A 72,089-nucleotide genomic window follows, 5' to 3' on the forward strand; every position below is an offset into this window, starting at 1 on the left:
GATTCCAGAAGGACTTCAGTGTTGGCCCAAGGCCCCAGCCTCTGGTGTTCCTGCTAGGTAAAAGCATGAAGACATTTCTGTGAGGTCCAACAGACAGTGCAGACAGCAGAAGGGTACGTTTCTGCCTTTCTGGCCATGAAAGGCAAGCACTAGTATGAAAAGAAATGAAGAACTGGATTTAAACACAAAACAAAGTGAAGACCTTTCTTTTCACCCAGCTTAACAAATTTTAGAGCCATTTATAGTTGAACTTCATTTCAGGCATTCAAAACGAAAATGGGAAAAGTGACGCTGAGAAGAAAACCGGCTGCAATGAATACGTCTGCTGGTATCACCTTAAAAGATTACTTGTTTTGCAGTACAGTACGTCTTGAGTGTCATTGAGAATATTTACAAAGCACTTTTAAATATATTATTTCAACTGGATCACACCCACAGTACACCATGGCTGGAAGGAATAATTTAGTCTACCTTCAGGTAACAAATAAAGATTTAAGACAAAGATTTCATAATTGGTTGAAGCAGAGAAAAGACCAGAGCCGGGTGTGACAAACAGCTCTCTCTGTAAGATTCCGAGAGGACTCAGGACCTTTATCCTCCATAAGCAAAAATGGAAAGTTAAAAAACAGTTACTTTCTTGTGATTTGAATTATGTCTGCTGGGAACCTTACATTTAAACAAGCCTCTAGGTAAAAATGTTTGGATAACCGAAAGGAATATGGGGGTGGGGGGTGGGGGGTTAGTAGAGGATAGGTGAAAGATAAACCATGTTTTACAGAATATTCCACCTGTCAAAGGTCTTACATCTGGGCTGATACATTGAGATGGTGTATCCCAGCAGCATATTTACTGATACTGAATTATGTCTGCTACCTTATAAATTCCCATTAGATTTCAGGGCAACATTAGCAGCAAGCATACAAAGACTTTTCTATTTGACTCCTCAATCATTCTCCTTCCCCACTCCTTCCCCAGCCTTGTCTTAAAAAAATTTCCCGGTCTATAATCTAGAGCTAAGCTTTGCTCTTTATCTACCAACTGTAAATGAATATTCATGTTATTACATATATACAGCTAGACCTCTATGATGGGATTTTATCTTTGATGTTTCTTTCAATTTTCACTGAATAAATGCAGTAACACAAATGAAACAAATGTTTGGAAACTCCAAATCTCTTGTTTTGTCTTAATTTTGTATAAAAACTAAATACTCTGTAACAAAAGTGTAGGAATATTCTTTGACTAAACAGTTCTCTTACTAATGTTTTTGGTGACAAGCACTCTGAGTCATATACAAAAGGTACAAAAGCTGCTTCTTATTTATTGGCAGTTGTTTACTCAGTTGTTTACTAGTGTCTTTTAAGGTTATATGTCTACTATTTATGTTATCTTTTTAAAAAATGTATTTATTCATCTTAGAGGGGCAGAAAGGAGGGAGGGAAAATCTAAGCAGAATCTGAGCAGGGCTTGATCTCTCAACCCTGAGACTACAACCTGAGCTGAAACCAAGAGTCAGATGCTTAAATGACTGAGCTACCCAGGGCCCCCATTTGTGTTGATCTTTAACATAAAGATCCTATTCAGTTATTGGCAAATGTTAGCCCCAGTTAGATCTACCTTAAATAAGGTCAGAGGACCTTATTTAAAAATACATGTTCTCAGGACCTGTCTCCAACATCTTTAATTTAATAGAGTTTAGCCATGGAATCTGTATACGTAAATTTTGTACTTTAGGTATCTACTATTATAACCTTCTGGATTAGCTTTAATTCCTAAGAACTTGAATCAAGCCAGGTATGTAAGCCTGACATAGTATCAGGAAAAAACTAGTCTGTCCTCACTTGTTCTAGAGTATGCTCTCCTAGCAGAAGTAATTCATACAAGTTATGAGAAAATGTTGGGGGAGGGGGGAAAGTAGTTTAAAAACTAAACAAAAATAAAAAACAAAGAGGAAGTTTGTTCCCCAGTGCCTCACCTAAATCTTTTACTTCCTGAGGGTTAAGCAAGACCAACTTTTAATTTCAGGCCTCAAATCAGCCTGGTGCGCTCTTGTGCTTAGACAGCCATAAAGCTATGAGGAGAGCTGTGGCTGGTCCAGGTCAGAGCTCTACTTGTACTATGAAGCCTGGAGAACACAAAAATGACCTGGCAGTACCTGGAAACTGAAATAACTTTGTTCTTAAAGTCAGTGTAAGATGTGAAGGAATTCACAAACAGAAAGAGTGAAGAAAATCAGTGCTCTTTTAGGTATGTTTAAATGAGCAGAGGACTGTGGTTTTTTCAACATCTGGAAGGGGAAAAAGATCAACCAAAGGGAGGTTTTTAATTGGAGGGAAAGACTAACTTTACCTTATATGTAAGTGCTAATACAGCGACCAGCTCTGCAACAGGATGCTCCAGAACCAGGCTAAACAAATGCATAGCATACATAGTCAGGCTAGGCAAGGAATTTCCAAAGAAAGTCACAGCTATGAATAGGAGAACACTGGCCAGGATATAAGACTATAAGGTGGGCAAATGAATTAGAAGAACCAGCAGTTATTTTTAAATGCTCTAAATAATGTGCATGTAATAAAACACAAACACGTAAGAGAGTAAGAAACAAGGCAAGAAGATACTTTTTTAAAAATTGGTCCATCTATTCTTAGAGTGCAGCACCTTATAAAAAAAAATAATCACTGGAAATAATAATAAAACGATACACTGAACTAGAGATTTAGAATTCAAACTATCAAGATGAAATGTCATCCCAAGATCCACTTTGAATAACTGTAAAAGTTCTTGAAATTTTTTTCTTTTTTTTTTTTTTAAGATTTTATTTATTTATTTGACAGAGAGAGTGAGAGAGGGAACATAAGCAGGGGGAGTGGGAGGGGAAGAAGCAGGCTTCTCGCCGGATGGATACAGGGTGCCTGATGCAATGCGGGGCTCAAGGCTCGATCCCAGGACCCTGAGACCATGACCTGAGCAAAAGGCAGACACTTAACCAACTGAGCCACTCAGGTGCCCCAAAAGTTCTTGGAATGTTCATGCCCGGAGGTGCAATCTGTTCCAAGTATGAATTTATAAGGTTGGGGAAGACTGGCCATTAAGGAGAATACTTTCCTCTTTACATAGAGCCTAATGAATGGCATTTTTTTTACAGCCCAAGGTTTTAATCAGGTGAAGATGTGACTGTCAACAAAATAAAGCTATTGCTTGCAGTCCTTCCTACTAGAGTATATTTACTGTTCTTTATTCATTAAAATTTAATTTTCCTGTATGTGCTGGTTTCTTAGATGGTCCAAAGCCTGGCCACATGAATACTAAAATGCGGTCCATCACAAACCTCCAGCATTCTCCACAGAAAAGATACAAGGCAACTTTTTGTTTCTTTGATTACAAGTATCAATCCTTTTTCTCCAGGCTAATACACATGATGTTTCATCCCCGCACTCTGGCTCTGCTATTAGAAAAGATCTTTATTTCAAAATAACAACAGTGATTTGCAAAGGCAATGATCAGAATCACCTTTTAAAAATTATAGATCACTAGCCCACCAGCCAAGAGTTAATCACTGAGATGGATCCTGATGATTCTGACTTAAGGCGTATTTGAAAACCACTGACTTGAACTCTGGTGCCTGTGTCCTCAAGGAACGTGCATTTAAATAAGTTACATGGAATGGTAGGGTAGGAGGTGATCTTCATGTAAATATAGAACAAAGGTAAAATGGTATAAAAGCAGAAAAGTGGAGAACTACCATTTTTCATTAACAGAAAAGCTAAAAAATGAACATATCAGACAGACATATTCAAATGAAAATACAAAGTGCATTTCAAAGTATAATTAACTTACTTAGATTATTTGTTATTTTGGATTATCAACAATATCATCCCATTAGCTCTGACTGTAGAAAGACTACAGTTAAAACAATATTCCACCAATGCTCATTTCCAGATGATCCTATATCACAGAATACAGTGAGGAAAAGATATATTCAAAATGCACAAGGACTATCAGCTTATGTGGGCATAAGTTAATCATCACCAATTGAAGCTGATCATTTTCTTTTAGATCCAGTTTTCCCAACCCTAAAAAAAAAAAACTGTTTAGATAATAACAGTTATATCATCTGTATAGTTATACTTTTCCAAAAAGAGTAAGAAAAAAATTCCAATAAAGGCACTGAACTGCTGTCACTTGCTTTTCTGAACCAGTTTTGATGATCACCAATCTTTTTGTTTTGTTTTAAACTAGTAAAAGATTACATCAAAAGATGACACAGAATCCAATCCAAAAAGACTGGACCCCAAAAGGCACTGCTCAAACTGCTTATCTGGAATGCTCAAAATGCATTCTTTTTATCTGCCTTCCCCCAAAGGCCCACTCAGTATTTAAGGACATTTGCTGTACATTATACAAAAGGACCTGCAGGCTGAGGTGAAAAAGCTCTCCACAAAACCAAAATGTAAACCTGGAAAATGGATTATGACTGCACATCACTTATACAGATAGGACATAAGACCCTCAGTCAGACCAAGCTTCAACAATACCATTACACCAAAACACTAGCCCTTCAGGGAACCCTCTACCTAAACCCCATTCTCAGACAAAGGCCAAAGCACATTCAGTGGGGACAAAAAGAAACAGAAGAAAATATTTCCAGAAAGGACTAGTTACAAACAGGAACAAACCTGGACTCTTTACTCACCATTTTAATACTGCTGCCAACTATAACAGATTAAAATCTGTACACATAACATTGTGGAAAAAGTCCCAAAATGCAAATAGTTTCGGCAAAAGAAGGTACTGACTAAGGATTACTAACAATTAACATTGCTACAATAAAAACAATGGCAAACAGGGATTTGGCACCACATTTACAAAGTAAAAGCATGCATTGTTAATACACTTTAGATGTTTCCCAACAGAAAAGGCCATAGAAGATGGAAAACAAGGGGCATCTTTTTTTACAGAACTCCCTATGACTGAGACAAACAAGCAAGAACCAAAGTGGTCAATTTAGTAGATCTGTAGCAGCAAAGTCACTGTTTCTGTTTGGAATTTAGCAATTCGCATTTCTAATCAACAGCTGCCCTGACTGTGTCTGTATCCAAGAAGTTAATTTTACATACTACATCAGCATTTACCTAATAATTTGGTAATCAGCATAAACCAGGTTAACCTTAAACCATAAGCTTAAACAAAAGTTAGAGAGCTAGAATCTTATTACAGAACTCTCCAGTGTAATTACCATTTAGAAACCATAATGGTACTTTGAACAGGAGAGTATCGTAAATTTCATCCAAAAAAGCTATAATCATAGCCCCAATAACCGTAAAGAATTAAGTAATTATGGAAATATTATGCTCTGACCATACCAAAAGTTAAAAACAAAGAGTTCCTACTAAGAGGAAAATTTTTAAGATGATCTGGCCACATCATGTGCATAGTTAAGACTGTGTTTTAATAAAGATTCTTTTGCAAACAAATAAAATTTAGTCACGTGATTCTCTCGATGGAAAAAAAACAAACCTTTAAAAATGAACTACTGGTGGTCTGTTAAGAAGGAAAAAAAGAATAAGCTACATATTAAAGTTCTGGAATGCAGCACCTCAACTTCACATCAGCCCTAAACATTTGAGATTATGAAATCCAAGTGATGTCTTGATGATCAAATCATACTTTACAGCTGTTCCAATTCCAATGTCTGACTTTAGCATCTCGTGTCAATTAAGAGTTCCCTAATACAGAAGATTGTGCTAAAGAGTGCTAAGATTCTGCATGCTGCTGCCATTCCCTGGTCCCGTTCATGCTTGTAGCTGCCCAATGAGACAGCAAAAGAAGTCTGGTCTCAACACTCCACACTGTAATAACTAGAAAAGAAGAACATCCTTAATTAGAAAAGTTTACACAGTCAAGAGACATCATTATAGCACTAGACTAAACTGTCTGAAGTTTTACCTTTTATTAACATCCACCTCTCTTCAGTAAAGTCCACATTCCTTTAAGTTGTTTTTAATGATGACATCTGTAACAGCATCAAAAACAAACTGCACATTCTTGGTGTCTGTGGCACAGGTGAAGTGGGTATAGATCTCCTTGGTATCTTTTCTTCTGTTCAGATCTTCAAACTGGCACTGAATATAAGCAGCTGCTTCTTCATATGTATTGGAACCTAAAGCAGACACCCAATATTCTCAGTTCAAATCATTACAGCTGTCTGAATGTAACTACGTCAGGCCATCACCACTTACTTATATGAAGACAGGGATTATGACCCAAAGGAATATAAGACAGATTTACTTCTGTAATCACTAGGTTTTTCTCTAATCACTAGATTTTTCTTGAGAGCAGACACCAAGTAAAACAAAATCATCACACAAAAAGATCTAGGGAAACAAAACTTTTTCTTTTTCCCCTTCCATTTAGATATTTCAGCTAAAAAACCTAGAATGCATAAAAGGAAACTAGAAAAGCAGGAAGATGAATTGCTAGAACACAACTGTTTAAAAGGTCAGAGAGCCCATGCTCCTTGGAATGATCTTGAAATAAAACAATTCAAAAGAGTTAATAATGCTTCTTTTCAAAAGCTTATCAATTTTAAAGGGCTTAGCTTCTGAGCCTTATGGCAATATGATGAAAGGTAGTAAACTAGTACATGTAAAAGGGAAAGAGGCCTGAATTATACACTTTAAAATGTGTTTTTATAAAAATAAATAAAATGTGTTTTTGTGACATATAAATCATATCTCAATGAAGTTGTCATTTTTTAAAAGGTGCAGGGTCTCAAAAGTAAACCTTACTTTCAACATTTGTAATTAACACTCTTAACCACAAGCTTCCTATACCATCTCATCTACCTGTGAACCTTCAGAATAGCCCTAGAAATTGACTACAGAACTAGGAAACCTTGACAAATTAAACACACAGGACTTTATTCCTGTGAACTAGAGACTGTTTTCAACAAATAACATCTATGAAGTTAAGTGACACTAAGCATGATAACAAATACCAAGTGCTAAGTGGTTAAAAAAAAAAACTAAACAAAGAAAAGCTTAAGAAAGAAAGGAATGTTATGTAAACAGAATACTTAGAATAATAAAGGAAGGGGCGCCCTGGTGGCTCAGTGGTTTAGCCTCTGCCTTCCGCTGGGGTCATGCTCCCAGCGTCCTGGGATCAAGCCCTGCATCGGGCTCTCTGCTCAGCAGGGAGCCTGCTTCCTTCTCTCTCTGCCTGCCTCTCTGCCTACTTGTGATCTCTGTCTGTCAAATAAATAAATAAAATCTTTAAAAAAAAAAAAAAAGAAGAAGAAGAAGAAGAAGAAGAAAGGAAGATAGCTTGGTAGGTGCCTGAAATAGGTTTTTTGAGATCTGAGAACTTCTGTAAATTCAAAGAGAGCTCTGAAAAGAGAATTGTGTCTGGTAGGAAGAGATAACTGATACTTGGGCAATGAGGACAGTGGGAATGAAGTCAATGGAAGGAAGGCAGGCTTGGAAGGTGTTCCCCCCAACCTCATCCCCAAAAAAGGATATAACATTGAGGGCTCTTTGCCATGTGGAAGATTCCCAGTTAGAACACTGTCAGCCCTTTTACTTAAGATTTCTCTCCACTTTAAAACCTGGCTACTTTCGGGGCACCTGGGTGGCTCAGTGGGTTAAGCCGCTGCCTTCGGCTCAGGTCATGATCTCAGGGTCCTGGGATTGAGCCCCACATTGGGTTCTCTACTCAGCAGGGAGCCTGCATCCCCCCCTCTCTCTGCCTGCCTCTCTGCTTGTGATCACGCTCTCTCTCTCTCTCTCTCTCTCTCTGTCAAATAAATAAATAAAACCTTTTGAAAAAAAAAAAAACCTGGCTACTTTCTATGAACTCACCTAACTCTCACCTCCCTCCCAATCCTGGCCACATTTCCAACTTCCCTGAGAAAACAAAGGCCAGGGGGCTTAAAATACATCTCAACTCTTGAGCCTACCACCTCACTTATAAGTCACCTATATCCCCACATATTTGTACCTATGGTCTTAGAGTGGTCTTCCTGGCAGTTTCAAATTTTAACTCCTCTACCAAGATTCTTTTAAGCTGAAGTGAAATTTATGTAACATACAGTAAGACATTTTAATGTGTACAATATAGTGGCACTGAGTATATTCACAATGTTATGCAACCAGCACCTTTCTCTAGTTTCAAAACTTTTTCATCAACTAGAAAAACACCCCAGTACTATTAAGTAATCATTCCTCATTCCCCTCATTCTAACCACCCCCTCTCCTGGTAACCACCAACCAACCTGCTTTCTGTCTCTATGGATTTGCCCATTTTGGGTATATCATATAAAAGTAATCACACAAATGTGACCTTTTGTGTTTGGCTTCTTTCACCTCACATACGTTTACGAGGTTCATACAAGCAGGAACATGCATCAGGACTTCATTCCTTTTTATAGCTGAGTGATATTCCATTTATGGAATTCCATCTACTTACAAATCTTGCTCCACTGATTATATCCACTTTTTACAACTTCTCTTTTGCTATAAAAACTTACCATTAAGCTGATGAACATTCTTCAATCTTTCCTTCCTCTGTAATCCAAGTTGCTTAAGAGCAGGCCACACTGGGCTCATTTCTCTACTTCCCACTCAGTAACTCACAGCCCTGGCTCTACGCTCACTGACAACTGCTTTCAGTAACACTCATGATCTCCCTGACTGCTAATTCCAGAGGCCATTTTCCAATGTGTATCTTACTTTATTTGCCTGCACACAACAATGCTGACAACCCCTCACTTCTAAATTTCTTAGTTTTTGATACTTTGGCTCTCTTGGTTTTTCTCTTTGCATCCAGCATAAACCTTTCTTTCTCTCCTGCCAACAGAGTCTGCTATTTCTCTCTCATTCTGCAACATTAGTCGTCGTCATCTCATCCATTTCCATGCTGTATTTATACAACATCTCAGATCAACACATGTAACCCTCAACATCCCACCAAGCACCAAGGCCACGTATATATTTGCCTATTAGATAACTTCACCTGGATGGTCCAAAGATGCTTCAAAATCAACATTTCTAAATATCAATTCAGATCACAGCACCAGCAGCCAATCAAAGCAGAACTCTGGTAGTACTCTTCCCACTTCCTTACCCTAGCTATACTCTTTCACTTTATTACAGAAAGCTTTACAGCATCTGCTCAGCTAACAAGAGTTCTCCTTCCCTGAAAATACCCAACTCTGACCTAAAGGTTATAGTGGTGCAACACTGGCATTCATGTTTGTGTCCCTGACTTTTTTTTTTAATATTTTATTTATTTATTTGATAGAGATCACAAGTAGGCAGAGCAGCAGGCAGAGAGAAAGAGGGAGAAGCAGACTCCTTGCCGAGCAGAGAGCCTGATGCAGGGCTTGATCCCGGGACCCTGGGATCATGACCTGAGCCGAAGGCAAAGGCCTTAACCCACTGAGCCACCCAGGCGCCTCTGTGTCCCTGACTTTGACTGACTGGGCTAAGGATTTTTGCTGGCCTTAACCTTGGCCAGAATCTCTCTCCTAGGAATTTAAACCTGGGGCCAACCAGTTTCAGCGTAGCCTGGTCTTTATTTCTTTTTAAGATTTTACTTCTAAGTAAGCTCTACACCCAATGTGGGGCTCAAACTTAACAACAAAGAGATCAAGAGTCACATGCTCAGGGCGCCTGAGTAGCTCAGTGGGTTAAAGCCTCTGCCTTCCGCTCAGGTCATGGTCCCAGGATCCTGGGATCGAGCCCCATGTTGGGCTCTCTGCTCAGCGGGGAGCCTGCTTCCCCCTCTCTCGCTCTGCCTGCCTCTCTGCCTACTTGTGATCTCTGTCAAATAAATAAATAAAATCTTTAAAAAAAAAAAAAAAAGAGTCACATGCTCTACATGACTACTGACTAAGCCAACCAGGTGCCCCTATCCTGGACTTTTAAATGCAGGAGAGATACTGTGGCAAGGCCATCTTGTATCACATAAACTGAATAGCATAGAAAGCTGTTAAGCAGAGAGAGAAGAATAGAGAAGATGCACAGAGAGAAGGAGAAAAAAGAGGAGACAGAAGTGCTTCCAAGGTCCTTGACAGCTTTCTATTTCCTAGTTCTAAACTCATTTCTTTTAAAGATTTTATTTATTTGACAGAGAGAGACAGAGAGAGAGGGAACAGAAGCAGGGGGAACAGGAAAGGGAGAAGCAGGGAGCCCGATGTGGGGCTCGATCCCAGGGTCTTGGGATCAAGACCCCACCCGTATCTTAAGATATGTCTGCATTCTTGCCCTTCCCTTCTAGGATATATGCCAGTATCTTCACACCCCTGCCAAAAGGTTTTTATTTGCATCCTAAGAGACTCCTTACTAATTCAACTCCCTTACTATCTTTATTGCCATTTATTGCATATCTTTCTAAAGCAGTTTCCACTACCTCATGTACCCCAATCAAAATCCTTCAATAGCTCCCCATTATCTCAGCATCAGATACAAGGCTCTCCATGAGCATCACCGCCCATCACACCAACAACTCCTTCCCACCACATTAAGCTCTGGTAATACCAAATTCTTCCTAGGTTTCAAAACATATCATGTAATTTTTTTTAACAATTTCATTTTTTTTTTAAAGATTTTATTTATTTATTTGACAGAGAGAGAGATCACAAGTAGGCAGAGAGGCAGGCAGAGAGAGAGGAAGAGAAGCAGGCTCCCTGCGGAGCAGAGAGCCCGATGCGGGGCTCGATCCCAGGACCCTGAGATCATGACCTGAGCCAAAAGCAGCGGCTTAATCCACTGAGCCACCCGGGCGCCCCTAACAATTTCATTTTTAAAAACAAAGAGGGGCCTAAACTCATGACCCTGAGATCAAGAACTGAGCTGAAATCAAGAGTCGGACACTCAACTAACTGAGCCACCCATGCACCCCTCATGTCATTTTTTTTTTAACCTCTGTATTTTCATATATGCTATTCCTTCTTCCTAAAATGCTTTTAATCCTGTTTGCCTGGTGGTTTCTAATTCGTCCTCTCATTATCTCACTACGAGTGTCATTTCCTCTAGAAAAAAGAGGACACTGAACCCACAGCAGTAACCCCTTCTTCTGCTAGTGGACACTTCCTACTATAATGAAATTCTTTGTGTCCCTCTCTCTACAACTTGTGTCTTAAGTGCAATGACTGCATCTTACTTTTCCTTGTACTTTTTTGAACATACATAGACCAAATTTTGATCTTTATCTTTCTCTCTTTTCCTCAAAAAATGAGGAGGACAGAAATATAAAATAAACACAGTAAACTCGATTATGTATGGGATAGCACTTTAGACTTAAGGGGCCTTAATCACATGCTTAACGTTAATACCACTACCAGTGAACACTCCCCATAAGGATATACATGCATTGTTCAAAATAAAAGGCAGGTGAACACTAAAGTGTTCATCTAGGATGTATACCTCCAACAAAGTCGTTCATGATCCCTTACCCGTGTATTCTGGATAACAGATAGTTAATGGACTCCTCTTTATTTTTTCCTCAAAAAGGTCTTTCTTGTTGAGGAAGAGAATGATTGAAGTGTCTGTAAACCATTTGTTGTTACAAATGCTGTCAAACAGTTTCATGCTTTCATGCATTCGGTTCTGAGGAGGGAAAAAAAGGGTGTCAATAGCAAAAAGTAAATGTGAATGAACTATTAATGAAAAAAAAGAAAAAACAGACCAACAAGTTTTAGAAGCACTGAATGGCATGGATGGAAATAAGCTAGACAGATACCACAAAAGCTAAGTCAGTCCTCATTTTCCTAATTCTTAGAGGCTGAGAGCTGGGAAGAAGACTGGCTAACAAGAGGACCTAACCCTGCCCACATACATAGTCAATATACTGTCCTATCTCTTAAGAATTAGAAGGGAATGGATCAATATTTTAAAAATCTAACTCACAGGGGAAAAAAATAAGGAGAGAGAGCAGGACGTCCGGCTTGCGAGCAGACACCTCCGTTTCACGTGCGACGAAAGAGCGATTTAAAAATGGGTGATGTTGAGAATGGCAAGAAGATTTTTGTTCAGAAGTGTGCCCAGTGCCATACTGTGGAAAAGGGAGGTAAGCACAAGACTGGGCCAAATCTCCATGGTTTATTTGGCCGAAAGACAGGTCAGGCCCCTGGATTTTCTTACACGGATGCCAACAAGAATAAAGGCATCACCTGGGGAGAGGAGACACTGATGGAGTATTTGGAGAATCCCAAGAAGTACATCCCTGGGACAAAAATGATCTTCGCTGACATTAAGAAGACAGGGGAAAGAGCAGACTTGATAGCTCATCTCAAAAAAGCTACTAAGGAGTAATAGTTGGCCATTGCCTTATTTATTGCAAAACAAAAATGTTTCATGACTTTTATGTGTTCAAATGATCTCATATACCAAAATTCAGATCATGAATGGCCGATAGAATATTTCTTTTGGACAGTCCTGATTTAAATAAGGTTGGCTTGTGGTTAAATGAATATGATCAGCTTTTTGAACTTTGATAGTAATTCTGGTTCAGCAAGTGCTGTCAGTTTTCCCCTTTTAAAAATATGATGGGCGGGGGGCGCCTGGGTGGCTCAGTGGGTTAAGCCTCTGCCTTTGGCTCAGATCATGGTCCCAGGGTCCTGGGATTGAGCCCCACATCGGGCTCTCTGCTCAGCAGGGAGCCTGCTTCCTCCTCTCTCTCTCTCTGCCTGCCTCTCTGCCTACTTGTGATCTCGGTCTGTCAAATAAATAAATAAAAATCTTTAAAATAAATAAATAAATAAAAATATGATCGGAATTGATTAGTAATGTTCAGCTTTTCACAGAGGTGGTAAATGTCATCTCTAAACTTATAGGAGACTGGTTTTATATTTAGATTTATATAACTGGTTATATTAATATATTTAAATACTGAGGAAATCCCTTCACTGTCTCAGAACCAGCAAGACTGAGCTGTGTTTCAGGTTGTGTTCATTAGCCTGTTAAAGGCAAGGGTTGAAGATAAGCTGGCAGTGTCCACTTTTTTTTTTCTTAACTATGCCAATTTAATTAAAATTCCCTGCATCTAAAATGTTGCCTTTTGCTTAATGAAAGGCATTTTAGTGTGGTTTATGTGTAATATTAAATAAAGAGTATTTAACACTTCTCATTTTATAGATCTAAGGTTAGATGCTTTTAAAATTCAGTGTGACAGGATATAGCAGCAGACATGGCTTGTGAATTATCTACTAAGTCAGACTAAGTTATAATTCAGGATTGTCTTCTAAACAGCTATTCAGAGACACAACTGTGGAAATATGATATATGTATGATTGGTAATGGTCCTTTTGCCAACTTGTTAGAAGGGTTAAAATAGAGGAGCTACATCATCAGCACAAATTTGTAAATTATGTGATAAGGCTTAAGATAATTAAAAACAAAATCACAAAAAAAAAAAGGAATCAAGATTTGGTTCAATGAGCAAATGTATACACAAATGGATACACAAAATCTTCCCCCGGCCACATGAACCAGGGTTTTTACCAGAAGATCCAACATACCATCTCCTCATCCTCAGCCAGAACAAGGTCATAATCACTGAGGGCCACACAGAAGATAATTGCTGTCACTCCCTCAAAACAGTGAATCCACTTTTTTCGTTCTGATCTTTGGCCACCTACATCAAACATCCTGAGTAAAGGGAAAGAATGCACAAACTCAGCAAGGTCACAAATTAACACCTCTCCCTAAACTGAAATGGTTAGGGAACTCCCACTATTGCATATTCAAAACCCCATTTACAATATAAAAGACAAACGAGAAGCAGATACAATGTAGTCAATCTAATCTGTGGTTAAAAGTAAAAGAAAACAACATATAAAAATAAAATCTGGGGTGCCTGGGTGGCTCAGTGGGTTAAAGCCTCTGCCTTCAGCCCAGGGTCCTGGGATCCAGCCCCACATCAGGCTCTCTGCCTAGCAGGGAGCCTGCTTCCTCCTCTCTCTCAGCCTGCCTCTCTGCCTACTTGTGCTCTCTGTCTAATAAATAAATAAAATCTTTAAATAAATAAATAAATAAAATCTAGGAATAATTAAAATTCTCGTTTTAAATAACTAGTTGCACCTCCTCTCTATCAAAGCTTGTATCAGGTGTGCCAAAAGTCAGCAGAATAAGCACAAAGAAGGATTAAAGGGTGGGGGGGGAGACAGGAAAAACGAAGAGCTGAATAATACAACTTAAGGTAATAACAAGAATACTAATATTTATTGTTTACCATGATGCCAGACAAGATCCTAAACACCGAAAATACACTAACTCATTTGATCCTTACAACACTCATGTAAGTACTATTATCTCCAGGACACAGATGAAGAAACTGAGGCACAGGTATGTGAAGTACCTAAAGGCACACTACTTACAAAGGGGGACTGGGGCTCTAAACCCAAGCACTCTAACTCCAGCACCCAGGCTCTTTGCCATAACACCACTCTACCCCTCAAAATGCTTTACCTCTTTAGTTAAAGAGAACAATGAAAAAATACAAATCTCCAACTTGCACTGTGCTTCCAAAAAGTTTGTTTTCCTTACTTTTTAACTTTCTTTTTTTTTTTTTTTTTAAATTATGGTATGGTTGAGATATGTTTTCCTTACTTTAAGGAAAAAATATTTTAGAGATTAATTATGGGGGAAAAGTAAATTATATTTCAGGGTAGGACTCTAAGAACCCAATTATCTAAAAACAAAACATAACCAGTATTTTCCAACTCTACGTCTTACTTGAACCTAATTCATAACAACAAAGCCTCAGCTGTTCACAAACTTTATGTTCCAATCCAGATTAGTTTTAGTCCACCACTCCTGTCTGGGGGGCTTCCTGGATATCCTGCCTCAATTGCTGTACTTCTGTCAACAGTCCTCATCTACCGCCTACAGTAGGAGGAACACGTGCAGTGCTTTGTCTCTTGCCGGTACCAGCATCTGAGGAGGCATGCATACAAATGAGTAGATACTCTGAAGATAGACGTGACGAGGACAAAATTTAAAAGGTGAACTTTGCCAAGAGGTTTATATGTCAGATCTAAAGTGACTCGAGGTCTATTTCCAAAGAATTTTTCCCTGGAGACTGAGAGAAATAAGACATAACCGAGTAATTTCTCAATGTATGCTTGAAAGAGAATAGTCATCTTATCTCTTTATGACCCAGCCTTTTCTTTTGGTTGACCTAGCAGGGTTTTTTCCAGCCTTTGGTCATGACACCTGGAATGATGGAGTCACAAGCTGGGTTTAATACAGGGTCCTATTATGTTTTAGGAAAGCAAGCATCATATATATCACTACAGAAGTCTTTCAAGGGGAGACAGACACGCTGGTACAACAATAATTTCAGTTCATCCCTCCGTTTTCTTTTACAAAGTCCATAAAACTGGTAGAATACTGTGACATCCCCGAGGTGGACTTTTAGCACATATTAACATTTACAATATATTCACTAACAGATCAACATTTTATAAACATTACCTCATAACCGAGAGGCAAGTAAGCAATTACACAATGCCTTGCATATAGCAGATGCTCAATAAATGTTTGAATGAATGGATAGTGGTTCTGCCTAGAGAGAAGAGGAAAAGGAAGAAGTGATAGTACTTCATAACAAGATATCTACATACCCACAATAAAGCCGGTGCAGCACTTTAACTACATCTGGCTGTTGATCCTGACATAAGAAGACCAGTAGGATTTACCCAACTAAAGATCAATCTATGAGAACATCAATAAGAATGCTTCCCACACTAAATAAAGCTCACCACATTTAATTATAAATGGATTACTAATCTTACGGTACACAAAAAGACATCTCATTCTTATGGTGCAAGGGTGATAAATCCATATGGCCTTTGATATTCTAGTTAAATAAATTCATCAGTGCTAAAGATAAGCAGCTCTTCTATTCTACAAATATTTAGCTGAACTGCTATTTTCCTGCACCATGTTTCTGACCTATTTTGGTATACTAAGATTCCAAGACCTCGAGTGGTATCTAGAAATACCTAAACTTTGTGTGGATTTCACAAATCCTGTGAAGCAACTATTTTCAGAGAGAAGAACACCGAGAAGCTCTCAGCTAGAAGTTACATTTGCGTGCAACAGTGCTGAGTGAAACAGACCACATATGAACATAAGGAGGCAGCTGGAACAAACATCATATATTGAAGGGGTAAGTTTACTCCTAATCTGAAAGGTCACAAAAGCAGAAAGCAGGAAACAAAAAGACAGTTCTAATATTTACAAAAGACCATTAACGCAGAGACAAACTGAAGTCTATTATTAGAATGACCTATGCTAATAAGAAAGTCCTTTGTATTGTGTACTAGAATTTTCTCTCTCTAAAACAACCACTTGTTATATCTCATCATATTTCCCCAAAATACCTCTATCACCATATCAATTTTCCATTCTTTACTACAGTAAGAGCTTAGCTGTACATGATACTGTGCACGAATCAGTCCAAGAGCCATGACAATATTAGCTCCATTCCAATAAACCTAAATGTGCTTCAGGAAGGAGCGACACACTGGTAAGTAAAGCATTTCTATTTTAATATCAAAATGGCAGAACAAAGCAACATCACTAAGTATCTATCCCTAGTATTGTTGTTACCCTTCTAAACAACAAACATTAAATACCTGTTTTGATGATTCCAACAAAAAAGCAGCTGAAAAGAATAAAATTAAAAATAAAATAAATTGATAACTATTGATATTTACAATTTAATTTTGAATTTAAATTCCTCCAAATGGACAAAAGTATTTGATGCTCTTTTGGACAAAGAAGAAAGGCTTGGGCCCCCATTCAGTTAAAACATTCAAATACTGACTAATGAATATGATGGTAGGTTTTTAAACCAAAGAATACTGCCTAGAGAAATTTTACCCTGATTAAGAGATACTAAAGGAAAGATATTTGTCTTTCACACATCTAGCAAAAAGGCTAATGACTTACTTGAAGTACAGGTCTTTGAAGGTGAAATGTGTTTCCACAATGCCTGTGGTCTTTACTCTTGTCCGCAGGACATCTTGCTGAGTTGGAATGTAGTTGGTTTGGGATATTCTATCCAAATCATTTAGGTAACTGAATAAAACACATATTTGTTACTATCTGGTGAAGTCAACCATATATACAGCAAATCAACAGACTAAACTAGTTCCTTGCCAAAAGTGGATTCTGAACCTGTCCCTAAAGTGGCAGAACAAAATCAGAGCAGAACAGAGCAGAACAAAATCACAGAAATGGTAATGAGAAAAAATATGAACCTAACATAGGACAATTAAAGTAGGTTCTATATATGCTACACAAAAGTGGTTTTAATTCTACCAAATTAAGCTGTGATGGCCAATTAAAAGCAAACAAATATGGAAATATTATTATAAAAAGATTTCTGGGGTGCCCGGCTGGCTTAGTCAGTAGAGCATGTGACTCTTCATCTCCAGGTTTTGAGTTCAAGCCCCATGGTGGGTGTAAAGATTACTTAAAAATAAAAAATCTTGGAGAAAAAAAGAAGATTCCTGAAACTTAATGCTAAATACTGAATCAACTATGTATTGTGCAGCACAAAAACCAAACCAAAAGCCCTCAGACATTTAAAGTTAATGGGTCATTTGTATGTTCTGATATTTGATAGGACATTCGACAATGTTGTTTGAATTACTAAAATTAAAATAAGAACTATGTTCATTAAGAATGAGTATTTCCTATTTTCATTCATAAAACAGAAAAGTTGTGCATTGGTACTTATTTATTTTTAAAAAGATTTTATTTATTTATTTGACAAACAGAGATCATAAGTAGGCATAGAGGATAGCAGAGAGAGAGGGGGAAGCAGGCTCCCTGCTAAGCAGAGAGCCCAATTCAGGACTTGATCCCAGGACCCTGAGATCATGATCTGAGCCGAAGGCAGATGCTTAACCCACTGAGCCATCCAGGCGCCCCAAGTTGTGGTTTTTTAAAATCTAAGTCAAAACAAATTGTAAACACTTCCAAAGAAATTTAATTTATTCAGTGAAAGAATTAAAAGATTGCTTCAAAGCTAAGTTAATTTTTTTTAAAGTTCAACTAATTTTTGGTAACTTCAGGACTCCTAAGGATTTTTTTGGTCCGAAAACTAAGAACAGGTTGCACTATTATAAGTGCAATCATTAACAAGCTTCTATAAAACTAAGTACCACCATTAATGTTAAGGAATCAGTCAAGCCTCGATCAAACATTATGGAAAAAACCTATATAAATCACATGTTCTCTGGTACAGTTACAGAATTCAGAGCTTAATGAATGTATGAAAAAAAGTAACAATACACCCTTCATGATTACTGGGAGAGTAACTGAAACTACCAACATATGCAACTAAAAAATATTTTAAAATGTGGGCAAGAATACTGAAATGTTTCTAAAGTTAATTTTTCATTCAAGAATAACTAAGTTTTTCAAATATAAATTAACTCCTTCCTATTACAACTTAAACTATAATGAAGGGGTAGGATATAGAATATTGTTGAAAATACCTTAACGCCTAAAAATGTCCCCAATTAGTACAGATATAGATACAGGGACTTACCGAGTCCCCAAAAGGCACATTAAAAAGTACATTCTGAATACAGGTCTTTATAAATAAACATGTTGTAAAAGAAGCAAAATAGGACAGCATGTAATAGCTTTGCTCAAGTATTAATTACAAATTCTCTCAAACTATGTAACACTTAAGAGAATTTCCTTGACAAACAGATGCTTTGACTTCCTTCCAAGACTCAACATTCTCTTTCTGTACAAAGTCTACTATTGTGATCTGGCAAAAGATCTGTTAGTGGTGACTGGTACCAAAGACATCCACAGTACAGCCCAGCCACAGAGCTGGGTGCATAAAAAAGGGTATCACAATTCTAATTTCCCTTATGAGCTGGAAATTAATGCAAAGTTCTTATGTAGAGGAAACAGCACTAGAGGAGATCCAGGATCCAACTCCAAAAGATTTCTCTCCTCTTTCACTCACTTATTATAAACTACCACGGAGCTACTTTTCATGGTGCCAATCCTCCCCTTTACATTCCAAGAGGCAACATTTTACTCCAAGTCATACAAATTGATCAAGGGCCATATAACCCTAAACTGAAACCATCTTTACAAGGGATGCTATAGAGTTCTAAGAGCATCTGTTACTTAAATGTTTTGTTTAGGACAGACCCTAAACTTTCTTAGGGCCACCCAATTATTTCCTGTTGTGGAAAATTTACTTACTATGAAGCAGAATCATTGAGCTGATACTCCCTGGATCTGCTGAAGCAAGCTTGCACCCCACCGTCTCGCCATAACCGTTTAATCACTCCTGCTAGTTCTGGAGTCATGACTCCTTCTTCAGCACTGCCAGCCAAAACAAATAATTGCCGGGCATCATCCTGAAGAAAGGAGTTAAGAAAGAGAGACAAATGATTCTCCACTTCTTAAAGACTTGACAAGAGTCTCTCCAAACACAAGCACATTATATGTTTCATTATTTTAATAGAAGTATTACAGAGACCTTTCCAGGCAGGGTAGTCCGAGAGAAGCACAATGAAGTTGTTCCCCCTACTCACTCCATTGTAGTTAGAAGTGCAGAGCTGAGCTGAGGAATAATTTCGGTCCCCCTACCACATACCACCATCTCTTAAAAAGATCTCTTCTGACTGGCCTACAGATTTCTATCCTACTTACTCATGATTTTTTAAAAAAAAGATTTTATTTATTTATTTGACACAGAGAGAAGAGGGGGCAGGCAGAGGAAGAGGGAGAAGCAGGCTCCCAACAGAGCAGGAAGCCTAACATGGGGCAATCCCAGAACCCTGGGATCACGACCTGAGCCAAAGGCAGATGCTTTTGGGGTGACTAAGCCACCCAGGCGCCCTTACTCATGATTTTTTGACAGAAAAAGTTTTTCTGACAGGCATATGTAACACATTCCCATTCTGTTAAAGGAAGCCTACAATAAAAAGAGAAATGAAAAAACTAGCCTGTAAGAGGTAAAATCTAAACACGTCAGAGGGAGTAAAATATTAATCGAGTTTAAGGAAAAAATATTCTCTTCTCCCCTCTTCAGTTCAGACAGAGGAACCGGAAGAAAAGAAGACTTATTTAAGAACCCTGGCAGCCTAGTGAGGGAAATAAATCCCTCAGGGAAAAATTCAGTTTCTAGATTCCCCAAGGAATAAAAATCCTGTAAATAAGGGGAGGGGGAAGACAGTAAGAGGAAAAGAAAGTTACAAAGAGATTTGATCAAAACTCATGAGTCAAAAAGCTCTGTAAGTGGCTACAGCTTTTAAATCTAAAACATGAGCTATAAAGAGGACAGAAAAGGGCTATGTAAACTCTGATAATTTTGCTTTATTCTACCCACCCTTACTTGTCAGGTAGTTTAAAAATAAACCCAGGTCCCAAAGAAGGAAAAGAAAAAGGAAAGGTAAAAGGGAACGGAAGGGGGAAGGGAAGGGGTAGTGCTCTTAAAAAGGGAGTCCTGAGAGCTCCCTTCCCCTTCTGCCATGTGAGGACACACAGTGAGAAGCCTACAACTGAACAAATATCCTAATTTATAAACAAGAACTTCATGGCATACTAAGTATTATAATTAATCAACACAACTTTTAAATATCTGACATGTACAAGAATTATCCTAGGACATGATATAATCCAACTGTATAGGTTATTGTCCAATGTAGTACAGGGATATGGTATTTTTGAATACCTAAAAATTGTCCTTAAAATTCTGACTTAGTGTTCATGTCCTTTTCTTTTTTTTTTTTTTTAAGATTTTGTTTATTTATTTGACAGACAGAGATCACAAGTAGCCAGAGAGGCAGGCAGAGAGAGAGGAGGAAGCAGGCTCCCTACTGAGCAGAGAGTCCGATGCGGGGCTCGATCCCAGGACCCTGAGACCATGACCTGAGCCAAAGGCAGAAGGTTTAACCCACTGAGCCATCCAGGCGCCCCAGTGTTCATGTCCTTTTCAAGTATATTTTAGGAGACTGAAATGTGCCTTTTATCTTTACACCACAGAAAGCAGAGCTATCTCTTTTAGGTTATTTCAATTTGCTAGCATTTATTACTATTAAATAAGACTGTGCTATAATAGACTGAATAAAAAGTGGCTGTCAAAGAAACCTACAGAAGATCCACACAATCCCATTTCCTTGACTCCTCTTTGTGGTGGTAACTGAGTATCTCCTAAAGCAGATGGCTAATACTTCTCGAATGAGCACACAGTACTTGGCTCCATCTTATCTTGTTGTTTACATTCATTTCCCTAAAAGATGAAACAAATTTTGCTTAACCCATCTACTAAAAGAAAGTAAGTGAAGAAGAAATGAGAAACACTTACTGCTCTGGCAGCTTCCCCAAAATCAATCTTTAGCCGTCCCATAGCTCTTATGATTGCAATGATGGACTGTATAGTATTGCTGTAGACAACTACTTTATATTGTTTACATTCTTCTTCTGAATAGCCATCCTCATGAATGATTCTTTAAAAAGAAAACCACAAATCATTACCATGGACCTAAAAAAAAAAGATACTATGGACTTTCATGCATTATGAGGAAATGCGGTTTTATAAAAAGCCATGTTCCAACTTACTTCATCTGTTTCACGATGGTACTTTTACCAGATTCTCCAGCACCTGAAAGAAAAGAAAACCAGACTTTGAATTCACTTGTAATCAAACACAAAGTATGAAATCAACATGAGTGATAATCATAGATTAATGGAAACCACAGGTCCTAGGGAAAACTTTAAGTGAGGCTTTCTAACAAGAAAAATTACTAAGCTTTCCCTATTAGAGTTTTTTACTTTAACATAATTTAGCAGCCAAATATAATTCACTAAAAGTAGCCCAGAACTTACTTGATTTTGTGTAAAGTAGGCATGCTCAAGGAGATATGGCAACATAAACACCTCTAGGAACTCATCTTCTACATGAAATATCATGATATAGAAACTGAACATAGGCAAAAGTGATGACTCATTTTTTGCCTATTCACTTTAATTAACTTCTCTGTCAATATCCATGGATCTGAGGAATGTTCCAAGAGCAATCCTCTCAGTCATGTGGCAAGAGTTCAAAATAGAAGCAGAGAAGGCACTGTCCCCACTGCTTTTTCACTGCACATGCTCTCAAGAACACATTTCCTGGTCTGTCAGCTGGAATCACTTTAATGATCACCAACTGTCAGGTCAGCCCTTGGAACAACTTGACATTTCACCTGCATTTCCCCAGTCAATTCACTCTCCATCTTCCAAGATGACTATTTCACACCACTTCCTCTCCCTCTCTCAAATCTTACAAAGTCCTTCTCGCTTCTGACTCTCACCTGATGACCCTGCCTCTCTTTTTTAGAAAAGTTAAAGCACTCAAAAACCAAATCCACCAATCTATCTGTTACCACCCCCCCCCCAATAATATTCTCTACCTTCAACAATGGATGAAGAGTCCCTGCCAATCTCTAAGACTAATCCCTCCAGTTGTGCCTTAAACCACCAGATTTTACCTACTCAAGGTCTTGGCTACTGTAACTATCACAAGTCACTCATATGTGAAGTTTTCTCTTCCCACTGGGGAACTCTCATCAGTATAGAAACTTGCTTGCTGCATTATCTTGCATTTTAAATCAACACACACCCCCACTCCAACCTTTCCTTGACTCCACACATATTCCTCTACCGCTCTATTTTTCTCTCCTCTTTGCAGAAAACTCCTCTGAGTTGTCTATACTCATGTTCTCCAATTCTGCACCTCCAATTCTCTCCTTAACCCACTCCAATCAGATATTCCTATCCACCACTCTCACTGAAACCACTTCTCATGGTCACCAACAAATTCCATTTTAACAAACCCATTGAGCAATTCCAGGTCCTCATCTTACTCGACCTCTTGAGAAGAATTTGTCCAATGATGACTTCTTCCCTTGAAATGTTGCCTTCAGTAGGCAGGCTTCCAGACCCCACAACTTCCTGGTCAGTACCCCTACCCTACCCCTCAGTCTCCTCTCTCCTGTCTCTGAATCTTAAAGGTTGTACTATTTGAGCACTCCTTCCTTGGGCCCTTTTCTCTACCTACATTCATTTCCTAGCTCATCTCATCTAATCTCCTGGTCTTAAACACCATTCATAAACTGATAATAATAGTATCTAGTGTGTACTGCATGCCAGATGCTGCTCTAAGCACTCTGCTTTTATTAATTCATTTAATCCTCACAATAACCTGGCGAGGCAAACACTTATTTCCATTTTATAGGTGAGGTAAATGAAGCAGAGAGATGACAAGTTAACTTGTCCACGATTAAAGTCAGTAAGTGGCAATGCTGAAATTTGTATTCACACAGTTTGGCTTCAAAGTTGTTGTATACTGCCTTGATGCTAATGATTTCCAAATTTATTCTCTCTCACCTTGGCTCCAGAGTCATACATCTAAATCACCTATCTGATAAATCACATTAGATTTCTAAGAGGCATCTCAAACTTAAAATTCCCCAAATTGAGCTACTATTTCCCTATGCTTACCCCCAAACATGAATTGTTCCTCCCTGTTTTCTCACCTCAGTAAATACCAGCACTCACCCAGTTGCTCAAGCCAAAAATGGTAGGTCACATGTAACTAATACACAAATGGAATGTGGCACCAGTACAAATATGTGTATCAAATATTAATGAAGCTTAATTTTTTTCTCAATACTGCATATACATTTTCTTTATTTATTTATTTTTGGTTAAGAATCCATGATATGGATTTTTATTTTTTTAGTGTTCCAAGATTCATTGTTTATGCACCACACCCAGTGCTCCTTGTAATACATGCCCTCCTTAATACCCACTACCAGGTCCTCCCAACTCCCCAGCTTAATTAAAAAAATAAAAATTAAAAAAGGTATAAATACACCGTAACAGTTTTTTCTTGTACCACATTGACCAACATGAATACATTGGAAACCACAAGCCTAGCTTCCTAAATGGTCCACCACTTGAGACCTTGACTTTCCTATAGCTAGTTTTCTACTCAGTAGCTGCACTGAACTTTGTTTAAAAATAAATAAATAAATAAATCAAATCATGTCACAACTCTGTCCCCAGGTTTGGACTACACAGGTCCACTTAACACATGACTTTTTCTTTTCTTTTTCTTTTTCAATAAACACAGTATTGTAATGTTTTCTTCATAAGTTTCTTTTCTCTAGCTTACTTTATTGTAAGAATGCAATATATGATACATATAAGAAACAAAATATATGCTAACTGACTATATTATGGTAGGCCTTCCAATCAACAACAGGTTACTAAATTTTGGGGAGTCAAAATGTTTTATGAAAATTTTTCAGTATGTGGGGTGTGGAGGTGTTGGCACCTCTAACTCCATGTTGTATCTCAACTGTACACTCAAAATAAAACTCATAGGGGCGCCTGGGTGGCTCAGTGGATTAAGCCGCTGCCTTCGGCTCGGGTCATGATCTCGGGGTCCTGGGATCGGGCCCCGCATCGGGCTCTCTGCTCAGCGGGAGCCTGCTTCCTCCTCTCTCTCTGCCTGCCTCTCTGCCTACTTGTGATCTCTCTCTCTGTCAAATAAATAAAATCTTTAAAAATAAAAAAATAAAAAAATAAACTCATAGGCAATAAGGTCAAACATGCTCTGGCCCCTGCGTATCGCTTTACCCTCAATTCCTATCATTCTCAACTTCATTCTCTCTGCTCCTGTCAGACCAGTTTTCTTGCCTTTCTTCCAACATACCAAACTGGTTCTCAATGAGCTAGATCCTAATTCATGCTGTTTGCCATTTACTATTCCCTCTGCCTGGAGTAACTTTTTTTTTAATAGAGGTTTCAATTTTTATTCTTTTTTTAAATTTTTTATAAACATATAATGTATTATTAGCCCCAGGGGTACAGGTCTGTGAATCATCTCCAGGTTTACACACTTCACAGCACTCACCATAGCACATACCCTCTCCAATGTCCATAACCGCGGCCCCCCCCTCCCCGCAATCCTCAGTTTGTTTTGTGACATTAAGAGTCTCGTGGTTTGTCTCCCTCCCAATCCCATCTTGTTTCATTTATTCCTTTCCTACTCCCCTAACCACCCCTTGAGTAACTTTTTGTAAGACTTTCTTCTTCCCTCAAAAGAGCCTTCCCTGACTAATTTAAATAGTCCCCACCCCACCATACTCTCTCCCCACTCTAGGTTATATTTTTTCAAAGCATTTATCACTTCTTCACACTACAATCTGTTCATTTTCTATCTCACTAAAATATAAACCGCATAATGGTTTATTCTTCCTTGTATTCCCAGGGCCTAGAACTGGGTGTGACATAAATTGACTAGGCAAGAAAGTATTGTTGAACAGATACATTACTAAAGCTTAATAAGCATGATCCTTTACCAAATATTTCTCAACACTACCAACCCAAACTGTTAGTTAAAATAAAATTCAAATAATTTAAAAATTCCAGGCATCTACATTTTTACAGACTCAAAAAGGAAATATTTATTTGACTTTATCTCTGCTCTTATCATCTAATAATAAATAGGGGTAGCACTAATTATTTATGTTAACTAACACAAAAAGAACTTTTTAATGATACTGCTAGAAAGAAGTGCTTTCTCCAGAGGTGCCTGGGGAGCTCAGTCGGTTGAGTAGCCAACTCTCAATTTCGGCTCAGGTCATGATCTCAGGGTCCTGGGACTGAGCCCTGTGTCCTGTTGGGCTCTGTGCTCAGTAAGGAATCTGCTTGAGGATTCTCTCTTCCCCACTTCTGCTTTCCTGCCTGCATGCCTACTCATTCTCTAATAAATCTTTTTTAAAAAGTGTTTCTGCCATGCACACCTACAAAAAAAAAAAAAAAATAGATTCAATTCTGAAGAGAAAACAAAAGCATACCAGCTATATTTGAAATACTAGTTTAAGACACAAAATTCCTAGATGATCCCATGTTAGCACCAGTTACTAAATTTACTATGAAAAGCAGAGGTCAATGAACTAATGTTCACATTCTTTTACATGTTGAAAACAGGATTTCTACCATTTATGTTGGACTGAATTAAATAATCAAGGGTCTATTACTCTCAGAATCAATTTCTAGGGGCGCCTGGGTGGCTCAGTGGGTTAAAGCCTCTGCCTACAGCTCAGGTCATGATCCCAGGGTCTTGGGATAGAGCCCGGAATTAGGCTCTCTGCTCAGCGGGGAGCCTGCTTCCCTTCCTCTCTCTCTGCCTACCTCTCTGCCTACTTGTGATCTCTGTCTGTCAAATAAATAAATAAAACCTTTAAAAAAATTTTAAAAAGAAACAATTTCTACCCATTTCATTAAGTTTATCCTATGAAGGTGCTGATTTCAAAGAAGTATGTTGCCCTGCCTCTCTCAAGTTTTTTCAAGGTTCCCTGATGTCCCTTTGTCCTTCTCTTTACTATCAAACTACATATATCTACCCAAGGTTTTACTAGGCATCCAGTTTCACCTCTTAAAGGCACCTCTTACTGAATACAAATATAAGATTTATCTTATTGGGCATTCCAGGGCATTTTATAGAAATAAAGAATGAAGGGGGGGGGGGGAGAACTGCTTTATACCAAGTCTTTGACCCATGCAGCTTCCAGATCAGCAAGAAGTGCTACTATCTTACCTTTCTTCCAAGTACGAAATCTAAGAATCATCTGGAACCCACTCACTCTTCTTGCCTTACATCGAGCTGTAATGAAATCTCTTTTCTTATGCATTTCTCAAATTAATCCTTTCTATTATTCTTCACATGGCTGAGCCTGACACTGCACCTACTGTATGTTACTGCTCTAATTTTTTGAAACTTCCAGCTCAAAGTCCCTCTTCTTATCATTTCTAAATGGCACTAATAATTCTCTAACATTTTCTATAACCCTTTATTATTAGGTCTGAACTCTTCATTTTTTTTTTTTTAAAGATTTTATTTATTTATGTGACAGAGAGATCACAAGTAGGCAGAGAGAGAGAGAGAGAGGAGGAAGCAGGCTCCCTACCGAGCAGAGAGCCCGATGCGGGGCTCGATCCCAGGACCCTGAGATCATGACCTGAGCTGAAGGCAGAGGCTTAATCCACTGAGCCACCCAGGCGCCCCTGAACTCTTCATTTTTTAAAGATTTTTTTTTTTTCTTTTTTTGACAGACAGAGATCACAAGTAGGCAGAGATGCAAGCAGAGAAAGGAGGAAGCTGGCTCCCTGCTGAGCAGAGAGCGGGATGCAGGGCTCAACCCCAGGACCCTGGGACCATGACCTGAGCCAAAGGCATAGACTTAACCCATTGAGCCACCCAGTCGCCCCTAAACTCTTCATTTTTACTTCAACCCTCTTGCTCCAAAACTTCAGTAATAAGTTCCCTCTCTAATAACATCTCGCTCTTGGGTTTTAAACTGCTTCTCACATCTCATCTCCCTCCCACAATACATATTATGTGATGTTTGGAACTTAATTTTTTTTTTTTTTTACATCTTTTAACCTATCTTCTTTCAAAATTCATCACAAATTTTAGGAGAAATTCATTTGTCCATCTTCAATCTACCAGGGTAGTAATATTATGGAAACAAAGAATGGAACTGGAATTCAAAGTAACTGCAAAGATACAAACTATGGCTTGGAGAGGCAGGAATTGATGATGACTTCAGGCAGGAGGGAAGGAAATGGGCAGGGGACAGGATTTACAGAGGAAAAGGTCTGGAAAAAGGCCTGTCCCAACAACAGGAGGGAATGGAATCAGTTCAACTTAGAAGACTCATCCTTGGGGCGCCTGGGTGGCTCAGCGGGTTAAAGCCTCTGCCTTCAGCTCAGGTCATGATCCCAGGGTCCTGGGATCGAGCCCCGCATCGGGCTCTCTGCTTAGCGGGGAGCCTGCTTCCTCCTCTCTCTCTCTCTGCCTGCCTCTCTCTGCCTACTTGTGATCTCTATCTGTCAAATAAATAAATCTTTAAAAAAAAAAAAAAAAAGAAGACTCATCCTTAAAACAACATATAAATAAATGACATCTTATATAAAGAGGAAGAAAGGAAAAATGGGGGGAGTTATAGACATTTTTGAGAGAAAAGGGGGAGAAATAGACACGTTAGATGGTCTTCTCAATAAAAGAGGGCAGGTAATCCTGCAGAGGATGAAAGGGTAAAATTAAGTTAGAAGATCTTCTTTTGGGGGGGGAAGATTTTATTTATTTATTTGACAGAGAGAGAGAGAGAGACAGCGAAAGAAGGAACACAAGCGAGGGAGTGGGAGAGGGAGAAGCAGGCTTCCCGCTGAGCAGGGAGCCTGATGTGCTGCTTAATCTCAGGACCCTGGGATCACAACCTGAGCTGAAGGCAGACACTTTACAACTGAGCCACCTAGGCACCCCTAGAAAAATCTTATTAACAATCAAATGGGGCACCTGGGTGGCTCAGCTGGTTAAGTATCTGCTTCTGGCTCAGGTCATAATCCCAGAACCCTGGTGTGGGGCACCAAGTCAGGTTCCTTGCTCGGCGGGGAGCCTGCTTCTTCCTCTCCCTCTGCCATTCCCCCTGCTTATGCTAGCTTGTTTGCTCTCTCTCCCTCTGTCAAATAAATATATAAAATCTTAAAAAAAAAATCAAATAGAATGAGTAAGAAGTATGTGTGCAGGTAAGTATGATCACCAAGAAGGTCTGATGAAAAATAATTCACCAGTACACAGTCTATTGTAAAATCATTATATTTACCTAAAAACATCTTAAATTTTATTTTTAAGGAGCTACTGGACAGCAGACACCAGCATGTGTTCTCCTTACTTCTTCCTGCAATATATACTACATTACAGGTATGAAAAACAAGAGATGGTGATAATGTCTTTGCAAAATTTTTATAGGCCATCATGAGTAAACACATTCAACTTAACATACACACTGATGTTATTTTTTTAAAAGATTTTACTTATCCATTTTTGTAGGAGAGAGAGAGAGTGAGCGTGCTTGATCAGCGAGAGGGGCAGAGGGAGAAGCAGACTCCCCACGGAGCTGGGAGCCTGACTGCAGGACTTGATCTCAGAACTCAGGAATCCTGAACTGAGCCGAAAGCAGAAGCTAACAGACTGAACCACCCAGGAGTCCCGTAACACTGATTTTAAAAACTGATGCCAGACGTGCCTGGGTGGCTCAGTCGGGTAAGCATCTGCCTTCAGCTCAGGTCATGATCCTGGAGTCCCAGGACGGAGCCCAGCATGGGGCTCCCTGCTCAGTGGGGAGTCTGCTTATCCTTCTCCTGTGCCCCACATCCCAGCTCTTGTTCTCTCCTCTCTCTCAAATAAATCTTTAATAAATAAAATACATAGAAATTAACACGAAAAGATGGCTGATACTCAGAAACATTGTCACCCAGTATCTTCTCTTTTTGCCTCTTCCACTTTGATTAAAAGAAAACTTAAAGCCAGTCCAAGGAACTACATTATGCTTTTACCCTCCCTGCCTTCAGGCACAATGAACTTACTTATCTGTAAAACAAGGGTCAATAGGAGATGCTTAGAACAGTACCTGCTGTTGTAAATATTCAATAAATGTTACCCAGCTATGAATAATAATAATAATAATAATAATAGCTGTTTTCACTGGAATACCACTCAGTAATGTTAAGTCCCCAAAAGTTTAACTTAATAAAACCTCTTTATAGATTTTGAGGTTGGTTCAAATTCCCAGCAGAAATGATATAACTACTTATCAGCTAGTTCACAATAATAAACCCTAGATGAAGTCTGGATTCACACGCTAAAAGAGCAATTTAGACCGTAAATGCCACAGCAAATTATGTCAAACCATTAATCATTTTCTCTACCCCACCATGAGGAACAAAAACAGTCTCTTCCTTAAATATATTTTCAGCCCTTAGCTACTCCTAACTACTTCTACCTCCTCTCCCACATTCTCACCCATCTGTACTCCTTACAGCTTTTCCTTGAATGTTCCTCAAAGGTTTCTGTACCACTATCATGAGTACTCGTGGTTATTCCCTCTTTCCTTTTAAATACTCCTTTGTTTCTGTGAAGAAATCCTGAAATTTCTAAAAGCACACATTATAACTAGGACATAGCCCTCTTTCTGGAGGTCTGCATAGCCCAAATATGGCACTATTTTTAGATAACACTTTAGCCAGTGCTAGACCAAGGCACTCTTCTTGGTCTCTCCACAGCCCACCCATGCACCCCACCCTTTACCAGATACATGGCAACATATGACGCAAACAGGCCTAAACAGCCTTCCTCCCACAGCAGGCTGAAAGTCTGATCAGCACATATATTTGATTTTTCTAACATCACTTAAAAAGATTTTCTTAGTCAATAATACCACACAGTAATAAATTCAATGAAGAATAGATTTTAGTCCTAACTCTACCATAACTAGCTGTGTGATCTTGAGCAAGTCACCTAACTTTACAATGCCTATCTCCTTATATATAAAACATGAAGGGTTTTGGCCTAGATGTGCCCTATGGTTTCTCTCTAACATTCTATGACTACAATTATTATAATGCTAAAAACAGATGAAATCTCTACTTCTGACACACAGAGGCTTCAAAGCAAACCACAGATCCACATCTTCATATTAACCCAACTATTCAAAATAGCTGCCATTATACAGTGATCAGCATGCTCTCCAATCATGCAATCCTGATCAAGAGGGCACAAAGAATACAAAGAATTAAAGAGTGCAGCAATGTAATTCTTTGTATTCTTTGTGCCCTCTTGATCAGGATTGTAAGGAAGAGCTGCCTGGCTGCCAACCTTCTATATTCCTACTTGAAGGCATTCTATAATTCATAGTCTTAAACTAACAGAATATTCAAGTTATACTGCTAGTCCTAAGAAAAAATGCGAGTATCTCTAACAAAAGATCACAGCAACACAGTCCATGCTATTTCCAATAATAAGCTTATCTATCGCTCCCACTGATTTCTTCTTATCTACAGGCCTAAGTAACTAAGGGAGTAAAAATTCAGATTAAAGTTAAAAAATGACAATTCATTCAAAATGCCCTTCAAAGTACCATACTTAATACAAAAACCAGTTGCTCCCTAATTCAGTAAAAGAAAAGGCTAGCAGAATTACAAATGGGAAAAACATTATGGAGCAAATTAATTTTTTTTTTAACCAAATATATCTCTTGTATGTGCCTGGAACTGCTGGACACAAATACAAATAAGTTAAGGAATGTGTGGTCTCATGGTGAAGTTAGATCTATCTGTGAAATCAGCAAGTTTCCACAGCCTAAAATATCAAAATATTCGTTGTACCTACGCCACTGTCCCTCTAAGCGCACCAAGCCTCTACTTATGAACATCCTTGAAACCTTATTCAACTCAAACTTCCAACTCCTTGCCAAAACCATCTCCATTCCCTCTTAAGGGAGATAGTACTCCTGATGGCTGACACAGACTTCCCTTTCTGCAGAAGTCCTAGAGATTAACTTCCAAAACTAAGTCCTAAACTGTCCTTCCCAGCCTCTTTATCTCTAGCCAGCTCTGACTACTCTAAAAAAAAATCATTTGACTATCTTTTCAGATCCTAATCTTGCATTTCATAAACTAATTGGTTTTCTTGATTTTTACTAAAATGATAATTAAACTCTTTCTAGTATGAACTGAAAACCCTTCCACATCTGTGTACTTCTTTCTCAAGGGCACCCTGACAAGGCTCAACCTGGCCCTTATTAGCTAGTGTCAAACACCACAACACTAGTACTTGGTCAAACTACTGTCATTACTTGGGTTTGTACCTGTTTATGACTCCATTAGTCCTAAACTCAAAAAAGCACACTCCTCGAAAGCACAAAACAATGCCTTCTTTTTGTTTCTATTACCCCCCCATATCTGGGACAGAGTAGGCACATAATAACTATGGGATGAAAGGCTTGAGTTTCCATGAGATTCCGTAGTTGCCTAATCACATTTTGTAAATGCCAGCTGCCATGAATGGAATTTTCAATGTGGGCAGTTAACAGAAACAGAAGATTTCCATTCCTCTGCTATCTTTATTCAGCGCCACACCCTTCCCGGCAAAGGTCTTCAACTCCCACCCCACAACTACACCTGACAATACAGTCGAACTCACTCACAAGCTTCTATTCTCCTTATTCCCCTCTAAACCTCTCAACCCCTGCCCCAGCTCCCTTGCACCCAACATCCAGTTCAGTGAAATAAACTGCTACAAATCTGTCCTGAACATCCTATATCCCAACACCTAAAAGAGTGCATGAAACATAGTACTCAAATACTTGTTCAGTGAATGCATAAATGAATGAATATATTAAAGGTAAAAGCAGTACATTGTGATTGGGACAGAGATAATAAGTCTCTACTGTGAAAAAGATTTTTTTCCTTTAGAGAGGGAGAGCGGAGGAGCAGGAAAGAGGAAGAGAGAATCTCAAGCAGGTTCCTAGCCCAGCATGGAATCCGATCTGGGACTGGATCTCACAGCCCTGATATTAGGACCTAAGCCAACATCAACAGCTTTACAGGCTGAGCCACCCAGGTGCCCCTGAAAAAGAGTTTTCTGGGAAGCAATCACATACCAACAGACAAAAAGACTTAAAGCACATATAAGAAGTTTTTGATAAAACTTAACTGATACAGGGGTGCCTGGGTGGCTCAGTTAGTTAAGCATTTTACTTCAGCTCAGGTCGTGATCTTGGTTCCTGGGATCAAGCTCTGTGTGGGCTCTGTGGTTAGCCAGGAGTCTGCTTCTCCCTCTGCCCCTCCCCCAGTAGTGCTCTTGCTCTTTCTTTCTCTCTCTCGCTCCCTAATAAACAAAATCTTAAAACAAAACACACCTTAACTGATATATTAAACATAACTTCAGAATATATGCCTGCCCATAACACCTGGAGAAATCTCTCCTTAGCTTCCTCAGTAGGCAATCCCCCACATAACTGAGTCACGTCTCTGTGACTAGATAGGGGTAAACACCTGACACAGAAACCACTCAGTCATAGGCTCACAGAGGGCCTACATCCTGTGTGTCCAAGCTTCAAAAGATGAGTAAAACCAATCAGATTATCTGAGGACTCTGCCCTAGAAGATACAGAAAAAGTCATCCCGAACTTCGAGATCACAATATGTGAAATCCTAGACTAAAGTAGCTCACTTCGCCACAAAGCTCTCCTCAAAATGTTATCACCTGAGGATATGAAAAAGGTAACTTGAGTGTCACTAAAAGATCATGTGTTCTCTTCGGGCAACTGGACAATTAGAAGGAGAGTGGGATTTCTTCTTCACTTTTGTGATATATAAAAAGAATGCTTAAGGGAGCAGTTATTTGTGAGCAAGAAGAGGAATTATCCTCTGGCTGCCTCAATGTTCTAATTTTGGCCTCTGGTGAGTAAGTTTCCTTTTATTTCTTTAAAAGCAGAGCACCAAATAGCCATTTTGGTGCTAACGCTAAATTATATGGTATGTACATTGTACATGACTGACACTACTTTTGCAAAGGTGTATTTCTTTCTAGTTCTGCCTCAAAATTTTCTTGTGATAGAAATGTAAAATACTCAGTTTTAAAACATACAAATAAATTTTTATATGTAATGGCGTGTCCTCCAAAGTTAATTGTAATGTTACATCCATTCACCAAAACCCATACATCCCTAAATTTTACACTTAAAAATGTTAGAATCATTTACCTGTGTCCCAAACAATGATGGCAGCATACAGCACTTTTCTACATATCTATTCAATCAAATGCAAACACCACATTTAAAAGATTCACAAATAACAAACCATTATAAACTGAGTTGCCAGATCAAAGGACTCTTACAATTTTAATTTCCCTTACCATATAAATGTTCATCAATGCCTTAAGTCAAGACCCCAAAGTTTGGGATTCATACATGTATTTACTTTTACTAATCTTTTATTACAGCATAAATTAGCAGTGGAATGAGGGAGGAGAATGCAAAGTCCCTAAATGACTTCCCCCAAATTACATCTATATTTATTTCTACCTATAAAATAAAATAATGGCTTTAAAGACTAAAATCAACACTCTCCAAATCCCCTGCACACCTTTCCAGCGTTATCTCCCACACTCCTCCTATACTAACCCTTTATCCCAGGCAAATCTAACTATTTGCTCTAACTTTGTATCTAACTTTGCATCTAACTTTGTACATATTACTCCCTCTGTCTGGATGCACTTCCCCTCTGGTCTTTGTCTTAAGAGTTCCTATTTGTCCCTTAAGGTCCATGTCAGATATCACCTCCTCTGGGAGGACTTCCCTAACATGTTTCTTCATCCTCCTCCCCAAATCAGCTACTCCTTCTGTAACTACATTCCACACGTATTAACCACTGTTTACTTCTGTATCTCCACAACTTTAACTGCTTAAGAGTTGCTTTTTTTTTTTTTTAAGATTTTATTTATTTATTTATTTGACAGAGAGAGAGAGACACAGCGAGAGAGGGAGCACAAGCAGACAGACAGGAGAAGCAGGCTTCCCGCCCAGGTAAGCCCAATGCAGGACTCGATCCCAGCACCCTGGGATCATGACCTGAGACAAAGGCAGTTGCCTAACGACTGAGCCAGCCAGGCGCCCCTATCTGCTTAAGAGTTTTGTCTATTTCTCATTTATCTCCAGGCTAAGAAAGTACCTGTGCACATAAAAGATGATCAGAGATACCAAATCATAAATAAGTTAATAAATGAGCCTCCCTGGGGATACTGCCAACACTAAAAACCAAAAAGCTCAATAAAAAGGAGTCTTGACTAAATGCAATGCAGCATCCTACACTGGGTCCTGAAGCAGAAAAAGAACATTAGTGGAAAAACTGCTGAAATCCAATAAAGTATGTAGTTTAGTTAACATTAATGTACCAATATTGTGCAATGTTGACAAATGTACCATAGCTATGTAAGATGTCAACATTAAGGGAAACCAGGTGAAGAGTATATAGGTACTCTATGTACTTACATCTCTGCAACTTTCCTATAAATGTGAAATTATTCCATAATAAAAAGTTAATTTAAAAAACTTGTAAGGGTGCCTAGCTGGCTCAGTTGGTTAAGAGTCTGCCTTCGGCTCAGGTCATTATCTCAGGGGCCTGGGATCAAGCCCTATGCGGAGCAGGGAGCCTGGTTCTCCCTCTCCCTCTGCTGCTCCTCCTGCTTGTGCTCTCTGTCAAATAAATAAATAAAATCTTTAAAAACAAAACACACACACACACAAACTTGTAAGTAGTCTAGAAAAACTCAAAAACCTATAAATATTGATGAAGATGTGAATGTGGATTTTAGTTATTACCATAGTAACAAAAATGAAAGGGTAAGAACTATATTTCTTATAAGATAAAAAATAAGATATATTTATAATATGTAAGATACATAAAATAAAAATAAATATTATATATTTATATAGATATAACATATGTAATACAATAAAGATATGATATAAAAATAATATATTTACATAAGACAAAAAATAAAAACCACCAAAAAAAAAACAAAAAACCCAAAACAAACAAAAAAAAAGGCAGAGAAGAGGGGGCAGCTGGGTGGCTCAGTCGGTTAACCGTCTGCTGGCTCAGGTCAAGGTCCTGGGATACAGCCCTGAGTGGTGGACTTCCCTGTTCATCTGGGGAGTCTGCTTTTCCATCTGGCCCCCCTACCCTGTGCTCTCTCGCACACGCTCTCCCACAAATAAATAAAATCTTAAAAAAAAAAAAAAGGAAGCAGAGGAAGGAAGGAAGGAAATTAGTTGTTGTTTTTGTTTTTTTTTAAAGATTTTATTTATTTATTTATTTGACAGAGAGAGAGATCACAAGTAGGCAGAGAGGCAGGCAGAGAGAGAGGAGGAAGCAGGCTCCCTGCGGAGCAGAGAGCCCAACGCGGGGCTCGATCCCAGGACCCTGAGATCATGACCTGAGCCGAAGGCAGCGGCTTAATCCACTGAGCCACCCAGGTGCCCCAGGAAATTAGTTTTTAACCACCTGAAATGAACCAAAATATGTGAGGATTTATTAGTGCTGAGAAATGGTGAAAGAGATTTATATCATTAAACTGAAGTCATTCAATATTTATTTTCAAAAATACTTAACATTGAAATAACTGCCATGGAAAGTTTAAGACTGCAATATCCTAATACATACATCAGAACTACTTTATCTATGTAAATCATGGTAGTGATTATATCATTACATCAAACAGAACCCTGTTCTGAAGTTATCAGTTCTGATGTTCTAACTTCAGGAAACAGAGGGGAAAATGTTCCATCAAAAGCATGTCACTCTAAAACAATCCTATAATTTACATCTGTAAAATATAATTTCCAAGGTCCTAGGAAAAATCCATTTCCATACAACAGTCTCCATTTAATAAAAAAGTATAAAAACTAGGGCTATCAATACATGACTAAAACAGAAATCCAAATTCAGTGTATGATTTCCATAATAAGCTCTTAAAGTTCAAGTGATTACTATTTTGATTTTAAAATTCAACTACTACAGGAAATTACAAGATGACCAGAAGCAAGCTACCTTTCTAATTAGCTTTAAAGAAGTCTGATTTATATGGTCCCCATGTCACCAGAGTAGTAACTATTAACAGCAGACCACATAAATAAAAGCAGGAGAGGGGCACCTGGGTGGCTCAGTTGGCCAAGGGTCTGCCTTTGGCTAGGGTCATGATCCTGGGATTGAGCCCTGCCTCTGACTAACTCCCTGTTCGGGGGGGAGTCTGCTTCTCCTTCTCCCTTTGCCCACTACCAAATAAATAAATAAAGTCTTTAAAAAAAAAGGGCAGGAGATACAAGCACAATTTCAGTACAAGAGGGTAGGGACACCTTGGTGGCTCAGTTGGTTAAGCCTCTGCCTATGGCTCAGTCATGATCCTGGGATAGAGACCCACATAGAGCTCCTTGCTCAGCAGGGAGCCTGCTTCTCCGCCTGCCACTCCCTCTGCTTGTTCTCTCTCACACACAAATAAAGGAACAAAATCTTTATAAATAAATAAGTGTATGTTTTAATCATGGTGAGACATCCCTAACTATACAGCAGTAGATTTACATGAGCAACTAGAAAAAATTTAGAATACTATCTATTTCAAAGTTAAGCAACAAAATTTTTCTAGATATAAAACACTGATTCCAAAAACTCAAAGTCTTTTTGTATGAATATTAAAAACATTTACCCATTTGTGAATTACACTTGGTAACAAAAAGAAGTCCATAACAGCAAAATAGTAATGGAACAATGAACACACTAATACCTCCACTAGCCCTTAACAAATCTCTTAAAACTTTTTTTTTTAAGATTTTATTTATTTATCAGAGAGAGAGACAGCACAAGCAGGGGGAACGGCAGGCAGAGCAGGCAGAGGGAGAAGCAGGCTCCCTGCCGAGTGAGGAGCCCAATGCAGAACTTGATCCCAGAACCCTAAGATCATGACCTGAGCTGAAGGCAGCAGCTTAACTGACTGAGCCACCCACGCATCCCAAAAATCTCTTAAACTTTTAAGTATCTTCCAAGTCCAACTTGAAAATCAAAGGAAATCCACTAAAGACTATACCCTCCTGAAATTTGTTTCTAAGATTACCAGGCCATTATTCAGGTACAAGTCAAACAAATTTGGTCTTTCTGGTTCCTCTTTCTTTGGTGTGTATCTGATATATTCATTTCTGTTACAACTTACTAATATCAAGACATGAAAAATAGGTTACTTTATTTACATAGAGAACTGTATCAAAACTGGGGCAATTAAACAGTGCTCCAAAGACAATGTTATTCAGCTCAAGCAGCTTCAATTACATGTATGATACAGATGACTGCTAAGCAGGTAACAGATAGCCTGGAGAGATAAAGGCTTAAAGGTAACTCTAACTTTCTAAACACTGGAAAAGAATTTTACCAAAATGAAGACAGTCAAAACTGGAGGGAAAATCAAACACTACAACAGTTTCTTCTCTTTATATTCTCTTAAACATTTACATTATGTGCACTTTATAAATTTGTGTCTTTCAGGTTTTCCTAAAAACGTTATTACATTAAACTAATTTCAGTCAAATTCAAGAATAAGAGAAATAACACCTTATTACTTAAGGTTTAAGTGAATTAGAGGATCCCAATTCTTTGAATGCAACTTAATTTCTGACATACCACCACCAAAAATATCATAGAGAACAAAGCATTAATCTCATTTTGCATAATAATGTTTTCTCAAGATCTGCTAAGGGGAATTATCAAGAAATAAAATCTGAAGCTAGCACAGTAAACTATTCAATAACTTAAAAAACTATAGTACTACTAATTCTTTTCAATATCAAAAGAATATTTATTAAAATTCCTTGAAAACCTTTGAAAAGATTTGAAAAAAATCATTTGTCTGAAACACACTTGAAAAAAGTAGCTAAAATGAAAAGCTTTCAGACATTATCATAATAACAGAAGTTACCTATACTGAATACTTACTGCTAAGCATTTTACATATGTTATCCTATTGCATATTATAAAATACACATCATCATCACCCCCACCTTATATATGTGAAAATAAGATTCACTGGCTAAGTTATAAGGGGGTCTCACACCTAGTAAATGAAGGTGAGAACTGAATTCATTTCTATGTGACTCTGAAAGCAGTACTCTTATCCATTCATTATACCAGTGCTTCCCAACTTTTGTCACATGATGGCACACACTGAAAATGATAATATTTCTAAGGCTTACTATAAAGTAAGCCGGAGGGGCTTGGAAAAAATAATATGTATTTTCTTCATATCATAAAATTATGACATGAAAAAATACAAAGTATTACAGATGACATTAAATACTAATTGGCATAAACCTTCCTAATATTTGCAACTGACATGTTTCCAAAGTTTAAAGAAGAAATCATAATAAAAAATGTTCAAATATCATTTCAACTGTTGCAAAATTTCAGAAAGTTATGAAAATGATATAAAATTTCAAAACTATAGGGCACCTGGGTAGCTCAGTCGATTAAGTGTCTGCCTTCAGCTCAGGTCATGATCCCAGGGTCCTCAGGTTGAGCCCTGCATCCCCTGGGGAGCCTGCTTCTCCCTCTCCTTTTGCAGCGCCCCCCCCACCCCCCCGCTTGTGTGCTCTCAAGCTGTCAAATAAATAAATAAAAACCTTAAAAATTTTTAAATAAAAAAGTGTAATTTCAAAACTAAAAAAACTTACAAACAGCACACTTGTATACCATCCTATGTACTGCACTCCAGTTGGGAAGCGTTGCATAATATAATTTTGTCTTCCCACATAATATTGTGATTAAACATTAATTTGACATTATCAAAATCTTCCCAAGAACACACCTAAAGGAAATTCAAATCAAAGGTAATCAAAAAACTGTAACACTTAAGTATTCCTTAACTAATTCAGCCCACCCTGGCTTCTTAATTTGAATTTCTTTTTTTTTGTTTGTTTGTTGTTGTTGTTTTTTATTTTATTTATTTGACAGACAGAGATCACAAGTAGGCAGAGAGGCAGGCAGAGAGAGAGAGAGAGAAGGAAGCAGGCTCCCTGCTGAGCAGAGAGCCCGATGCGGGACTCATCCCAGGACCCTGGGATCATGACCTGAGCCGAAGGCAGAGGCTTTAACCCCCTGAGCCACCCAGGCGCCCTTAATTTGAATTTCTATAGTACCTATAATCTGTAACATTATTTTTGATTTAATAATAACAATAACAGCAAGGTGCCTGGGTGGCTCAGAGGGTTAAGCCTCTGCCTTCAGCTCAGGTCATGGTCTTGGGGTCCTGGGACTGAGCCCCGCATAGCATTGGGCTCTCTGCTCAGCGGGGAGCCTACTGACCCCTCTCTCTCTGCCTGCCTCTCTGCCGACTTGTGATCTCTCTCTGTCAAATAAATAAATAAAATCTTTAAAAATAAATAAATAAATAATAACAATGATAACTAATATTCACTGAGCTAATCCTATGTACCAGGCTGATTCCACTTTACATTATTATCATATTAATCCTCTTAGCATTCCTATAGTGCCTCTATTTTCTCTATTTTAAAGATGAGAAAATAGAGCAGAGCAAAACTTACTAAGTAACTTTCCCAAGGTTACAGCTGGTAAATGGAATTGGAATTTAAAATAGTCTGACTTCATAGCTCATGTTGTTACCACTATACTACACTATAGCCCTCAAAAAACAAAAAACAAAACCAGTAATATCTAATGAACACCTGTTATGTGGCAGGAAAAACACAGGTAACTGAATATATCTCAACTTAGACTAAGTTTGACAGTTTCAAAGTGAAGAAGTAAAAATGACTTGCATGTGCATCAAAGGAGGTATTCTACAGCAAAAAAAAAAAAGTTATCCGTATACTTGATGAGTGTATTCTGCTTAAAGAAAATAAGGGATGACTTTAACTTCTGTGCATTATGATATGGTTCAAGCAAAAGCATCTGTGTCTGCAACTATTTATATTTGTTGACTTAACTTGCTCAAGAATATTAAAAAATCTTACTTAAAGCAATGAAATTGGTAAAAATTAAAAGCAAATGTTTTAGTATTTGATTTTTACTTACTGCTTTTGCAGTTCGCTAAGTCATCATGTGTTTTATTTTGTTTTTAATTAAATGCACTATTTATAAAATCCCAAATAAAGATTTTTCCAGACATTTGCTTGCCTAAATTCTGCCTGCCAAATCCTGCCATTTGGAAGAAAGCCTCACAGTTTATAACTGTGTTACAATAGGCTAATGTCCTGAGGGGATCTCTGATGGGCTAATGTAAAACAAGGCAAGATGAAAATACACCTTTAATTTCATAACCAATCAATCAATACAGACAACATTAATGCCTTGAGTATTATGGCTTATGTTAAACATCTGAAAGAGCCCAAGGAGCAATCTCCAACATTAAGTGGTTTACACTAGTAAATATTTAAGAAGCATCTACTATGTGCCACAGACCATGTTCATCCACAAATGATACCTGTTAAACAGAGTGGCAGTCTAGAATTACAGTTTGAATCCATGTGTTATGAAAGGTCAGATATTCAAACCAAAAGCTCAAGCTCCAATGCATAACTTTCCCCCTATATCTAAAGAGCTATTCCTAGGGCTTCTTCAATCTACAAACCACTAAATATGTCAAAATGAAGATACTGGCTTGGGGACCCAGCACAATCTGGAGTACAAAATAACCCTTGGGTTATGGTGGTGCATTCTGTTCTCCAGAGCTTTACACCATGAAAATTTGGCAATTTGGCACTTCTCCTAAAGCAACTTCTTTTTCTCAAAAAATTTTAAAAGTTCTATTGGAAAAAAAAAAAAAGAGGTTCTATTGCTTAGAGAAACCATTACTCCTACTTATTCTTCTCTAACAGAACTGTAGAAAATACTCATAGTAAAGAAACTGTGACTAAACTATTTGGTATGCAGATGCCAGGGTACTTTATATGATTTACTGAGCCTCTAGAAACCAGTTTCAAAAATGTTTAAACTAATCGTGATGAGTAAAATGCATCTGACTGTACCTAAAAGCTGACCAAAACGAATGTCAGATGAAATAAATAGTAATTTTCTGAGGCCAATGTTTTTAGTTTGGAGAGACAGCTCTCCAGATTCTTTGACAGCTTTTTTAATGTATCCAATTTCATAATTTATTCTAAGGTAACTCCATTCCCACTGTCTGTCATACCTAGCAACTATTCAGGAACTCCCAATATGTAATCTATTGTCCACCACATCTTTTGCCACAAACCTCAGACCATCCAGTCCTTAAATTTCCTCAGCTCACACCACCTCCCCTTTTATAAAAACAAGGAAAGAAGTTATAAAACCTCAAGAGAGCAAAAATGATAGAAGGCAAAAAAGGATAGACAGCCTCTGCACCCAAGCTCTTTTCCTTTATACCTGAGACTTGTCAGTTTATCTCAACCACACACCTTCCTGTTCCTGGTTAATTCAAGGTTCCTCCACTTACAAACAGTTTAAAATGCCCACTTGCTAATAAATGACAGGGTCCTTAAGTGAACACTCTGTACCTGCCCCTCTATTTACATTAATCATTCAAGCATCCCAACTTCATCCTGTCAAGAGTATCACCATGTTCCAAACTCATAATCCACACACTCTAACCCCCTGCAAAACCTTCCCTAATATCGTCTCTTCCTTTACCACCTTTTCACGTATTCCTAATACAGTCTCACTGTCCTCCTGCCCCATACTCCCAAGCTCTCTTCACTAAAGGCCAAACCCAGCTCGGACTCACACCCTCCCTCCAGCCCAATTCCTACAATCCTAAGCCCCACCCCCTCATCACGCCCTCCCGGGCCTAAGCCACCAACCCAACACCCCGCCCCGTGGCCGTCACGCCCTCCAGATCCCTTCGGGGTCCTTTCAGCCCGCCGGGGCTGACTCCCCTCACCCCCCGCTCCCGCAAGGGCTCACAAGTGCATAGGCCCTCGGGTTCACCCCGCCAGCCCCGCCCTTAGCCCCTCACCGAGTAGCAGCAGCTTCACTTCTTTGGCCGCTTTCTCTCCGTCCTCCCGCAAGTTGCGGTCGATCATCTTGCTCCGCTCCACCGCCGCCTTGTCCTCGGCGCTCAACGTGCAGCCCATGGCGGCGGCGGGAGAGGGGACCGAGCCCGGGGTCACTCAACACCGCGCAATCTGCGGCTCGGCTCACTGAGACAGCGTCTACTGCTGGGCGGCGGCCCTCTCCGTCAGCTACTTGAGCGCTCGAAGGAACCGGATATCCGGCGTTTACGACACTTCCGGCAACGCCCCACGGCGGTTGCTGCTCAAAACTCTCTAGCTGGGGAAAAGGAGGAGTGACGGAAAGCGGAAGTACGGAGAGAGGACCGGTGAGTCCGAGCGGAGTAGCTGTGTCTCGTCCAGTGCCTGGTACGCGCGGCTCGAGTTTAGTGCCTCTTTTCCTTTTCGGCTGCCTTATTTGAGTTAATGTAGAAAAAGCAGGGACTGGCTTCCCCAGTTGGTGGCGCCTTCCTGAGGTCACACAGCAGGCTTTGGAAGAGGGGTGGGGATTCCCAGATAAGAGTCCACAGCGCGCATAGGAATTTATGCTGGGAATTTCTCACTGACCAGAAAAGCCCCCTTGATCTCTGGCTGTGGAGACCCGAAGCCCCTTCCCAAGTGTACAGCACTCTGCTGGGGTTGTCTCAACCCGATCTACAGGATGAAAACAAACAGCAGAGCCTAGGGCCGGCCACGCTTCACATCTTAAGATCTGTAAGGCCGACCATGCCTAGGACCCTTTCTCCCCTCCCCTTGTTTCTTGCTCTCAGGATGTATCCGGGTCCTTGTGCCGTTACCTACGAATTGCCTAGCGACTGTGTTGACAGAGGGCCACCTGAAATCGCTAAATATTCTATTACCTGAAAGGTAAGCGTGTAGTTCTCCACAAGATTTCCGTGATAACTTTCTCCAATATAAGCCACTTTAACGCGGATAAATGATTCCGCGTTAGGGGCTTCGGACTTCTACCAAGATTAGTTAACCACGGGCCCGCACCCCAAAACAAACCAGTGCGTCCTGTGAATCTCCCTACTGAAATTTCCTGTTGTGGTACCACCCGAAAAGGGAGGGTCTAGTAAATTTGTCTCTCAGCTCTAGCATCACCTGAAAATAAACCTCCATGAAAGTCCCAGATTCCTAGCCTTTTCATTCATAATCCTGGTACTACCCGTGACAGTGGCCCTGAATTACCTTTACTGCCAAATAGCTGCACAAATACTATCACCATACATTCCAAAGAGGAGAACTCTTGTCCCCCAAACCGTTCCCTGGGATTAAAAACTATTTCCCTAATAGATTCTAAACCTTAGCATATAAGGTCCAAACAGAAAGGTCTATATTATGACAACTCATTAATTAGGGATTCTTGAGAGCCACCGTAAACAACTTCATCCACTATTAACTTCATAATGCCAGTTCTTGAAAGTTTGAAAAGCCTCCTACTCATTCCCAAATGACTGTTAGAATAAAAAGGATGGCTTTGCCATAATCAATACTTGTGGGGGAATAGGGCAAGAGAAAAGGGTAGAACCAATATTTATTGAGTACCTATTTGCCAGGTATGGCTAGGTGCTTCCACATGGTCATCTCTTTTAATCCTCACAACAACCCTGTGAGGTAGGTAATGTTACCCCTGTTTTTACAGATGAAGAAATAGGCTCACAGAAATTAAGCAACTTTCCCCAGTTCACACAGTGAAAAGTAGATGTCTGCCTCCAAATTCACCCCTTTTCTACCATGCCACTGTAAGATGTTACCTGGGGAGACCTGACAACAGAAAGTTTTCATCTAGGCTTGGAAGTTACCCCAACACCACCCAGGTGCAGGAAAAGTAACTGACCGGTCAGATGTCTCAACCTGTTGATTCTTGAGCCCACTAGAGAGGTCAGATTTTGTCCAGGAACAGCTTTCAGAACCAAGAACTAAATAGCAAACTTTACCCAGTGGTCCTGGTGATTGGAAAACAACTGGAAGATGGTCGTGGCAGAAACTGTTGGGAGAATTGTCAATATAATAGAAATTTTTATTTCCTTCATGATCCACTCAGGGAAAAATAAATGGCAAATGAACCAGCCTGTGTCAAATTCTGGAATGAACACCAGTGAGTTCAGTGTCGGGAAATACAAGCCTGAATTAGAGATATCCTTGCACTTAAAATTTTCTTTTTTGATGTATGTGAAGGAAGGGTTGGAGGGCAAGGCAAAGGAGAAGACAAAATAAATTAACAAAATGGCTGCCAGACAATGTTTCCAGTCCTCCCCTCTCCTCACTCCCGCTCCCCACCCCTAACTCCCCCAAGCAAGCACCTTTCCTGTTTCCACTGGACTCACACTGCCACCTGCTGGCAATGCTTAAGGCCTACTAGCTGATCCCTGATGTTTGAAGAGAACCCCTTATCTACAAATGAGATGTCTCCCTTCTGAGTTTATCTTAAAAGGGAGGAGAGCGAGAAGAGTATGTTTTTCAATCACGAAAGATTCTCCTTGGTAGATATACTATCTAAGGGATTTCTTCAGTGTAATAGGTTCTAGACTAAAATAAGTCTGGTGGTAGGAAGACAGAAACCTGTAAATTCTCCTACATCTAAAGGGGGAAAGCTGTTTGCCCAGTTTCTTAATAAATTCTTTTCTGCAACTAGAATTTCATTACAACCATCACACATTCCACAATCCACAGGAAGCTTCCATGTAGGTATCTTGCTGCAGTGGACTGAGCTCCAAGGTATTCTCCAATATATTTCTCAAACATTCTTTAATGCTTTACTGGATATAAGTGCTCTGTAAAAATACAAGGTACCTGATAAAATTAGACTATGAACTCCTCAAAGGCTGTGACTCTGTGGGTCCCAGAGAATACTAGGTATTCAACTATTATGCACTGAATTAAACTGAAATAGTAAATGTTGATATCAGTATAACTTTTTATAATAAAAAGTATTTATTGGCCATTCAAAGGGGAAACTATCCCACTCCCACCAGCCCATCTTCCCTTTAATGTTCAGTGAGCCAGGAATTTGTTCAAATACAGATCAAAGCACCCTCTTGTCCTGCCTCAACCCTTGAATGTTACTTGATTCAACTGAGGGAAGTGGATGGACAGGTAGTCCCAGATGGGTGTCCCGTCCAGTTTGCAACTATTCCCCCTCCCTTGCAAATACCACCACTGATACCAACCAACAAGTTCCTACAGTCTCAAATCAGTGGACATCTGAACCCAACTCTCGTGCCCTCTCTCCAACCCAGGGCTGCAGATAGGAGAGAGACTTAAGTCTTTGTCACTGAAGCTAATTTTGAGAGCGATGAATGGGAGTAGGAGGCATTTAATGGACCATGGGAACCCCACCCTTCCCATTCCCAACCTTAGTCTCTTGTACCCGATAGTCCAGGGGCTGGAGGTGGGTCACTGCCACGAGGAGAGAGATCAGGGAGGCCAATCCTAGGAAGAAAAAAAGATTTACAGTATTATTGGTCAAGATGATTTTCTGGCTTCTCTGTATGCATCCACCTTAGCAATTCAGATGCTAACCGCCACCTGCAGCCACCCAAACCCCAATCTTTCCACTTCTTCATTCTAAAAAATAAGGAGAAAGAGCCATCTTATTGTATCCTTGCCTTTGCTGAGATCAAGCTGGAAGCTTCATCTCCCATGTGCAGGAGAGAGACAGCAAAATAGAACAGAAGGGCTGTTCCCAGAGGGTGGGACAGAGCTGCAGTCAGCTTTTCTGCCTTCTCCTCTTTGTACCTTGTTTGCTATTTCCCCTTGCTTCTGGCCAAACTCAGGAAAGGAATATACCCAGCTGACCCTCTCGGTTTAAGGAAACCTCAGGTCTAAAACTAGAAAAAGATCCATTAACTCAAATGGAAACACTTGGCTGTACTTTGTTTAGTTCTTTTTAAATCCAGCAAGGAAAGGAGAGGACACAGGTCATTTTCTTACCGTGCTTGAATACAATTACTGCTCTGGACAATTACACTGAAAAATGAAATACCCTAAGGGATTCCCAGGATAACACCAAACCCGGGCTGCTGCTCTATATCCTCCAACTCCTACCCTTGGAGAGTTTCCCTGCTTCTGAGGCATGGAAAATTCACTGGTTGAAAGGTGTCATCTCACCTTCGTGACCCTTTATTCTCATTACCATCTCACCAGGTTCCCTCCCCCAGTAGTCAAGGATCATAGCCATGTCCAAAGCTTTTGCCACACGTTCATCCTGTTGGCATTGTTCCTGACCCAGAAAACACTAAGCAAAAGCTGTGTGTAGAGACCCCAGCCCCAGCCCCATATCCCTCCAAGTGGCTAGAAGCCCATCATGATTCCAGTCGAGGTGAGGGGTCGGGACGGAGGTAGCTGTCCGACATGATGATGTCGCTGGTGAGTTGTTGCTCCAGGAACTCAGAGGTCTCTTCAGCTATCTGGCCTGGAATTCGAAAGTCCACAGCAGGTGTCTCCTGTTTGGGGCTGGGGAGGGGTCGGGAAACCCAGGACTCAGTGGGACAGCCTGTACCCTGAAGGAACTGCAGGAAGTTCTCCTCGATGGAGCCCTCCCGGCTTGGTAGCCTCAGCTCCTCCTCTGGAGCCGGCTTGAAGAAGCAGACAAACTGCTTGCTGAGCTCCCCTCGGATCTGCCGGTTGAGACATCCATAAAAGAATGGGTTGGAAGTGAAGCAGAAGTAGCCTATCCAGGTCACGACATTCTCCACCTGCCCAGTCGAAATGGGCTGAGCACTCAGGGCAACGTAGAGGTGGAAAGAAAAGTAGGGCAACCAACAGAGCAGGAACTGTCCCCCCACAGCCAGGAGGACCACTGCAGCCTTCCCTCCCCCGAACGTCCGGTGCGGGGTGGTCTGGGGGGCCCCCGAGCTGGTGACCATAGTGGAGCGGCTGCTGAGAGACTCAGAGCGTTGCCGGGGTGTCTCCATCCACGTGGGCAGCGGTCCGTGCTGCATGGCCGCCACTCGGGCTACTCGGAACATGCTGCAGTAGACCACAAGGATGAGGAGCAGAGGCAACAGGAAGTAAAGGACAGCAAAGACCACCACGAAAAGCTGGCAGTAGGCACTGCGGCTCCATTGGAGTGAGCAGCCTAGGGGGACGCTGAGAGCTCCCTCCTCCCGGGAGGCCCTTCCCAACACTGGCACAGAAGCCATGGCCAAGGCTTTCACCCACACGCCCACCAACACAGAGGCCACCAGTCCCAGCGTCATGCGCACCTCGTAGCGCATGGGATGGACAACATAATAGTAGCGCTCCACGTTGATGGCCGACACCGAGAGAATGGCCAGGCTGACGAAGCATATGCTCAGGAACAAGTAGAGGCGGCAGGCAACCTCCCCGAAGAGGTCATGGTCAAAGAGGGCAGAACTGGAGAGCATGGCCAGGGGCATGAGGGTCAGGGCGGCCAGCAGGTCCACCAGGCAGAGGTGGAAGACGAAGACAAATTTTCGTAGGGCGGGTGTCTTGGCGATAACAGCCATCACAGCAGCATTGCCAGCCACAGCAATCAAGTCCAGCAAGAGCATGAAGAAGAGGGCCACAGATTCCGAGGCCACGTCCCGCAGCCCCACCTCTGGGACCCCACTGGCAGTAGAGGGACCTGGGGTTTGAGTGACCCTCCCCAGAGTGGAAGAGTTCCCTGATGACTGGGGGATGGGAGAGGACTCCATGGGGCCGAAAGAGGACACCCAGGGCACCTCCTGTCACAGGCCCATCCCCCATCCTAGTCTAGTGACCCTGGGATGGCCAGCCCAGGCCCAGGCTTAACAGGCTTGCCAATTTTGTGTGTGGGGATGGGGGGAGAGGGCGCCTCCTGCTGGAGCCTCCTGGACAGGCTCTAATCGCCAGCCTTCCAGGCTGGGCTGTGAATGTACTGGAACGGGGGGCTCAGAAGCTCATCTCCGCTTCCTGGCTCTGGTATGCCTTTGGTGACCTCAAAGAAGCAGGAAACATGAGAGATGCCAGAGCCTCACTCACTCAGCACTCCACCTTCTGACTGGTTGCTGGTTCCTTTTTCTTTTCCTTTCCTCTGTTCTCCATGCCCTTTTCCTCTCTCAGTGATTGTTATCCAGAGATTCTAAATCCTCTATCTCCCTCTCCCAGGGTCCCGCTGAGCTCCAGGATAGTGCCCCAGTTTTCAAGTTGCTTATGTAAATTTCCTGATTTCTTGTCTCTCAGAATGGCAGGAGCTGTTGGGGCATAGAAGGGACATGAGATCCGGTTTCCAGTCCCAGGTCTGGGAATTACTGTGACTCTTCAGGATTTCAGTTCCTCATGAAGTCATCTGTAAAAGGAAGGGAATAATGGCCACTTCATGACTCCACTTCATTGGTGGATCCTGTGAGACTTCATAACAATACCACCCTTAAGCGCTAACATTTATAATGGCGGTTTCCAAATGCCCAACCCTGTTCTAAACACTGTATGTAAATAAGCTCATTTGAATCCTCACACAATCTCTGAGGCAGGTATTACTCTCATCCCCATTTCGCAGTTGGTGAAACCAAGGCCCAGAGAGGTCAAGTAACTTCCAAAGGCGGCAAGGTCTGGGTACATACCCAAGCGCTCCAGCTCCAGGATCAGTACTCCAGCCCACCTGACCATGCCCTCCACAGCAGCTGGAATGCAGTAGGCATTCAGTAAACAGTTGTTGAATCTGAACCGTCTCTGAAAATCTCTGTCAGTGCTCTGGGGCTACCACTGGGAAGAGATGACCTGAAAGTGGGGAGGACTGTGCTTAGTCTCCTGTGACATCACCAGCCCCAAGACAAAGAGTTGCCATCTGGGGAAGGAAACTGGGATGTCAACCATCCAGTCTTCACTGCCCCCAAAAGCCGGAAGGGCATAGGTCACTTGAAAGCTGCCCTTCTTCACCCACTCATCAGCCTTGCAAGGCCACTGTGCTCCTGCAGGTGGGAGAGGAAATGCTCCTAAGCTTCTAACCTCCTACTCCTTGGGTCTGGATATCTCTGACCATAAAGCAGAGAAGACAACTGGAAGGAATAGGGAGGGGACGAAGTCTGGGGTTTCAGCATTTCTCATTTCTCCTGACCAAATGGCAGATCAAATGTTCTATGTGTCTCATTATCCATATTAAGTTTGTGTATAATTGAAATAATAATGAAGTTAAAAGTTATTTTCATTCCCATATCAGATTCTTGCAGTCCAGTTTCTCCCAGTGTGATGTGTGATGGTATGCAAATTTGAGGCAAACTATGGACATGCCAAGTCTGATGGGCTGTCTGTAGACAAGTCACAAGTTTGCTGGATCATGGTTTCCTCGTCTGTAAAATGGGAAGGTTGAACTGGATGACCTCCAAGATTCGCATATCAGATAACATTTGATGACTCTTGAGTTCCTGGGCTACCAAGGGCCTAGTGGTTACTCAATTTAAAAACCCACACCTCTCTGACTACAGTAAAGTGAACCACGTGGGGCAGACCATCCCTGTTCCCTCCCCATTGTGACAGCCTTACAATCACCCTTGGGTTTGGGCATTACCACTAACCATGCACTAATTTAACTTCAAGCCTGCCATGAGTGCAGTAGGTGCTCAATATAACTTTGTGAGTTGTATCAAATCCAAACTGGTCTGTTGAGTCCCTGCCCCTTCGTATCAACTTCAAACACACGCAGTAGGTCAGCTGTGTAGCAGCCAGGAGACTCTGCTCTGGAAAGGGTAACCCGGTCTCCAGGTGCCGCCCTAACTTTGGACAATTGCCTAGGGATGTGCCTCTCCCTGGGGATAACAGGAAGCTTGTTTCATAGTTAAAATGGCCACATAGACTCAGGGTCTACAGAGAAGGTGAAGGGAGGGCTCAAAAGTGGAGACATCAGCTGCTCATAAGACAGTCTGCCAGGAAAAAGCCAGAAAGCTACGGGAGGGGAGGCATCTTTGCCCCTTACTCTTCATGCTGTGGCTTCCTCCTCCCATCCAGCTGGGAGTGGGGCCCAGAAGACATGGCTCTGAGGCCCTGGCAGCTAAAGGAGTAAAGGCCCTCCATGTCTGCATAGACATCAAGAGTCTGCCAGCTAGGCCCACCCAGGGTCCCAGACTGAGGGAAGCAGACATGGTTTCCACGTGGAGATGGAGAGGCTACTGTGCAGCCATGATAAAGCCCTAGACAACAAAGCACTGGACATTTCTTGTTTCCAGAGCCCCCTCGGCCTGACCAGGATCTCCACCCTGACTCCTAAATTCCAGGATTCCCATTTCCGTCATAACAGATGGACCAACATTCCTGCTCCCCAGTACTCCCTCACTGATGGACGGGGGTTAAGGAGGGAAGGACTGTACATCATGGTGTCAGGGTCCCCCCTGAGAGAGCCCAGAGAGCCTCACTCCACTCCTAGCTCACATCATCATGCCTTCTCACACGCTCTTGTCTTCCCCACTGCTTCCTGCCAGCAAGCCCTCCCTCACCTCCAGGACCTCTCAGTACCTGGCAGGCATTGCCCCCACAGGGGTTCAGGTCTGGCCCCCTAGCCGGGGCATGGTCAAGTTACAAATATCCTTGTTTCAGGATGCAAGATGTTCATAAGTACCCAGCCCAAGGCCAAAGAGGTGTCATTGGGATTCGCATGCACCTGTTCCCCAAATACGGAGCTTCCATCCCAGGGACCTGAGCACGGCCTTCCTTCAGACAAGAGCATGGCCCTTCTCAGCCAGGGGAGATCTCCAGGGGGCAACCACACCTCTCCCCAGTAGAGTTGCCCACGCCCAGGACGCAGAGTTGCCCATCAGCCTACATACCAAGAGACCTGTTCCTTGGATGCGGGGGACCCATCTCTATGACATGGAGTAAGACAGATGGGGAACCCTGCCTGTCTGTAGGATGTGGGTACTCCGTCTGGCAGGAGATCAACCCCCATTTCTAGGCTTCAGAGGTGCCCACACCCTAGTACTGCCTTTGAGATACCTGGGAGCCCATCCCTGGATGAAATTGCCCACCATAAGGTAGGGTGGCCTGGTCCTTGGGACACAGAGCTACCCTCCTGCAGAGTACCTCAGCACTCACCAGCAGGCCCTGGGACTGGCCCCCATTCCTGGCCTAGTCGGCAACTCCTACCTTTGCTGAGCAGCTCCCGGCTCCCATGTGATAGCTCCTCTCAGCTGATGCTTCTCCAGGGCTGCTGAAGCCTGAACCACTGCAGTGAGCGGTGAGAGGCAGCCAGCAGAGCGGGATGCTCAGGGAGCTTCTGGGTCCTAATGGCCTCCTACTTCCCACCCAGCCCCTTGGAGCCACTTCTGAAGCAAGGAATCAGGCACCAGTGCCCCTGGAGCGGATGCTTAGGGGTGGTTCCAGCCACTCTCAATGTCTCTGGGGGTGCTGGAATGGCATCTCAAAACCCTCATGAGGCCAGGTGACTGTGGTCAGGAGAGAACCTCCCGGCCCTCCTGATGAAGTATAAAGGGTACGCAGGATCAGAAAATCCAGGTTTAAGGCCTGGCCCTGGCACTTACTAGCTGTATGAACCTGGGCAAGTCACTTCTCATTTCTGACCTTGGTTTCTTATCTGTTCAAAGAAAATATAGGCTAGACAATCCTGAGGCTCCTGAGAGCCCTGCCATTGTATGCTTTTGTGTGACGTCAGAACAAAGATGCTCTTGCAGCAGGCCAGTCGGTGGAGACTCAGAGTACTAGGGTTAGGCCTCGCTCGGGCCAAGGTCCCAGGGGCTGGCTCCTTGGACAGCTGCCAAATGTGTACAGTGGACAAGTTCAAGAGCAGCATTCAGGCTTGGAGGGGAGCTAAAGGCCTCATCCTAACCCTGCCTTTGTCCCCCAGAAATCACATTACTATTGTTCTCTTAGATTGTATGATTATCTTGTGTGGGCTGTGAGAACCATGGAGATGGGGGCGGGGAATCTAACATCCCCACAAGCCCCCACAGGTACTGCCACCACAAGACTGTTCCATGAAGACAGACCAGGCACCAGGAACTTGAGAAGTCTCAGATCACTCTGGATCTGTAGGACTGGACTGAGCTGCGGAACACTATCCATAGAGGGCCCAAGGCCACGTGACAAGGCTTTGGGGGTGAGCTGGAGGGGCATGGCTTCCCACCATGAAACCCTCAGTTCTCCCAGCTATGTGACTGATACCCAAGGACGGGAGCCTAACATCGCAGAGCTGTAAGACACCCTACAGGCCAAAGCATCCATGTTTCTGAGACCCAGAGAGGTGAAGGATTTGTCCAAAGCCATGCATAGCAGAACCATGAGCCTCAGCCAGGAATTCGGGCATAATACCCACTCCAGAGCCCTCTCCCCTGAGACTTGCCTGTCCACAAACTCTTTCTGCCTCCAAAAGGGAAGAAGACCAGACCCAACCCAAAGAACCATGAGAACAATGACTTACCCAGAAAACCCAGAGAGGGCAAGGTGGCTGCCCCAGGCCACAAGTCAACCACGAAGAGGCTAGTGACCAGCCCAGAGTCAAAGCAGTGATCACCAGTATCCCCCCAAACCCTTTCTCGAGTCCTGACAAGTGCCGAGTCCTTCACATACAGTACCTTCCTTCCTCACACGAGTTCTCTGAGGCAGCCTTTAATCACCTTACCTTATGGATGAGGAAATGGGAGCCAGAGGTTAAGTGACTTTCCCCAGATCACACAGATAGGAAGTGCCAGAGCCAATATTTGGACCCCGGCCTGTTTGAAGCCAAAGTATTTACCCCTTCCTCCATGCCCCCGGGACCTCTTTGGAGACCTGACATGAGCCTCTGGGCTGAAACCCTAAAGCCTATTCCATAAAAGTGGCCATTGCCTTCCAGGAAACAGCCAAAACCAAAGCATACACCTTGGTACAGGGAAATCAAATGAAAATACCAAATGTAAACTTGTAGACAGTAAAATGTTTTTATTAACCCCTGTGCTGACATGTTGGCAAGATTATCTTGAGATCGGTCAAACCCTCTGCAGTCAGGTAAAGCCTGATCAGCACCCATATGCTTCCTGCAGGGGCCCGACCAATGGCCCCATTCCAAGAACTGAGAAAGAGCTAGAGCAGACACAGACTCACCAGCAGTATAGAAAGAGAGAGAGCATTATAGAGAGAGACTGGATTGGGAAGAAAACCTTGATTCTACTTGGGCTCTACTCTATTGGTTGGTGGTAAGGCCTTGGCTGGTGAGTTGGCCATCCGTCCCTTAGTTTTTCTATCTACCTTAGTTTTTCTATCTCTAAAATGGGCAACACTTCCTTCACACACACACACAGCTTATTACATAGGGATAGGAAGCCTGCAATATAATCATAGCCTTCTTTGCAGGCCTGGGGAAGCTAGTACATTTTACCGTGACTGGCCAGGCAATGGTTATGGTAGCCCGAGAGCCAAGCCTCCAGGTCCTGAGGCTCCTCCCAGAGAGCTGTTAGGAAAGGTGGTTCATCCAGGCCGCGGATCCTGGAGCATCCTCTCCGTTGCTGGAAGCCATTTTGGCTTGGGAGTGTGGAGAGAGGGGAAACTGTCTGTCCTGGCCCAGGGGTAAGTGGCTCAGTCGGGCAAGCATCCAACTCTTGCTTTTGGCTCAGGTCATGATCTCATGATCCTGGGATAGAGCCCCGTGGGGCTCTGTGCTCAGTGAGGAATCTGCTTGAGGATTTTCTCTCTCTCCTTCTCCCTCTACCCCTCCCTCTGTTTTCTCTCGCTCTCGCTCTCAAATAAATAAATCTTTTAAGGAAATAATAACAGTGATGATGATGATGATGGTGATGACACTAGCGTTTGGGCGCCCCGTCTGGGGAGGCATTGCTGATGCTATATCTCATTAAATGATCTCAGTCAGGGTTTGGGGCTGCTGTTGACACTCCCCTCCCCGGTCCGCCCTGCTGATCTCTACCTTCAGAGTTTAATGTGAAGGAGGATGTGGGAAGATGGAGGTGGAGAAACTGGGGTGGCCCCACAACCCACATTAGAGATCCATCACCCCGCAGGCAGCACGCATGCCGGGGAGTGGACTCCTGTCCCATTGGGGGCAATGACGCCCCCTCTCGTCAGTATCGTGGTGGGACCGGTCCCTTGGTGCTGAGGTCTGATTTCTCCATTCCAGACGTGCTCCTCGGGGCAGCACTGTCCCGCCCTTGCCAACCCACACCTCTTGACCTGGTCACGTGCACCCCCAGCCACTATTTCCTGCGCCCTCAAGAGGAGATCAGGAAACTAACCAAGTTTCTCTTTCATCCATCCTTCCACTTACTAAGTAACTACCTATCGAATGCCTTTTACGCACCCACAGTTCCCTCCCGGGAGCCCCTCACCTGCTTAGTGGCACCCACTACCCTCTTCTGTTGTCTCTGCCTCCATCAAAACCTGCTCTCAGGAAGGAGGCTGATAAATCCACTCACACTGATAGCAGCTAATGTGTTCTCTTTCCCAGGGATATTAACAATTTAACAGGGAACAAAGGGAAGAAGCTGAATGCTGGGATTCCAGCATCCACCAGGGATGTCCCTGAGATCCCACAACACAGATTGTCCATTCAACCGTCTGCTCCCCCAGCCTGGGCTTGCCCCCCAGGACGCCAGCATCACATCCTCTCTGTACCCCCACATAACCACATGGACATCCAGCTCTCCCCAGGCGACAGCAGGCTCACAGCTGGGACCTCCCCACTGCAGCTTCCGGCTGCCCAGAGTGCCTGTGCCAACACCAGCCATGCCTGCTCCCCAGGCCCCCACCCCTGCACCCAACATGTGAGGACCGGGGGGCAGGGGGGCTGCGGAGGAAAGCAGAGGTGAGAGCCTTTCCATTCCCTTTATTCCCCCACAGTCTGGCCTACACCCCCTGCCAGGAGCCAAGATCCAACGGTATATTCAGCCTGCAGCTGCCACTGGTCATGTGAGCCTATTGCTAGGTTACGGGGACCCAAAAATAAATCCTTCCCACCAGATTAGAAACTGGGGGCCTTGGATGAACCAGGCTCAAAAGAGTGGCAGGAACACCCACAGTGCATGTGCAGGCTAGGCCTGTTCTCAGACTGGGGAACCTTCCCTATACAGCACCCCCTTCATCCATCAGCTGGGGCCCAATGCTGGACCCCCAAAGAAAAATTATAGAGAGTTCCAGGGTCCTTGTTGATTACACAGTGAATCAGTCTATGGTGGGGGGGAGTTCTTCCTCACTAACAGTCAGGGATTCCATGGGCAATACCCTTCTCCCTCTTCTTCCCAGCCAACCTCCCCACCATCTGACTACCCCTCGCCACACCCCACCCCACCCCCAGGGCCCTTGCAAGACACCATGAACAATTGGCCCTCTGGCTTGTGAAGCCATCTGTATCAGTTGTCCTTTTCCAGACTTAGGAGGGAAGATCCGCCAGGACACACAGTCCTGGGCACTTTCACAGAATTTTACGACAATCTGCTGAGTTAATTTTAGTCACTCCATTGATAAATGTGGAAAGCGAGGCTCAGAGAGGTTAAGTGACTTTCTCAGAGCCACACAGTCGAGCAGCTGGGCTTCAAATCCCAGATCTATATTTACTGAGTCTGGGGAGGTGGCAAGGATGAGGACAGGGAAGCACAACAAAGGAAGGGAACTCCCTGAAAACCTTGTCCTGTGCTCTGATTACTGGATGCTTTACTTGATCTGAATTGGGCACACAGTCTTCTGCTGCCCCGACCTCTGCGTCGTCTGAGTCAGGCCACAGCTTTGGGCTGTGTCACCTTCTCTGGGGCTGTCCAGGACCTAATCACGGTCATTTCCAGTGCTTGGGCCTGGGAGGGAGGCATATGCAACTCCCCATCAATCAGCACCCCTCTACTTCAGAACCTTGACTTGGAGTCAGGCTTGCAGAACTCAAAGGGTCATAGGAGGTCAGGTACCTATCTTACGATGAGGAGGCCCAGAAAGGAGAAGCAACTTGCCTAAGGCCACCCAGCTGACCAACGAAGGAGACTAGAATTCAAGCCTCTGGATTCCTACTCCCTTTTTTGCCTGTCGTTAGGGCAGACAGCTGGGGTCCACCAGACCTGAGGCTGGGGTCAACCTGTGGTCCCCTTATACTTGGTGCTCTTCTTTAACCCACTGCATCTCCAAGGCCCGCCCAGCCCCCTCGTCTCTTCAGCAAAGTGCTCCTCTTCCCCAGCAATGTTCTGAGGGTGCCCAGAACCCCCAATCACTTCCCTATACAGGTCCTTGCCTTCCCATTGAGCCCACTCCGATAGTCTCCTAAAGCTCAGGAGCTCCCCATTCCCACCTCTTTCAGCACCCAGCAGCCCAGACAGAAAACTCCATTTCACCCAATGTAAGAAGTGTTTATTGAGCACCTACTATGTGCAAAGCTCTGTGTAGGGGGTGCGAGGGAGGGGTACAAAAATGAAGGGAATACAAACCCCGCCCTTTTGGTGCTTACGATGTAGGATGGGGACGAAGCAGGTTATAAGCCTCCAGGGAGACTCCAAGTGCGGGTGGAGATTTAAAGGGGAAAAAGTGAACCCACTCCCTCAGGAAATCTGGGCAGCCTTTGTGAAGGAAGCGGCATGGGGCTTAAATGAGAGTAGGATTTTAACTGGTGGTAAATGAAGGGCATTGAGGAAGAGGAGAATCAAGGAGGAAGGAGCTGGTCTGGGAAAAAAATGGAGACAGGCAAGTTTAGGGAGTATCAGGGCACTGCCACTTGCCCAGTTTGACTGAAAAAATAACCCACATGTAGGGAAGAAGGGAGAACAGACAGGTAGGTTGGCCAGGCTGCAGGTAAGCCAGTCTGAAAAGCCAACACAGCAAAACTGTTTTGAGCAGGGAAATGAAGGGCCTCAGACGTGCCATCCTTCTGTCTTTTTGTTGAGTCAGTCAATAAGTATTTACTGAACTCATAAGTTCCAGAGTGAGGGGTTGAACTCCAGGCTGGGAATTTTCCTTGTCCTTCAGGCCTGGAGGGAGGAGGGAAAACAAATAAGTCACCAAGGACATTGTGCCGGTGAGCATACAACCCAGTCAGCTCAGAGGAGAGGGGAGGTCAGAGATGAAGCAGTGAGATCCTAGGACACTCGTGCCCTGAGGTGGGGCTCTCAGAACAACCTGTGTGTCCACTCTATGGGGAGGAGGTGGAGGGTGGAGAGGGAAGGTAATCTGAATGCTTGGAACGTCTCCCCTCTGGATTCATGATGCCATAAAGCTGCCCAGCCTGATCTGCAGAGACATCCCGGATCACCCAGCTGCTCATCCCTGTGCAGCAATGAGGTCCTCTGCTCTGGCCTAAGAACAAAGAGCGGGGCTGGGTTCCCCACCTTGGGCTCCACAGAGCACAGCAGCAGTGCCTGCTCTCTGACTTGGAGGTGGCGGTGGGGGGGTGGGGTGCCCCGATCTACATTTCTGGGGCAGGCCCATCTAAGCAAGGGGTCCTCGCTTAGGACCACTCCATGGAACCCTCAGGCAGCCCGATCCTTCCTTCTGCAGGCTGGACACTGCTGGGCACAGAGATACTGTGGCGTCTTTCCCAGACGTTCTCTTTTTCCACAGGGCCCTTCCCATGGATTCCTGATCCACCTAAACGCAGGGCCCTCCCCCACAGTCTATTCTTTTGCCCCTCAGTCCAAGGAAGGTCCAGGGCTCCTTGGGGATTCAGAGAGATGGCTTCGAAGTGGCCCTGGGGCAGGGGGTTGCTGTTGGTCAGCCTGAGAACCCTATTAGAGAATGGTGTGTGAAAGCTCAGTCTCTCGATGGCCTGGCCTGGAAGGGTAGCTCTGTAGGGTCTAAATCCGCCCCGCACTGGGGCAGGGGTCCTTGGAGAATGAGGACCTGGGCTGGAGAAAGAAACCATCCCCCAGGCTGCCCTGACAGCCAGAAGCCACAAGAGGGCAGTGTTGGCTACAGAGTCTCCAGAGAACACGCTTCTTCGTTGGAAACCCCTGCCCTTTTTGTCTCTCCTGGAGGACTTGCTGTCCTGTGGGCCCCGACCTGTTCACCTCTTTGACTTCCCACAATGTCTGCTGGGAGGTCCAAGCAAGAGGGCCAAGTCCCCAAGAGAAAATCCATCCTACTCTTAGAAGGGGCTTAGGAAGAGATGGACAGCCTGGCGTCCTGGAAGGAGCCCTGAACTTGAAGTCCAGAGACAGCCTCCGCATAAGTGAGCAGTGCACTTGGGGCTGCTCTCCAAAATCTCTGAGCCTCAGTTTCAATTGAGGGCTCGGGATAGGCTTGTAGATTCCCTAAGGTCCTTTGCAGCTCTAGATTTTGAGTCTGAGTCAGCAGCTGTCCTTGAGAGGCATCTCTGGCCAGGGCCCTGACAGCTTGAATGATTCAGGGCCCCAGGGGCAGGGGCCAGGTGCAGGAAATAGCAGTGGGCACTTCTACTTTCCACAAACCAGGTCATTCCCCTGGGAATCACAGTCAGGAAGAAATGCACTGCTGGGACTGGGAAGGAGCCCCAGAAAGAGCTCCCCTCTAAGCGACTCCAGCCGACTGATTTGTATATGACTGTGTCAATAGGAGAAAGGTTGGAGGTGGCCTGAAGGATGTCACCTGCTAGGCTCGGGCTATCCAAAAAGCCTTGGGGCCACGTTGGGATGCCTAAAGTGGAGATGGGAGAAAGCCCAGATCCCTCCCTCCCAGGCCTTTGCACCCCGGACTCCCCAGCAGTCATCTCCCCCCTCCCCCCCCCCCCCCATTGCTCTGACCTCTGCTTCCAGCTCCCTGCCCATACCCTCATCCCCAGGAAGCAGCACACAGAGCCTGGATTCCAGGGGAAGGTCCTTGTCTAGCCCCAGACAAGCCTCTTTATCCCCAGCCATTCTCATGAGGCCTGTAATTTCACACCAGGCCCCTGGACACATGGGCCAGCACCTACCCTGATGGGGCATCTGATCTGGCATCTGGGGCCCAGCTCTACCCAGCACAGGGTGTGTCCTGCTTCTTGGATCCCAGCCCTGTTCTTCCCCATGGCCCCATTTCTCCCTTTCATGTATCTTCTTTGGCTTTCCTCTTCCGATCTCCCTCAAGAATTTGCTCTCGGTTCTTTGGACTCTCCAAGTCCTGGGCTGTCTTCACCATGGGCCTCTGCTGCCCACCTCTCTGTTTCTTTGCCTCAGTGAACACCTTTCCCTTTCCAGCTCTCTCCACCCTCACGTCCTCCTCTGCAGTGCGCACATTGAGAATCCGATCCATCCTTCTCTGGACTGAGGGTATAAATAGCAGAGGGAGGCCGGGCCGGGAGCCAAACTTGCTCACAGCCTCTTCCTTACAGTCCCAGTGTTGGGCATCCAGGATCAGGGCTGGGAGGGGCCCAGGCAGGGTCTCCGGGACAAGGGGTCGGAGGGTCGGGATTGAAGGCCACTGTACAGAGTGACAGACCCAGATGGAGGGGTGTGACAGCACCCAGAATCCGGGGCTTCCCCTGCAGCCCGGGCTCTCCCCACCAGCATCTGCACCACTGGCATGGTGACAGAGTCCCTGCTTCTACTGCTAGAGAAGGAGCTCTGGTCAGGAGACTCCTGGGGGCCACTGGAGGGCCCTGCCCCCTCCTCCAGGGCGCAGATGCGTGGGCCCAGGTGGCCGCCAGCAGCCAGCAGCTGGGGACCAGAGTGGAAGTGGTCCCCTCAGGAAACAGGCCGCACTCTCACCCCAACCAGCTCCCCGGCCTAATTAGACACCGGAACGGGCATTGATCGTCCCCAAGCTCATTATGTCACAGCTGGGGAACAGCTGGCCAGTTTTTTCCAGGCCATTAGCTGCACCATGAAGTGAAGAGAGGGAGGGGGACGCGCAGGCAGGATCAATACCCCGTCTGTCTGGGGGGGAAGCGGCCCCGTGGCAGTCTCCTTCGGCACTCGCTGGCATGTGTGTCTCTCCAGGCTTGGGCTGCCAAGAGCTGAGCTCCTTGGAATGCTCCTGCAGAAGCCCAGCTCCTTCCAGCCTGGGGTAACCGACCGACCTGTGGCTCCTGAGCTGACCCTGACCAGGCCCACTGGTACCCTGGAAGTCTCCTCCTCAGGGCATTAATGGGGCAGGAGAGAGGTTCGGGTTACCCAGCTTCTCTCCACCCCCACAGCAAGATGACACCACCTGCAGCTGCTTCTGCTGGCCCCAGGCCCACCTCTCCATGCCCCTGGGCTCAGTGAGGTCTGGTTTCCTGTGGGGTAGGGAGATGGCAGGGGAGACTCTGATCCTTAGGGGATGTGGGTGGGGTGGGGGGAGGAGGGAGCAAAGAGGTGATAGTTCTCCTTCTCTTTCCCTCTCCTCCTGGCCCCGGGAAGCTGGTCAGCTGGGCAGCACCCAAGGAAAACTATCCCCACTGCCTGACCCCAGGAGGCCCACTGTCAGAGGCGAGTTCGGGGTGAAGGAAACTGGCTTTTTATTTGTGGAGTCATAAAGTGTCAAGGGTGGAAGAGACCTCCAAAATATCCTGAGCTACCCTCCAGAGGGAGGAAGCAAGCTCTAATACGCATTAAGCTCTCCTCTGCCTGGCTGACTATGGTCAAGGGCTACTAGTTCTCTCTATTCCTCTCCTGCTTGTTCTGTACTGAGCTCTAACCTACCCCGAGGTCTCTCAGGCACATGTCCTTAGGGAACACATGGAGGCTTCGAGCACCAGGAGAGTCCTGAAGACTGTCGGACTCCAGACTCTCCTCCCCTCTGCCTCCATCCCTGCCCCCAGCCCCACCACGGGGGTAGGGGGTTCGGGGGGGAACCCAATTGTGGGAAGTCCTATTGGGTCCAGATACTGAGTTCCTGGGCAGTTTCCCTGCCCTGCTGAACAGAGGCCGGGCAGTGCTCTCTGCTCCTCAAATGTACCATGGTAGCCTTGGTTTCCAGAACCAGCAGCTGATCGAGCATAAGAGTCAGAAGTTCTGATTTCCAGACTTGAGATCCTGTTGGCCGGGTTCCAGCCCTGAAGAGCCTGCAGACTGATAATAATGAAAAATACAGAAAAGGCAAAAGGGCCCTTAAAATGTATTCCTCGTGTTACAGATGGAAAAACTGTGCCCCAGTGAGGAGAAGTGATGCCTCGTTGGTTAAGGCAAATCTGAGGCAGGTTTGCCAATGACCAGGTGGTTGGTACTAGTCCCATTCCACCCCAGGACCTCGGCTCTAGGTTCCAAAAGCCACTGATCAAAGTCTACTGGGTCACCCTTGACCTATCCGGCATGTCCCAACAAACCCAACAAATCTGTCTCTAACACACCCAGAGTGCAACCTCTTTCTCAGGGCTCTCAGTACACAGAGGGGACCTGGGGCCCTTCAGAATGCTCCTTGATCACCCACTGCTACCAGAAGTAGCCCCTTCTCTGCTGAGCCTCCATCAGGTCAGGAGCTGCTGCTGCTCCAGGGATCAAGCCAAAATCAGCCAGGCTTTGCTGTGTCTGATGTTCATCTGTCCATCTGTGCATCTGTCTGTCTGGGTCCAAACAGCGCTTAGGGCAGAGGGAGCCTAGTGATAACAGGGCACTCCTGGAACTTCCTCCAGCCTAATTCACTGGGATGGAGTAAATTAGAAGAAATTAAGCATTGCTCCTTCTGCTGACATTGTGAGGAAGGAAATGTCTATAGGGACTAGAAGATGACGCAGCAGCTGGCCTGGGTATCAGAAAGGACGCTAGATGAGCTCTTGGGGACAGCTTTCCCAAGCCACTAGCAGGATAGCCTCATCCTCACTCTCTTCTCTCGTGGCTCCAGACAGGGAATGACATCTGTAAGCAGCAGGTGCAAAGACCCCCAAAGCCCTGTGTTTCTCCAAAGACCGTGTGGACAAAGGGGGTGGCTGGATGGGCTGGAGAGGAACTCCAGCAAAGGAGGCTTTCAGTGGACCACCGTGGCAGCAAGTTCGCTGCAAGCAGAGCAAGAGGAAAGCAGTGCACGAAGGTCAGCAAAGGGTCATGGAAAGGTAGTGAGAGAGGAGCCAGGGACAGACCATCTGTAGTCAGAGTGTCACGGGAAGGAGGGCCATCATTAAAGTCCTGCCTTGAGGTCCCGCTGGTGTCGTTTATTAGCTCTGTGGACTGGGGCCTGTCCTGGCCTCTTGGACCGTCAGCTTTCCCTGATCTGTGAAAATGAGGGAACAATGAGAAGCGTGGGTTGTTGCTCTAAGGTCCTCAAGAGGGAAGGTCAGTGGTATTGCCATCGATGGTCCCCTTTCCTAGGTGCCTCTGTTCTCAGTTCATTAGAAGAGCAATCTTTTTGAGAATAATAACGTGATGATGGTAACCAAGTGAATAAGTGAAAGAGATGTCAGGCCCCAAGGGGTAGTTTTGCAAGCCTTAGTCGTAGTTTGCTGAGAGAAAGCAGATACCACCAATGATTATATTTGGTAACATGTTTTATGACTCTCGAAGGATGGTTCCATGTACTATTATTTAAGCCACATGGCATTCTTGGGAGGCACATACAATCATCTGAGGCTTGGAGAGGTGGAGCACCCCGTTTCTCCAGATCACTCAACTACTAGGTGACAAGCTCGGTCATTTATCCCAAATCCTGTGTGCTTTCCATAACACTACTGCTTCTCTTCTCCCGTGAACTTCCACCCCCACCCAGGGTCTCTCCTGCCTCAGACCAAAGGCACACATGCTCTTCCTGCTATACTCCTGCCCTATACCACGTATTACTACAGATGTTTTTAACTTTTGATTTTGAAATAATTTCAAACTTATAGAAAAGCAGCAAGAAGGGTACCAAGAACTCCTCTATGCCTTTCGTTGAGTTCCTTGATTTATGTTTCCTTTTTACACTTCCTTCATGGCAGGTAGGACTCTCGCACCTCCCCTCCTACTGTTCCCCACCCCTCCGCTTTCATATACATATGTATGTAATTTCTGAACCACTTGAGGGTGAGTTGCAGGTATGGTGCCCCATTAGCTCTTTCTTTTTTTTTAAGAAAAGATTTTACTTATTTACTTGACACAGAGAGAGAGAGAGAGATCACAAGTAGGCAGAGAGGCAGGCAGAGAGGGAGGAAGCAGGCTCGATCCCAGGACCCTGAGTTAGAGATCTGAGTCACAGGCAGAGGCTTAATCCATTGAGCCAGCCAAGTGCCCCACCCCATTAGCTCTTAACTCTTCCATATATATTTCTTAAAAACAAAGACATTCTCCCAGATAACTACAGTGCAACAATTACAATCAGGAAACTAACACCAAGACAAAACTCCATCCATTCCAGAGGACCCCATCCAAATGTATTACTTGGCATTCTAATGTAAGATAGTGCCTTCCCTTCTGCCCATTTATTTACTTGTATCTATATTAATTCATCTGTTCCCATGCATTGAGTTACAACCTAATGATAAAATTATTTATTTTGATGCCTTGGTTGTCCCAGTCTTGGCCGGTAGGTAACTCTTCTATATATTTTTGACAGGAGGTCCCATCATTCTGTGAGCACATCCTTACTTTATAGCACAAACAGTTGCTCCAGGCTCATCTAGTACTTTCCAGGCTGATAAGTCCTGGTCCTTTGTAGTGGAAAATGATATTTAGAAGCCAAGATCTGGGTGCTTGGTGTCCTCACTGCTATTGGGTAATCACTGTCTCTAGGACCTCATAGCAGACAGAGATAGAAATAAATGTGTGTACACACACACACACATACACACACTGCTATTTATATTAAAAATATGTGTTCAAACTAGGTAACCCAATTCTGATCTAATACCATGGGGTTTATTCCCTTTCAAAAATGTAATTCCTTTCACTAACTTGAAGAATATGGCTCCGATTATCCTAAAAATTTTATGTATTTTCTTAATTCCTCTACTTGCAATCAATTTCCTGAACACATAGGTCATTTTTTCTGCTCCAGATTCACCAAGCATGCCAGTTGGCCCAACCAAATCTTGGCCCCCACTCTCCTGACCACACCAGCTGCACTGCCTAAATCCTCCATCCAGATCAAAGGAAAGAGGACAGGAAAGGCACATTCCATAGTTGTTTTTTTTTTTATTTTAAAGGATTAGATTTATTAAGGAGCTTGTCGTCATCACACATTGAAATCAACTCCACATTCATTCATATAACCTAAAGATATCTGTTTCAATAACAGACCACTTTTAGTGTGTTCAATCAAGTTATAGGGCCAATATTTATGAAGTTATTTCTGGATGAATCTGAAAAACAGATTATAATATGTGTGCATTCATTCTACATCTCTAAAGTTCTCTCATAATCTGTTTTATATCCATGTTAACTTGGGGAGATGATAATACAGAAGCCCCTTGCCCTTACTGAGAAGTTTGGAAACAAAACTTCAAAGAAGGTATGTTTACCAAACCATTTTCTTTTACCTTTTGCATGCCTTGCTTGACTACATTTCCCAGCCTTTCCTGCAGCCAGATGTGGTCACATGACTGAGTTCCAGCGAGTGGAATGTGGGCAAAAATGATGAACCCCACTTCCAGACCAGGCCCATAAAACCTTCCACACAACTCTGCATGCTCCCTGTCTCTTCCCCCATCTGCTGACTGAATACAGGGAATCCAGTGGAGGATTCCAAAGCCTGTAGCAATTAGAAGAGCCACAAGATGGACAGTGCTGGGTACCTGAAGCAGCACATCAATGGAAGGCCGTCAACTGAGCATTGGTATTAAACTGTCACAGGAGTGAGAATGTCAACTTCTATTGTGATGAGCCACCAAGACTTGGGGGTTGTAAGTTACATCAGTTAGATCACCCTAACCAATATAGAAAGTAAACGAATGGTCCAAATTTACCCTTTAGAAACAATGAAGCTGGCTGATTCAGTCGTAGAATTATCTTAGGGTTGTAAGTTCCAGCCCCACATTGAGTATATAGATTACTTAAAAATAAAATCTTTGGAGGGGAAGAAAAAAGCAATGAAGCTTAATGTTCAGTGAAACCTTCTGATCCCCACCTGAGGGTTCTTCCCATCAGATAAGGCCAAGCATGCACTTGACACCTCAGGACACTGTAACTCTATCTTTTAGAAGCTCTCACTATTCTAAAAGTGACATTTTCCTCCTTTGCCCAAGTATATTACTAGTACCCCCCCCACCCCACTTCTCCCTTTTCTTTTCCCAAGGGAAGTGTGGCCCAGCGTTTGCTCTTTCATGGGTTTATCTTTATCAGATGGAAACGTCTGGTTTGTCTAACACCTGATCTCTGGCAGAGAGCATCTTACTGACCCCATAGAGCTGAGTATTCCCAGTGAAAGGGACAGCCCTTTTAATTTCCTACAAGCGGATTCTGTGGTTTGTGTGGAGGTAGGGAGGCCTGGTAGTCTTGGGATGAACCAAAATACCTGGGGTGCAAGTTGATTTCTTCCTCTGAACACAGTAGGCCAGCAGCAGTATGGGTCACCTCCACGTCCTGCTTTTCATAGGCTGATAATTATTGGTTCAGCAAGTTAGCACAGCCCAGGCGGCTAGAAATTTAAACTTTCCCAGAAAGGATGTTCCTCACCCTTCTCCTCTAGGCAAGACATGTTTTCAAGTTTTGAGAGAGCGAGAGAAGTCGGGTAAAGTGATGCAGGGAAGGTGGGGAACTATGCAGTTATATAGGGGAAAGGAAAACTCAGCCTGGAAATGTGGACACAAGAGACATCAGGAGATTTCCTAATATCACGGTCCAAATTACAGAGTCAGAGTCACACAGGCCTATTTCTGAGTTAGCCAAAGCCCCGAAGGTCGCCTCACCTTCGATTCATAGAGAGGGAATCAAGGACCAGAGTGCTGAAGGAGCCCATCCAAGGTCATAGAGGTAGTCAGGGCTAGTACTAGAACCCAGACCTTTCAAGTCCCAGATCAGCACTCTTTGCACTCTTCTTCTCTGCTTGCCTGTCTGATGGGAGCCTCTCAGTTCTAATGGTTGGAGCAGCAGATGTAATTAGGATACTAAGTGCTGGAGAGTGTGCTCCCTAAGGACCTATCTTTCCATGACCTTGGCCCACCCCCAAGCCTCCCTGAAAGCCTTTCCCAGCTTCTCCCATCACCCACCAGGGTCTGAAACAAACAGTCTTTCTGGGGTGAGTCTCTCAATTCCAAGGTGAAGCGGGAGTGGGAACATCTCTACTTAGAACTCCAGAGTGTCTGGGAAGGGAAAGTCTCCAGACTGGAAAGGCATGGAAATTTCCCTGAACCCAGAAGCCTGCTTGGAATAGTATCAGCAGCCGCATCACCACTCCAGCCCGGCCTTGTTAGTGAGGCAAGCCACAGTCAGGAGATAATTAGCTTGCTGTTATTTATTCCCCACACTAATCAGCAGCCCACTGCTTGCACAGTGGAGAGGGCTCCTGCCCTCAGAGCTGTGGGGGTTCTCAGGGACCTTTAGTTACCAACCGGGAAACAAGTGGCAGACAAAGGACTGGGGAGACGGGGAGAGGGAGGAGGAGTCCTGACCATAGGACTGGGGCACCGCAGGCTTCCACAGGGCGCACACTCTCCCTGGGGAGAGGCAGCCCTGGGATCACCAGAAGCCCCAGGCAGTGCGACACCCCTCTCCGTTTTGTTCTTGGGTTTGGGCTCTGGTTGATAAAGGGCGGCTGGCCTTTAGCTCCGTGTTCTGCCTCACTGCAGTCAAATTGCCTTTTTCCAAGGCGACTTTCAAAAAAAAAAAAAAAAAAAGATGACATTTATCAAAGCCTGCTGAGTGGTGACCTTGGTGGGAGGGAGAGAGGGCGGGGATACTGTCCTTGGAAGCAGGCAAAGAAAATAAAAACCCAGAGGGAAGGAAATGCTTTCAAACCTCAAAGTTTTTGGAACAATCACGGGAGAGATGGCTGTAGGTTTGAGGACAGACGCTGTGTGCTCATTGGCACCAGCTCCTGCCTCCCTCCTCCTCCTTACCAGCACATTCTCACCTACAGTCCCTGTCTTTCCAGCCTGAAGAGGAGACCAAAGGTCCTCCATTCAAATAACGATCGCTGGGTAGGGCTCAGACTATTATGACTTGATAACTTCCTGAGGTTCCCAACCTTAGAACAGTAGCAGTTGCACAATGTCTCTCTAGGACAGGCTAGGAGGCTGCCATATGGTTGGAAGGTGGGGAGTAAGGGGAGGTGAAAGGTTTGTCCTGAAGCTATGTTTGCGTAGCAGCACGCTGGGATTGTTTTCCATATATTTTACATCTGTTTGGAATGGTGTAAATAAAGCCTTTCCACACCTTTTCTTGTCCCCAGTTGCCACGGAGAGTCATAGGGGCATCTGGTCAACCTCTGCCCCTACATAGGAGTCCTCACCAGTTTGCTTAATTGTGTCCTCTGGCCTCCTACCTTTTTATACACGGGTTCATCTGTCGCCTGTAACCATGTATTGTGACCAATTGTGTCTCAGTTTCCTTCACCAAACCCTGACACTTGAGAACAGAGAGTTTCTTGTGTGTCTACCTCAGTATTGCATTTTTCTATTCGTAAACACTCACAGGAATTTTTGCTGTATGTGAGTGAGGTGTGTGTGACAGAATGGATGAACACACACATGAAAGGACGTCTGTGCAGAGTAGTCATCCTTCCTCTGCTTGAATGTCTCCTGCGATGAGGAGATCATTACCTCAAGATGGAAACAATCCATTACAAGACATTTGAAATGTCAGAGGATGTTTCTGCCCATGGGATGGAAATCTGCTTTTCTGATACTTCTACCCAGTATAGCACAGTTCTTCCCTTTAGAGGCCCAGAAGAGGTCCTCCACCTAGGATTCCACGGATGAGCTTCTTGAGATCCCTGTCCCCAAGAAATATATGTAAAATTGTGTGTGTGTCCCCTTGTGCTTAGGGAAGGGAATCCATTGGTTTCACAAAGGAGTCTGTATCACCAAATTTTACAGCCACTCTGTGTTTGCTTACTCCCTCTTCCTCATGAAAATATACACTAGACAAATCAAGTGGCCTCAAAATGCTTGCTTTTGTAGATTTGTCCCTCCTTACTTTTCCAAAGAAAGCAGATCCCCAAGTTGTTATGTGTGCTGAGCAAAATCAACTCTGCTATTCTAACCTCAGATGACTGGATGGGGGTCAACTCACATACTCAAGTTGACCACGTATGGGTGGGGCACACAGGAGGCCAAAGGAAAGGGCTTGACAGGAATTCTGCTCGAAACGGTTCTGCATATTGGATGGCAGCAATCTGACTCATTTAAAGCCTTTTACAGGGGATATACACATCCTACCCACAAAAGATGGGTACATCTGCAGTGACAAACCTCTTTCTGCCTTTTCAAACTACTCTTTCAGTTCTCTGAATCTTGGAAGCAAGTTAGGATAGCTAATAAGGCAACTCCCTAGCTACAATAAACCTCTCTGTGGGGGTCCTACAAGCAACTTGTCTTCTGAAAACTATGAGGTATGACTCTTTGTGGAACCCTTCAACTTTTCAAAGTGGTTATTATGACTTCCTCCCAAAGTAGAAGGTCTCATTGTTAAGCCATCCCTCATATATGAGCTACCAAAGGATTTATATCCATTCTCATTCAATCCTCAGGAAACTCCTGTAATAGTGGTTCTCAAATTTGGGGGTATCAAGAATCACTGGGCTTCATCTTACATAGATTTACCAAGCCCCCGTCCCCAGAGGTTCTAAACAAGTCTGAGATGGGCCTTGAAATGCTCTTTTTCATCACGTTCCTTGGAGATTCTGAGGCAAGCAGTCTGAGGCCCACCCAAGGGGAACACTGCCCTAAAGGGTAATGTTTCCGAAGTGTCCTGATGATCAAAATGCTTCCCAGACTCCTCTCATGAGATTTCCCATTCCATGGATCAGAGGCTCTGGAATCTGTACCTTTTATAGGGCAGGTATTACAGCTTCCATTCTGTATGAGAAACCCAAGGCCCAGAGAAACTGATCCACAGCCATACAGCTAGTTGATGACAGGGTGAGACTAGAACCCAGCTCTCCTGACATTCAATCCAATGCTCTTTCTACTGGGCCACAAAGGCCATACCGCCTACCTAGAGTCCTGGCTGTAAGAGGAAACTGATAGACTTTTGCTAAATTGAATAGAATCCACACACGTACATTCGGGGTCCTAGAGGGAAGAAAGGATTTCTAAAGCCTATTTGCATCTCACTCCACCCAGCCTCCCCCCAGGGCAGACCTAGGGGTTCAACAGATGTTTTCAACAGATGTTTGTGAGAGAATGCCTGGTGATAGGATTACTGGGCTGTAGACCATGCCACCAGCTACCTCTGGCTGTGCTCCAGACTGTAAAGGAGCTGTCCAGAACTGAACTTGATACTTGGCTATGGTCTGACATGGAGCTTCTCAGCGGTTTTAAAGGAACTCCGGGAAGCTGGACCTTGCCCTTCCTGCTGGTCTGGTGTGCCCTCGCCCAACAAATAGGAACTGACTGTTCTATTGCTGACCCTGGGCCCTCCTCAACTGCCTCAGCTTCCAGCGTAGCTTTCTATTCATGGAATTCTGCTAGGCCCCTTGGGACACCTGGGTGGCATCCAATTGCTGCCCAGGTCATGATCCCAGGGTCCTGGGGTCGAGTCCCGCATCAGGGTCCTTGCTCAGTGAGGAGTTTGCTTCTCCCTCTGCCTGCTGCTCCCCTGTCTGTGCTCCCTGTCTCTCTCTCTCTCTCTCTCTCATAAATAAATAAATAAAATCTTAAAAAGAAAGAAAGAAAGAATCCTGAACAAGGACAAAGGATGCAGCCCACTCCTACCCCCTCACATTTATAGAGTGCCTACTGCATGCTAAAGACCCTGTTGGGTACATGAACTCAATGAATCCCCACAACCCCATTAGGCAGGTCTTCTTATTGTGCCCATAAGTAACAGCTCAAGTCGCAGAGTAAGTGGCAGAGGTAGAACACGATCCCAAGAAGCCTGGCTCCAGAGACTGTGCTCTTAACCACAAAGCCACATGCCCTCTCCAGGTTAACTCAGCCCTGGTGTGAACCAGCTTGTGAACTTGACTGCTAAGGTGTCTTCTAGGCCTGGTGGTCTAAATTTCTGTCATTATGGTAAGGGGCCGGACAGTCTAACATTATGATTATTAGCCTTGGAATCAGCTAAAAATAGTTTATGTGGTTGAAGAGTAGAAACTTCAAGTATAAACAAATAGCTAGGGGCACCTGGGTGGCTCAGTCATTAAGCCTCTGCCTTCGACTCAGGTCATGATCCCATGATCCTGGGATGGAGCCCCGAATCAGGCTCCCTGCTTGGCAGGAAGCCTGCTTCTCCCTCTCCCACTCTCCTTGCTTCTGTTCCCTCTCTCTGGCTGTCTCTCTCTGTCAAATAACAAACAAACAAACGAATAGCTGAGGACTCAAAAAGCATGATTAAAGGAAAAAGATTAACGCAAAGATTTAGTCAAATGGCCTTAGGTAAGGGAGAAAAGTTAACAGTAAACTTAACATTTAGTTTCTAATCCTTCCCCAAATTACAAAAGCACTGACTTCCTAAAGCAGAATATTAACTTCCCAAATGTAATACAAACTAATCAAGGACTCCTGTGATAAGAACTTGCTATTAAGTCTCACATTAGTTAGAATTTAATTTTAGATATAAAGCCTTTAGTAATCCAAAGAGAGGACCGCAACTACAGGAAAATGAAATATTTCCAGACTGATCACAGAACTTGCTTTTTTTTTTTTTTAAGATTTTATTTATTTATTTGAGAGCGAGAGAGAGAGAGAGAGAGAGAGAGCTGGAGAATGAGCAGGCAGAGACAGAGGGAGAAGCAGGATCCCCGCTGAGCAGGACCCTGAGATCACGACCTGAGCAGAAGACCTAACCGACTGAGCCACCCAGGTGCCCCTGATGACAATACGTGTTAATGAAAAATGTCCTAAACTCCCTTTGGAGGACCTCTTGGTTACCCAGGTCCAGTGGCAGGAACTCCAGGGGAGTCTTATTTATAACACTGCCCTGGAACGAAGTCTTCCATCCCTGGGGCGACTGGTCAGCTGCAGGGTGAAGGTAGTGATGGAAGCCCGCCCCTGAAGGCTGAGATAACACTTTGTACCAGGAATTTATTTGTCAGCAATATTTCAAAGACACATCTACCTGATGACTCAGTGCTGGGTTATTTAGAGACATCCATATGTGAGTGTCAAAAGTCAAGAGAGTGTTCGTGATTTAGCCATCAGGCATGATCACTTGCCTACCAAAAGAGAATAACCCTGACCAAGAGCATGAGCTATAAACTGAACAAACTGCCCTTGGACTTATTTGACAAGCCTGAAAAGCCCAGGACCCTGAAAGGGGCCTATGGCACCCCTCCACCCTCACCAATCATTCCTCCCGTGCCTAGAGTTAACATCCGTATCCTTGGGGTTTCTCCAGATCAAATGGAGCTTCGCGGCATGTGGGCAGGGTTGAGGGGGAAAAGGGTAAGGAGTAGGGAAAAAAGGGAGTCAAATGTCAGTTGTCCAAAAAGAGGAAACACTCAGCTCCTGGGCAGTAAATAATGGATGGGCACACTAAGGGGCAGATTAAGAGGTTAAAAGCATCAGTGAAATGATTGGTAGCTTATGAAGGTGGAGTGGGAGGATGGCAATAGGAATCCTCCGAACTGAGCACCTTCAGGGACAAACCAAAAATGGAAACATCAGTGAACTGCTAGATATAGATACAGAAAGGGCTCAATGCAAAACTAAGAGCTTACATTTTTGCCCTTTAAGCAATACTTCACAAAGGGACCCCTCCCCAAATAGCTTAATTTTAGAGCCCCCTCTTTTTGGAGACCCTCCAAGAACTACCAAAATGGTGCTGATAGTAGTAACACCACTGCGGTT

The 72,089-nt window shown here is 43.4% G+C and overlaps 3 protein-coding genes across 3 annotated transcripts; 1 reads left to right on the forward strand and 2 right to left on the reverse strand.

Moving 5' to 3' along the window:
* Positions 1–4,658: 4,658 nt before the first annotated feature.
* GNAI3 (G protein subunit alpha i3) lies at positions 4,659–42,680 on the reverse strand. Its single transcript, XM_046007492.1, has 9 exons — positions 42,439–42,680; positions 21,606–21,648; positions 21,352–21,493; positions 19,242–19,399; positions 16,956–17,084; positions 13,517–13,646; positions 11,453–11,606; positions 5,947–6,160; positions 4,659–5,858 (listed from the first exon to the last, which is right to left on the reverse strand). Exons 1-8 carry the CDS (start codon positions 42,554–42,556, stop codon positions 5,970–5,972), a joined length of 1,065 nt encoding a protein of 354 aa, XP_045863448.1. The 5' UTR covers positions 42,557–42,680; the 3' UTR covers positions 4,659–5,858; positions 5,947–5,969.
* On the forward strand, positions 11,924–12,539 carry LOC123943374 (cytochrome c-like). The gene has a single exon (XM_046007506.1). The coding sequence runs from the start codon at positions 11,994–11,996 to the stop codon at positions 12,309–12,311; it is 318 nt and encodes a 105-aa protein (XP_045863462.1). The 5' UTR covers positions 11,924–11,993; the 3' UTR covers positions 12,312–12,539.
* A 655-nt stretch (positions 42,681–43,335) lies between the features above and the next one.
* GPR61 (G protein-coupled receptor 61) lies at positions 43,336–48,644 on the reverse strand. Its single transcript, XM_046007481.1, has 2 exons — positions 46,586–48,644; positions 43,336–45,907 (listed from the first exon to the last, which is right to left on the reverse strand). Exon 1 carries the CDS (start codon positions 48,133–48,135, stop codon positions 46,780–46,782), a length of 1,356 nt encoding a protein of 451 aa, XP_045863437.1. The 5' UTR covers positions 48,136–48,644; the 3' UTR covers positions 43,336–45,907; positions 46,586–46,779.
* Positions 48,645–72,089: the final 23,445 nt, after the last annotated feature.

The sequence above is a fragment of the Meles meles genome, chromosome 1, assembly GCF_922984935.1.
Source record: "Meles meles chromosome 1, mMelMel3.1 paternal haplotype, whole genome shotgun sequence".
Lineage (NCBI taxonomy): Eukaryota > Metazoa > Chordata > Mammalia > Carnivora > Mustelidae > Meles > Meles meles.

Coding starts and splice junctions, on each gene's coding strand:
- LOC123943374 (XM_046007506.1), top strand. CDS start 11,994: ATGGGTGATGTTGAGAATGGCAAGAAGATTTTTGTTCAGAAGTGTGCC.
- GPR61 (XM_046007481.1), bottom strand. CDS start 48,135: ATGGAGTCCTCTCCCATCCCCCAGTCATCAGGGAACTCTTCCACTCTG.
- GNAI3 (XM_046007492.1), bottom strand. CDS start 42,556: ATGGGCTGCACGTTGAGCGCCGAGGACAAGGCGGCGGTGGAGCGGAGC. Junction 21,494..21,605: donor ACCATCGTGAAACAGATGAA/GTAAGTTGGAAC, acceptor TTCTTTTTAAAG/AATCATTCATGAGGATGGCT. Junction 19,400..21,351: donor TTGGGGAAGCTGCCAGAGCA/GTAAGTGTTTCT, acceptor TCCTTTCTTCAG/GATGATGCCCGGCAATTATT.